Raw genomic sequence first — 72,089 nt, 5'->3', positions numbered from 1 at the left:
TCTTCTCTAAGTGCTTTGAGATCATTGACAAGCACTTGAAGCCTATGAAACATCTCCGGTACACTCTCATCCTCCTTCATCTTGAAGCTTGCAAACTTCTCCTTGAGAATGTAAGCCTTTGTACCCTTCACGGCTTGAGTGCCCTCAAATAATTCTTCCAACTTCTTCCAAGCCTCATGAGCCATCTCAATATTCTTGATTTGCTCAAATATTCTCTCATCAATTGCATCATGAATAGCACTTAGAGCAATGTCATTGTTTTGGAGAAGCACTTCTTCGGCCGCGGTGGGATTCTCCAGATCACCAATCTCAATTTTGGTTTCTACCACCTTCCACACCTTTCTATTGATTGACTTGATGTGTGTGGTCATCTTTGATTTCCAATATGGATAATTTATGCCATCAAATTGGGGTGGCTTCTTGGTGTTGTTGATTTGAGCCATTTTTACACCGTAGGTTGTTAAGCCTCAAATCACGGTGACCTCGGCTCTGATACCACTTGAAAGGTCCTAATGGCTAGAGGGGGGGGGGTGAATAGCCTAATAAAAAATTCTACAACAACACTTAACAAAAAGGGTTAGACAATTATGAGGCGAAGCAAGTGTTGCGCTAGCCTACTCAAAATGCAAGCCACCTATCACAATTCTAGTTTAGGTAGAATCTATTCACACAATAGCTATGACACTACCCTATGTTAGTGTGCTCTCAAAGGCTAACTAAAGAGCCACACCAACCAAGCAAGCAAGCTCTCACAACTAGCTACACTAAAGAGCTTGTCAACTAGTTTGCGGTAAAGTAAAGAGAGTGATCAAGAATGTTATACCGCCGTGTAGATGAAGAAACCAATCAATCATAAGGATGAATAACAATGAAGACCAATCACCTCGGAATCAATGATGAACACAAAGATTTTTTACCGAGGTTCACTTGCTTGTCGGCAAGCTAGTCCTCGTTGTGACGATTCACTCACTTGGAGGTTCACGCGCTAATTGGATTCACACGCCAAACCCTCGATAGGGTGCCGCACAACCAACACAAGATGAGGATCACACAAGCCACGAGCAATCCACTAGAGTACCTTTTGGCGCTCTACCGGGGAAAGGTCAAGAACCCCTCACAATTACCACGATCGGAGCCGGAGACAATCACCACCCTCCGCTCGACGATCCTCGCTGCTCCAAGCCGTCTAGGTGGCGGCAACCACCAAGAGTAACAAGCGAATCCCGCCGCGAAACACGAACACCAAGTGCCTCTAGATGCAAACACTCAAGCAATGCACTTGGATTCTCTCCCAATCTCACAAAGATGATGAATCAATGATGGAAATGAGTGGGAGGACTTTGGCTAAGCTCACAAGGTTGCTATGTCAATGAAAATGGCCAAAAGGTGTGAGCTACAGCTGGCCATGGGGCTTAAATAGAAGCCCCCATGAAATAGAGCCGTTATACTCCTTCACTGGGCATAACGCGGGCTGACCGGACGCTCCGGTCAGTTGACCGGACGCTGAGCCCCTAGCGTCCGGTCGCTCGCAGTCAGCCATGTGTCCTAACTACAACGGTCATCAGTCTTGACCGGACACTGCGCCTGAGTTGACCGGACGCTGAACACCCAGCGTCCGGTCGTTTACAGTAAGGTTCCAAAACTGATTTTTACCGACCGGACGCGTCCGGTCATGCTTGATCGGACGCGTCCGGTCATGCTTGACCGGACCCTGCCAGCGTCCGGTCACACTGTGACTTCTTACTGTGCTGACCGACAACACGACCGTATGCAGCCCTTCAGCGTTCGGTCGCTGAGCGACCCAGCGTCCGGTCCTTTGACCGACGCCAGCATCTTTGTGACTAACTCCATTTCACCTCTAACTTCTTCACCCTTGCTCAAATGTGCCAACCACCAAGTGTATCACCTTGTGCACATGTGTTAGCATATTTTCACAAACATTTTCAAGAGTGTTAGTTCTCCACTAAATCCTAAATGCATATGCAATGAGTTAGAGCATCTAGTGGCACTTTGATAACCGCATTTCGATACGAGTTTCACCCCTCTTAATAGTACGGCTATCAAACCTAAATGTGTTCACACTCTCTAAGTGTCTTGATCACTAAAACAAAATAGTTCCTATGGTTTATACCTTTGCCTTGAGCTTTTTGTTTTTCTCTTTCTTCTTTCCAAGTCCAAGCACTTGATCATCACCATGACATCATCTTCATCATGCTATGATCTTTGTTTGCTTCGCAACTTGGAGTGTGTTACCTATATCGTGATCACTTGATAAACTAGATTAGCACTTAGGGTTTCATCAATTCACCAAAACCAAACTAGAGCTTTCACTCGCCCGCACGCGCCCGAGGCAGCCGGGGCGGACCTCCTCGCGTCACCTCCACGCGCGCTGCGTCAGATCCACGGCGAGGACCGGCTGCGGTAGCTCCACGCGGGCCGCCTCCTGGCTCTCGCCACCGCCGTTGGGGACGAGGCCGCCTCCCTGCACGTTGGGGCCCTCGACGTCGCTGTCGGGGCTTGTGCCACTGCTGCAGCTCCCCGCCATCTCCTTCTTCTTGGCCGCGGCGGCGCGGGAGGCGCGCCTGACCTCGCCCGAGCGCGTGGCTGACAAACGGACCCCACCGTAGGGTAAAATGGTCATTTCACCTGTCTGTTTGACACCGTTAAGTAGAAAAGCGGACGGAATGGCTTGGAGAGCAAAGAAGTTCAGAACGGTGGCATATGTGTGCGGCCAACTTTTTTAATGGCCTATGTGTAATTTCAAACTTTTTTAATAGCACACATGTAAAAGCCTCCTCTTTGTAAGCATAGTTGACTTCACAAAGAAACGTCATAACTAGCACCAGCACCATAATTCCCTGGCCTTCTACCTCTAAAGCTCTGATTTGCATACAGTGCACAGGAGGAAAGGAGAAATACATCTGGAGATTGCAGGTGGCACAGCCAGAAGTAGCAGATCTGAGCTCATAATATATGCAACGTTCATAGATTTCTTCTCCAACAATTGACATCTACCCTTTCTGGAGATCACTATTGTTTTCAGCAAACAAAACTGGTGATTGTTTTGCCTATTGTCAAGTACTGAAGGCAAGAAATTTGATTAGAAGTCACAAATCATGATTTCTGTTGATTCGTCTGAGCTAGAGGCTATGGTATGTCCATCTTCCAGTCACCATCTACTCCTCATATATTGTGCTTTTTTCGGTCCTTGTGATGTAAGGAACAAGCGGGCCTATGGATGCATTGCAAGCAGGTTGTCCGCAAGACCTGGAAATATGTCATTTTTTTGCAGTATCCGCGGAACCTGTGAACGTGAAAATAACCTATTTGTGGACCTTGCAGACAATCCGCTTGCATCCATAAGCGGGCTAATAGAGTTTATTTGCAAGGATGCAGTTCAACACCCCAAGTCTGCATTACTCCTTGTGTCCTGGTTGCTTCCCTTTGTGTGCAGCTGATTTAGTTCACTAGGGGCATCACAAGCTAGTTGGAGCTCACAAGTGCTCTTGCATCTCTGGCAATCTAAATCTAGGCTCAAGCCCGCATTGTGGAACCCAGATTCTGGATGCTCTGTTGTGCCACATTTGGAGATGGCACGGGTAAAAACAATAGAATTAGGCTCCAGAAAGCTCTGATTTGCATATTTTGCATACCGTATTGTTTTGTTCTTCGCTTCTGCTACTTTCGTCCATTTGTACTGTCTTCTGCGCTTTCTGCTTTGAATGGTAATCTTTTGGACAATAACTTGGCATTTGACTGTCAGGTACTTAACTGAAGTGACAAATCATTACAGCTGACCTGAGCTCCATGTATTTCCTTTTTTTAACCATGGACAAAAGTCGTTTGTTCCATTATTCTTTTTGTTTGCACCAGTGATGTTCATTCATAACTTCTCCAACAATGGACTTCTAGAATTTCCGCTTTGAATGTAATTATGCAAACAAAATTGGTGATTGTTCTGCCAATTGTCAGGTACTGAAGGCCGGAAACTCACAAGTCATACATCGTTAGTACCATATGTGATTGCTTTTGCTTCTTCTGGGCTCGAGGCTATGGTATGTTCATCGTCCAGTCACTAACTAGCCATTTAGTTTGCTTTCATATATGCACTATATGTCATAGCCTTTAACCTCTGATTCCTCATATATTGTGCTTATTTTTGCTGCCTATGATGTAAGCAGCAAGAAGGCTAGTAAAGTTTGTTTGAGAAGAAACACTTCAACGACCCAAAGACAAAAGGCTAAAGAGCTACTGCTGCTACACCTGTTTTCCTAGGTCAGATATATCATCAACCACTGTTTCACGCACATCTATAAAATCAATATCTGCACTAACCATAAATGATGGCACCAGACATATAAAGAAGCATGACTGAATGAATTGTATGCTGTAAAACCCATATCTTAGCATACTTTTTTTTTAAAAAAAAATCCCTTTTTTCTTTTACTTTGTTGAGAGTAGCTTCTAATTTAACAATGCAATTTGTAGGAAATTTTGGTGAAGGAGAGGTTTTCAAAACTACACTCGGTATGGAGAATGCAGCAGTATCTGCTGTGATATCTACAACATTGAAGGTTGTGGCCAACAAATTAGCACCACTGTTAATCAAAGAGTACAGCTACGTTGTGGGTGTGAAAAGAGATCTCGAGGAGCTCAGGGATCAAGTTGAGGAGATCAACAGTTGGTTGGAAACAAGATATGAAGCTATGTGGCATGATACATAATTTAAATGGCTCAAAAGGTTGAAAGATATTGCTTATGCTGTTGATGATGTTGTTGATGAGTTCCAGCTGAAGGCTGAGAAACATGACGCTGCTGCTGATGGTAGTATTATGTCCAAATATATGTGCACAAAACCAAAATCATTTATTTCACAATGTAAGGCAGCCAGCAAGATCAAGAAAATCAAAAAGATATTTGCTGCAATTGTGAAGCAAAGAACATACTATAATGCAACAACGAATAGTATATCAGTGAATCCTCCTGTTCGGCAAACAAAGATGAGAACTGGGGAGATGTCATCATGGCCTGACATTGATGAGGCATCAGTAGTTGGAGGAGATGAAGATAAGAAACTTATAATATCCAAGCTTGAAGAGTCTGATGATCCACTGAAACTCAAGATAATTTCCATCATCGGGCTTGGTGGGTCTGGGAAAACTACTTTGGCTAAACTGATTTTTAATGATGGTAACATTAAGAAAATTTTTGACTCTACGCTATGGGTTCACGTGTCAAAAGAATTTGATGTCGACAAGCTAGTCAAAAAAATGTTTGAAGCTTTTGCTGACAATAATCCTGGACAGCATGGTGTGCCACATATGAGAAAAACAATCTCAGACAAGTTAATTGGAAAGAGGTTTCTTCTTGTACTGGATGATGTTTGGATCGAGTCCCGATTTCAGTGGGAAAATTTCTGGGAATTTCTGATCAATATTGGTGCACCTGGAAGCAGGATTTTACTGACTACTCGTAGTAGTAAAGTTGCAGAAATACTAGGATCAACATGTGCATTTGAGTTGTCATTATTATCTGAGGCTAGCAGTTGGCAACTATTCACAGAAAGTTATGGAATGGCCGAAAATAGTTTGGACCCTGAATTTCTTAAGGTTGGAAAAGAGATTGTGGGAAAATATGGTGGGGTACCACTCGCAATTAAAGTTCTAGCAGGTGTACTCCGTGACAAGGAACTGATAGAAGAGTGGGAGGCCATGAGAAACAATAGCTTATTAGATGTTGAGGGTGAAGAACATTGAGTATTTTCATGCTTGAGGCTGAGCTATCTTCATTTGCCTTCTCATTTGAAGCAGTGCTTCACAATATGTTCAGTGTTTCCCAAAGGTCATCAGATTGATAAAGAACAATTGATTGATCAATGGATTGCTCATGATCTGATCACTTTGGAAGATGGTGTGGATTACTTGGAGTATGTTGGCCACAAGCATTTCAATTCTCTTGTGCAAATGTCTTTCTTAAACCTGGAGGAAAAAGGTGGGAGACTGACATGTAGGATGCACGATTTGGTTCATGATCTTGCTCGATGCATCTTAGGTGACGATTTTTTTTTCTTGGTGAAAGTGATGAAATTTCTACTGTTGTGCCAATGGAGGCTACCAAATCAACGAATAACTATAGATACTTTTCTTTGACTGATGAACCAAGAATTCTTCTACCCAAAAATTTGTTTGTAAAGGCACGTGCTGTTTATGTTGCTGCTTGTGATGATTCAATATTTGGCAAAGAATTGAAGAATGCAAGACACTTGCGCAGTATCATGGTGGAAGGTACCATTTTAGACTCAATACACACCACCATACTGCAAATAAAATATCTTAGGTATCTTAGCATTTCATATTCATGGGAACTGGAAGCACTTCCTGAGGTCATTTCAGATGTTTGGAGCCTGCAAGCGCTCCACGTAACAAATTGTGATAAATTTCTCAAGTTACCGAAATCAATTGGTAAGCTACAAAAGCTGAGGACACTAAATTTGTCGGGTTGTAAAAGTCTAAAGTGTTTACCAGATTCAATCGGTGACTGCCATATGATTTCAAGCATCGATCTTTGCGCTTGCAGGAAGCTCACAACTTTGCCAAACTCTATTGGTAAGCTGCAGAAGTTAAGAACACTGAACCTATCATGGTGTAATAGTTTAGAATGTTTACCAGATTCAATTGGTGATTGTCAAATGATTTCAAGCATTGATCTTTGTGACTGCATGGAGCTCACAATGTTACCAAACTCTATTGGCAAGCTGCAGAAGTTAAGAACACTAAACCTATCATGTTGTGAACGTTTGAAATTTTTACCAGATTCTATTGGTCATTGTCAAATGATTTCAAGCATTGATCTTTCCAATTGCCGTATGCTTACAGTGTTGCCAAACTCTATTGGTAGAAACGAAAAATTAAGAGTATTGAGACTTGGTAACACCAAAATTGAGAGGTTGCCATCAAGTATCACAGAACTCAGAAATCTGGAGTGTTTGGACCTTCGCTTCTGTCAAGAGCTGGTAGAATTGCCTGAAGGCATTGGCAACTTGGATAAGCTTCATGTTTTGAACATAAAGAATTGTAAAAAATTGGGAAGGATGCCTGTAGGCATTGGACAGCTCAGTCGAATACAAAAGTTGGACTTCTTTGTTGTGGGTGAAAGTGAAAAGTTTGCCAAAATCTCAGAGCTTGCAAATATAGGTAGGAATAATAAGTATCTAACTATTAGAGGTATTGAACATGTGATGGATCCAGATGATGCACATAGGGCATGCTTGAAACAGAAGACAAACTTACAGAGGTTGAGCCGACAGGGGATGGCGCATGATGTTGGTGAGGTGAACACTGAGTTGAGGCCGGCTGTACTTGATGGTCTGGAACCGACGGCTGGGATTAAAGAGCTGGAAATCTGTGGGTATTCAGGTAGGAGATACGCACAGTGGATGCAGAATCAAGTTGGTGGCGGAGTCCAGGGGCTTTCTCACTTTCCATTTCTAAGGTGATGGAACTACGAGATTTTCCAAACTTGAAGCATCTACGTGGACTGGCTGGGCTGCCTTTTTTGGAGGAGCTTGGGATGTGGGACATGCCTTCTCTTGAGAGTATAAGCGGCGGCCCATTTCCTTCGCTGGTGAAGTTAGTAATGAGTAGCCTGCCTAGTTTGGGAGCAGTGTGGATGGTAGCAGAGAAGACCATGGCTGATGGAGAAGAGAGGGGGCAATGCAGCAGTAGCACAACTCACTTGGGACAAGTCCGAGTTGGTAATTGTGTATCAGAATTGTCTATAATTTATTGTCCTAAGTTGAAGGTCATGCCTCAGGTGCCTTTGTCGCTACAGCACTTAATGTTGTCCCAGAGTAGCGAGCAACTGCTGCAGTCGCCTGGCCAATGCCAAGGGTCCTCTTCGTCCTCCAGTTTTAGCCACCTGGAGAAGCTTGAACTAGATGGGATGACAGGATTAGGATCTGGACGTGGGTGGGAGCTGCTGCAACACATGACGGCACTTCAGTCGTTCCATATTCAGCTCTCTGATATGCTAACTGAGCTGCCAGAGAGCTTGGGAGGCCTCACATCCCTCCAGTCTCTTGTGGTGACACATTGCTCTGGTATTTGTGTGCTGCCTGAGTCACTAGGGGAACTCCAGTCTCTGCAAGAGTTGACCATCGAGAACTGCTATAGCCTTAGCTGCCTTCCCCAATTAATGGGTCAGCTCACCTCCCTCCAGGTGCTCAAGATAAGTTTTTGCCATGCATTTTACCAACTGCCCGAATGCCTGGGACAGCTCTACTCTCTACGCACACTCAAAATTACTAGGTTGCCGAGGCTGACTTGTCTTCCCCAATCCATGTGCGGCCTCACTTCCGTACAAAGCCTCGTGATCATGAAATTGCAGAGTGAAAAAACCTGCCTATGAGCGCCCGTGGAGCTCCTGATTGGCTGCTTTTTTTATTATGGACCCCATGTGCATGTCACTTTTCGCAGGCAGTGGACCACATACATGCAGCCGGCTCAGGGCGCTTGGCTCGTTTGCTCTGGCTCGGCTCGTTCAGCCTGTTCACACTCACCGTCTGTAGTTGTAGTAGTACCGTGTGGTCTTAAATATCCTTGCAGGCTCTACCATTCTACTACTCCCGTGTCCAAGAAGCCACACTCTGTCCTCCTGCTCGTGTTTTCCTCTTATTTCGAACTCTCAGCCATGAGCCAGACACCAGCTCTTTCTGCTTCTAGCGATTGATCTGAGACTTCTCGTTCTAGTGGTCATGGCCACCGCTTTAGGCATCCTTTGCTTCGATGTGCTTGTGGTGATCTAGCTGTCGTTTTACATGTTGGCACACCTCGCAACCAAGGACTCCGGTTCATTAAGTGTTCTAAGCATATAATAGATCTTCACCTCATGCATTCAATATCTTTTTCCTATTTTTTGGTTTTTGATGATGCTTTTTTTAGGACAATGGTTGTGCTCTTTGGATCTGGGACGACCTCCTTGAGGATTATGTCAACATTCGGTTGTCTCGAGCTGATATGGTTCATTAGAACATAGTTTTTGGTCTTAGATCTGAGATTGAAGCCAAGGCTGTCGTTTTGGCCGAAGCAATGGAAGAGCTTGCAGCTGCCAGAAAGCAGTAGTCACCGTAGGCTTTTTTTCTTTTATGTTCTTTGTTTCGTTGTTTGCTGGATCCTAGCCAAATCATTCAACTGAGCTGTACTCCGTTGTTTGTAAATACAGTAATTTCTTAGTAGTTCATGTAGCACTTGTATCTTTGAACTTTATGAACTTGGCTCAGTCTTTAGAACACCAGATCATAGCCAAAGTATTTTTATTTTCTTTTTAATTACATCTTGGTGTTACCTCCCTCGGTTTTCCATGATTACGTAAATTATGTGCGTGTTATTTAAACCATTCATTCTGCTTTACGGTTGATATATTTTATCATTCATTTAATTGCAAGTATTTATTTAGAAAACAACGTGTTCTAGGTGTCTGTATTACTAATTTAGAAATTAGGGCAAATTCATGGTTTTATTATAACCAAACCATATTTAAACTGTCATCTAGACATTATCAATTATTTTATTTAACAAGTTTTTGTTAATAATTTTCAGTCCCTGCGCTTTAGTTTTCTAGCCTTACTTTGTGAATTTTGAAATATTTCAGTCCAGCCGCTTCAGTATTCTAGCCTTTCTTGTCACCTATTTGTACTGACATCCTTTTTTTTTGCAACAAGGTACATGCCATGTACTACTGACCAAAAGTTTGACAAGTCTACCTACTGCACCGTTATCTTTTTTATCTCCATCCATACCTCTCATGTACCTCCCAAAAGTTGGACAAGACTAAACCTGATAGCACATTGTACTATTATATCATTTTCTTTATCATGCCCTTATGTCTCTAGTTCTTTTACTAGACACCCCTACCCTCGGAATATGTCACTAGAACTGCATAGTATGTTTGTGCAGTTAGTACTAACTTTTTAAGAAAAATAACATAAAAAAACTTTTGGATCAGTTATATTTAAATTTTGTGTCATTAATTTAAATTATGTTTTCTAGTTTACTTAATTTAAATTATATGGTTGCAGTGGGTACATTGTGTTTGTCTTGAATTGTTGATTTAGATCGTCCCTTTTTTCCATTTGGTCACAGTCGCATTTCTCTGCCTATTTTTTTCACTCTTTTGTTATAACTGAATTACCCTTATGCGCAAGTGAAATATAAAATGAACTATTGGATATTGGCCTAAGCATTTTGGTACAGGCCCCTCCAATATTGGAACATTTTTTTTGTTACATCTTGGTATTATCAGTTTGGATTAGGTCCTCCTTTTTATTTGTCCAGTTTGGTACCTCTTGTCCCCCCACGTTTGGATATTGGCCGAATTAGTATCCCTTATATTTAGGTCTCATATTAACTTGGAACCCCGATATGAAAACATTTTCATATCTCCCAATTTAAATCATTCTGAGACACTAGGAATATCTCCCAATTTTTTTCCATTTGTAAAATGGCCAATGATGGAAATAGGAACTTTAAAAGAGCGAACCTTTAGATCTTACAACGGTATTTTATTCAGATTAGTGTGTCTGTTGACTTTTGATGGATTACTACAACAGCACTATTCGATGAATATAAAATCTAAAGTTCAGGCGTGGCTCTCTTCATAACAATATGAGAGGGATAAGTTACAATAATTATTTCAATTTGACACATAACAGTACACAAGTCAAATTGCTTCTCTAGGCAGTAATCTACATGTGAATGCCTATTTAGTAAAAAATAAATAAGAACGCTTTAATGTGGTTCATGATGCGGGCACTTATGAAGGAATTCTCACATACCACATTGATTTGCCGTCACCAGTGGCAATGACAACTAAACAGTCACGGCCCCTTCTAACTACGTCCACAACATCACGCTGGTATGGTCGTAGGGATGAAAAACCAAAATACTTCTGCGAATGACAAATATGTACATATTAGGAATGTAAACGTGCTATTGAAAATAATTGAATGATGAAGATGCTTACCTTAAGAACGGCGTCCATGGTAAAGAAAGAGTTAAACTATGGACAAGGAAGTGGCGAAGGGAACGCTGATAGCATAAATGATGAGTGGCGATGAGAACAGGTGGCCCTCTAGCTATGGATAGCTAAAACCTTAGGGGTATGGTGCCGCTGCCGAACATGTACAAAGAGCAGGATTCCCTGAGGACGATGGGACGGAAAGTAAAAATACTTTAAGGGAATCACTGCAGCGGCGCCGGTCTTGTCAACTGCACCATCAAATAATGAACTGGAGAGATAGGTTCACCAGAGGGTATCGAGTACTAAACCAAAGACAAAACTATTTGGTACATGCAACAAGAGAACGAATATTTGAACGAAAAGCATATAGAAGGTTAGGGCCAAGTAAATCGAGAACGGATATATGCGACTGCTGCATGTACCACAAAATTATCATGAGGAAAAAAGGAACCTCAAGAATGGTACATAGTTCACGTGAAAGATTCTACTGTGAGAAAGAGAGAAAAAAATAATAAATAGTAAACTTACTATATAATAGGCTACCACCATTCCTAGAAGCCCCAACACAACACACATGTTGTATTGTGCTCTGCAAGGCTAGCTTAATCATGGGAAAGGGCAAAGAAAGGTATGCCAAGTGAATATTTAATTTTATGTCATACTATGTGATTATTATTACAAGTAGATGTTCTTTTTAACAACTAATATAATTTACTCTGTTCTAATATTTACATATAGAGTTGGAGATGACATTTCCCATGGCAACAAATTTGACGGAAAAGCTATTTTAGAGCTCATTAGTAGTCTATATGAGGAAGAAGACGACATGATTGTTTCAGCTGAAGGTGTGGCAAGTGATTAAAACATACGTCACCTTAAGAATCAAACTACTCAAGGGCTAATCAATGGTGCAGATGGCTGTATAGTACGTGAAAACAATGAATTTTCCTGCCCTTTCTGCCCTGACTACTTAAAATATGCTCATACGCCGATCTCATAGTCCACGCCCACGACATGGCAAGGGATCATGAAAAAAAAAGAAGCCAACGTTGTGCATCGAGTTCTAGTAGAGTACCTGATGTGGAGAAGGGACCTAGTTAAGTTCCGTGAAGAAATATGCATTCACATGTAGATTACGGCCTAGAGAAGCAATTTGACTTGTGTACTGTTACGTGTCAAATTGAAATAATTATTGTAACTTATCCCTCTCATATTGTTATGAAGAGAGCCACGTCTGAACTTTAGATTTTATATTCACCGAATAGTGTTGTTGTAGTAATCCATCAAAAGTCAACTGACACACTAATCTGAATAAAATACGGTTGTAAGATCTAAAGGTTCGCTCTTTTAAAGTTCCTATTTCCATCATTGGCCATTTTACAAATGAAAAAAAAATTGGGAGATATTCCTAGTGTCTCAGAATAATTTAAAATGGGAGATATGAAAATATCGGGGTGCCAAATTAATATGAGACCTAAATATAAGGGATACTAATTCGGCCAATATCCAAACGTGGGGGGACAAGAGGCACCAAACTGGACAAATAAAAAGGAGGAACTGATCCAAACTGATAATACCAAGATGTAACAAAAAAAATGTTCCAATATTGGAGGGGCCTGTACCAAAATGCTTAGGCCAATATCCAATAGTTCATTTTATATTTCACTTGCGCATAAGGGTAATTCAATTATAACAAAAGAGTGAAAAAATAGGCAGAGAAATGCGACTGCAACCAAATGAAAAAAAGGGACGGTCTAAATCAACAATTCAAGACGAACACAATGTACCCACGGCAACCATATAATTTAAATTAAGTAAACTATAAAACATAATTTAAATTAAGGACACAAAATTTAAATATAACTGATCCAAAAGGTTTTTTATGTTATTTTTCTAAAAAAAGTCTGCACAAACATACTATGCAGTTTTAGTGACATATTCCGAGGGTAGGGGTGTCTAGTAAAAGAACTAGAGACACAAGGGTAGGATAAAGAAAATGATATAATAGTACAATGTGCTATCAGGTTTAGTCTTGTCCAACTTTTGGGAGGTACATGAGAGGTATGGATGGAGATAAAAAAGATAACGGTGCAGTAGGTAGACTTGTCAAACTTTTGGCCAGTAGTACATGGCACGTACCTGGTTGCAAAAAAAAAGATGACAGTACAAATAGGTGACAAGAAAGGCTAGAATACTGAAGCGGCTGGGACTGAAATATTTCAAAATTCACAAAGTAAGGCTAGAAAATTGAAGCGGCAGGGACTGAAAATTATTAACAAAAACTTGTTAAGTAAAATAATTGATAATGTCTAGATGACAGTTCAAATATGGTTTGGTTATAATAAAACCATGAATTTGCCCTAATTACTAAATTAGTAATACAGACACCTAGAACACGTTGTTTTCTAAATAAATACTCACAATGAAATGAATGATAAAATATATCAACCGTAAAGCGGAATGAATCGTTTAAATAACACGCACAAAATTTACGTAATCATGGGAAACTGAGGGAGGTAGCACCAAAATGTAATTAAAAAGAAAATAAAAATACTTTGGCTATGATCTGGTGTTCTAAAGACTGAGCCAAGTTCATAAAGTTCAAAGATACAAGTGCTACATGAACTACTAAGAAATTACTGCAGTTACAAACAACGGAGTACAGCTCAGTTGAATGATTTGGCTAGGATCCAGCAAACAACGAAACAAAGAACAGAAAAGAAAAAAAGCCTATGGCGACTACTGCTTCTGGCAGCTGCAAGCTCTTCCATTGCTTCGGCCAAAAGCACAGCCTTGGCTTCAATATCAGATCTAAGACCAAAAACTATGTTATGATGAACCATATCAGCTTGAGACAACCGAATGTTGACATAATCCTCAAGGAGGTCGTCCCAGATCTAAAGAGCACAACCATTGTCCCGAAAAAAGCATCATCAAAAATCAGAAAATAGGAAAAAGATACTGAATGCATGAGGTGAAGATCTATTACATGCTTAGAACACTTAATGAACCGGTGTCCTTGGTTGCGAGGTGTGCCAGCATGTAAAGCGACCGCCAGATCACCACAAGCACATCGAAGCAAAGGATCCTTAAAGCGGTGGCCACGGCCATTAGAACGAGAAGTCTCAGATCAATCGCCGGAAGCAGGAAGAGTTGGTGTCTGGCTCATGGCTAGGAGTTCGAAATAAGAGGAAAACACGAGCAGGAGGACAGAGTGTGGCTTCTTGGACACAGAAGTAGTAAAATGGTAGAGCCTGCTAAGATATTTAAAGTCACACGGTACTACTACAACTACAGGGACAAGAGAGAGACGCGCATGTCCATAGAGCTGAACGAGTCGAGCTCCAATTCACAGCCAGCCAAAGAAAATGAGCGAACGTACACGCATTCAAGTGGTCCTTTGTCTGACAAAAAATGTGCATGTATGTGGGTCCCATGCCAAAAAAACAGCCAACCAGAGGCCTGCAATAGGCTCCACGGCCGCTGATACGCAAGGTATTGCATTTCAGATGAAATTGTCCAGGAATCAAATCCTTGCCGGAGGGCATAAAAGGCCTAACCTCTCTGCTACGATTGGAGATCAATGCTTGCCCCGATCTGGCGAAGCGGTACAACAGAGAAAATGAGGACTGACACCTCATCTCCCACATCCCGCATAAGTCGATTTATTAAGCGATTGCCGGTTAGTGCTTCATCTGGTGAGTTTGTTGTAACCTCTAGACATGAGCCTCATTTTTCCTTTCATAGATTTACCGGAGAACCTATTTCCTGATTGTTTTTTATTCTTTCCAAATGGGTCCAAATTCAGGTCCATGTGCATTTGTAAAGCTCATGCAGTCTGCTCAGCGCAGGTGTGTATGTGTTGATGTCACTCTTACTTATGGGTATCCAATTTTCAATTGGACTTGTTAAGAGATGTGGTATTCTTGCCTTGTAGGTTATTTTAGAATTTGTACAACAAAAATTAAGCTCGGACAGGTGTGTAAAATGACAAGTGGCTATCCCTGAATTTTTGGTCGGCATAGAAAGCAAACCAGCGTCGCTAGCTCAGCTAGGCAATGTTCTGAAGAGAGTATATGCAGAACAAGAGCCTTGATAGCTCCGAAAATTGGAGTAAGCTGACTTGACAAAGTTCAGTAATGGGCACTCAATAGAGAAAGCAAGCATTATGTTACGCTATGAACAGGCAAGCCATATAGCAAGTAGTCAGGGCATGATGAAAGGCCTGCATTAATTAATTAATATGTTTTGGGCTCATATGCATAAACGATGATGTCCATATATTATTGTGTGCAAATACCAAATGGCCTGTTGGTTGATATGATCTACATAACTAGAGGGGGGAATCCTATGAAAATTATCTCTTCAAAAGCACAATCACTAGAGCAAGATGATTAGTACAATAAGTGGCTCTAATAGCGACTACTTGCTCTAACTCTAATTCAGCAAATGCAAGCCTTCCTACACAAGTCTAGTAGCTTGATCTCTAGTCTATGTCACACAAAGCAAGCAAGCTACTAACAAAGCTAAAGGGCTACAACTAGTTAGAGCTACTAACAAAAGCAACTATAACTAATTACAACTACTTTTGATCACTACTCTAGCTCAAGGCACACAACGAACACACAAACAAGTATGAAAGTAAGCACAAGAGAGATAGTGAGAAAACCACACGGGGCAAGTGATGACACAAGATACATCCCCGAGATTCGGTTGCTTGCCGGCAACCTACGTCCTCGTTGTGGTGAGTCCCCACTTGATGGTTCGCGTGCTAATTGACCTCACACGCCAAACCCACGACTTGGGTGCCGCAAGAACCACTCAAAAGGGGCACTCCAACTAGCCACGATTCCACTAGTGTTGCTCTTCACGATCTCCCGCGAGGATGACCACAGGAGCCCCTTACAAATCACTTGATCGGAGCCGACAACAATCACCAAAGCCGCTCAACGATCCTCTGCTGCCTCCAAGCCGTCTAGGTGGTGGCAACCCCAAAGAGTAACAAGAATCCCACAACTCGACTTGATTACTAGTGCCACAAGATGCCTCAACTCAATGCAAATGCACTAGAATCACTCTCAATCTCACTTAGGATCAAGCAATAGCCAAGGAGATGAGTGGAGGTGTTTGCTTAGGTTCACAAGGGTGTATGATATGTCAAAGTTCCAAGAGGGCCAGCCAAATGCCGACCAACATCTATTTATAAGCCCCCATGAGCTCCACTAGCCGTTAGTTGCTCACTATGTAGAAAACATAACCATCAGACCGGCCAACGCCCTAGCGTCGAACCATCGACCAAGGGTTCGATGACCTCCCAGGCTGCCAAGTGTACTAGCCGTTTGAATATGACCATTGGCACCCAACAGCACAGCACGCTGATGGTCCGAATCCTCCACGTCCGATTATCATCCAAAGCCTATCAATTCACCTAGTGGCACTTAGATAACCATTTTGAACTTCGAGTTCCCCTCTTAATAGTATAGCTATCTATTCTAAATTCGATCACACACTCTATTGTGTCTTGACCGGCAAAACGAAATGCCTAGCTTATACCTTTACCTTGAGCCCTTGCATTTTGTTTTTCTCTTTCTTCTTTTCCAAGAATTGACCACTTGATCTCTATTTGGCACCATCATCCATCTCCATGTTTGTCATCCTTACTCAACCTTGTTGTGGACCTCACCTATCTCATACATAGCACTAGAGTAGATGTCAGTCCACTAGTCTCAATTACCAAAACCAAATATAGGGCTTTCAATCTCTCCTTTTTCATAATTGATGACAACCTTTACAAAGATATGAATTACAATTTTAATTCCAAGTTATACCTTACACAAGTGCAAGCTATTAACTTGGTTTGGATTTCTGTTGCTTGCCCAAGCATTTTGACCACTTGAAAAGATTTTGACAAGTTTCACAAACCTGACTTGGTAGTATTAGCTCCCCCTACATATGTGCTAGTGTGTTTGGGTTAAAGCTTGCACATATATTGGATAAGAATTGTGGGAGAGGCAATGCTACCAAATGATGCTAAGGTGTACAGAATGAACCTTTGTAGCGTGTATACCACTTGGAAATATGGATTTGCCATTTGATTTCCATCCTTAGCACCTTGGTTGGCTAGACATCAAATACACTAGGAACCCCCGTGAGATCAATATTACAGGCATGTTTCTAGTACTACTTGATAAAATCAAAATCTAGCTACCATGTATCCTATGCATGCTAGTTATCAAATCATCAATCAGGTTCAATGTCTAGCATACACCACACAAACTAGTATGATATATACCACTTGATGCAACTACTTACTAGTGCAAATGGAAGCAAGCACATGGATATGCACATTTTAAATGCAATCAACCAAGTTCATGAGCTTGTTCTCCCTACTCATGTGCTTCAAATGCTTTTGATTCTTCTCTTTTGTCCAATTTCATTTCATCGATCTATCTTTGTGACTCATTCTTCCCCTTTGTCGTCAATTTCCACAAAAGGTATGCACCATCTTAATGTGGGGTTAGATAGACACGCACTACATGAAATCTTGCAAGTCACCACTTTGATGGAGATGATCACTTACAATTGAGGATCACTTGGATTGTTTCTATGAGCTTCTTTCGCCATAGTTTTAGAAGTAGTTTTTAAGTTGCCTAATTTACCCCCCTCTTGGCATCACGGTCCCTTCCACAAATAAAAGAACATGCCCCAATAGACTTTGTAAATCACTCTACATATTTTCGCTGTCCGAAACCACTTTTCTCGCTCTCTACTTTTGAAGAGGCTACATGTCTCAATAATCAATCGATAGTGTCGGTACGATTGATAGTGTAACTTTACTGGTTGAAACCCTAGCCTGACGTGATTAAGGTCTTATCAAACCAGCATACTTTGATGACACTAATTGATAGCATTACAAAGCAACTGTGCTGGTTGAGGCCATTGACATGATGTTCCGGGCCTATTTAAAGAGTAATGCCTCGCTGCTGACTATAACCAAGAGGACCTCTCTTCTTTCAGCGACATAGCTTGGAGAGGTGCTCCGCAAAATCTTCAAGTTTGTTGCAAATCTACTGTCCTTAAGCGATCCAATTTTAGTATAACACCATCCCATTCCATTTCTAGTTAGATTTTAGATTTCTTTTTTGCACCAATTCAAAACAACATAATTGTTCTGATTAAATGTGTACCTGCTAATTGCTATCAGCTACCCTCACGTAATAAGCAGTACGAAAGATATACAGGTAGTGCATGTCAACCAAGGTAGTGAAATTAAAATCTTTAAGAAACTAAATGTTCAGATGTAGCAACAAAAATACTGTACCAGATGAGAGAAAGTAAACAGTGTATGCATATTTGGAAGTGAAACACATCTCCTGTGGCAAAAATTGTTCTTTTTTTGTTGTTGTAAAAATGCAACATTTGAGTTACGAAGCAATAAAATGAATACCTTTGTATGTGGAACTAACACATTTTTGGAGATCACAGGCTCTTTGACACTGCTTATTCTTGAGCTGCTAAAACTTTTGCTGGAGTAATAATCTTTGTACCCTCAAGATTTCAGAATGAGCTAAGGAAATCCTTTAACCGTTGGAGACCTCACTGCGTTCTAATAGTGTAAATATCATTGAACATTTGAACTACAATGAACAATAAGACATCATTATATTTTAGTAACAATGTAATTTGATCCTTTGCCCAGCTTATTTCCCTGCAAAAATATGTACTCTACAAACCACATGGACCAACAATAGTTGACCAGAAAAGTAGTACAAGGCAAAGTAGTCCACAAAATCCCATACATTGCCAAATGGCAAATGCCATATTACCTGTTAGTGCGGATAAGTTTCTGGATCTGCTTACGGTTGTACATGAAGAATTTGATTGGAATTGTTGAAACAGAGGACCAAATTAAGAATGTAAATCAGTAATTTGAGGCCAAACAAATCACATATGATGACAAGAATTTAAACGGTATTATCTATTTCATACAAATATTTAAGCACAATAAAGCACTCTTGAGTCTTGACCACATTCGTGTTGCCAATAAACCGACCTGTTGTGTACTACAGTCCTCTTTCATGCCACTATTGTGTTAAACCTCAAGAATTTGTTATAATCGAAGTTTTATGTGAAAAGGATGGTCCACTTCTATCTAAGAGTAAGTCCATTTGAACCCTACCTTTAAACTTCACCGAACTCAAATATTCACCGTCACTTAGAAAATTGGCTATTTTGCGCTCTGCAACTACCAAAACAAGTAATAGACGATTGTCCTGTGGGCAGTTTTGCCTGCTAGCACATTACATGAGTTATTGTCTCACTTGCTGCCCTCTCGATTACTCCTAACCACTCTCGGTTACACTCAGTCTTACAGATGGGTGGCATCCATGTTTGCAACGTGCCGGCCATGTCAAAAAAAAAAAAAAAACACTAACGAAATTGTTGACTGACTCATATTTGCTGACATTGCTAACAATAATGAGCCGACTTAAAATACCGAGCACCATGAAGAGATGTGTTCTTGGCTACCGCAGTTTCAGCTTTGTGAATCAAATTCTTCGGTGATCTAGTATATATGAAGCTGAGAATAATTTGACTTTCCATTGCTCTTTCGTCTTTCCTATTTACTTATATTATATGGCCATCAACCCCCCCCCCCCCCCCCCCCCCCCCCCCCAAAAAAAAAGGAAAGAAAAGAAAAACAAGAAAGCAATTTCCCCGGACACGAGCGGGAGCACAAGGTGTTTTTTAAAAAAAACGGGAGCACAAGGTGTTTTTTAAAAAAAATGGGAGCACAAGGTGGTTTACATAAAACGGGCAGAAGTGTTGCCAGTGGGGCACTTTGCGCCACTGTATACAAAAGAGATGCGTGTATATCCTCGGTCGTTGGATTTGCACCCTGTTCGCTTGAGCTACTTTTCAGTCATGAAACAGTGTTTTTCTCTCATAATATTTCAGCATAAGTCAAATTTCAGCATAAGCGAACAGGGTGCTGATTCCCGCGCCATCTGAGCCGTTGGTAGAAAGCTTCCTCCCCTGCATCATCCAGAGCATTCCATCTCTCCATCAGTTTCTTGGTTTTGCTTTGGAAGTTCATCGGAATTGATATATCCCCTGTCAGCGATAAATGCTTGCCGAGAGATTTCTCACCTATGCACTTACCTCCCCCACAGCCTTTTTTTTAGAGTTTAAGGGCACAACCCTATACCAAAGATCAGCGGATTACAGCATCCAGGTGGAAGACACCTTTGACAAAAAGTGCCGAACAAACATAGCCAAAGAAAGATACTCTCCAAAACTCACAGACATACACCCCACAGATTACATACCCCACTCGGTCCCCATCTTCACTAGGCTAACCCATTTCCTTTCTTGAAACATCTCCTTCATGCCATCCACCAAGAGGCTTTTGGCTTAAACTGGGGTTTCTGACAGCTTCCAATCATTTGTATTTTGGTACAGAAACTTCTCCCACTTTATCCACTGAGTCATCTAGGTAGCCTTTGAGGTCTTGTGGCTAAGTGCTTCAGCTTCTCCAACTCTGTCTTGAACAACACGGTATTTTTCTTTGGACAGAGAACACTCCAACATTGAAGCATAACTGTTACCTTCAGTAACGGTAACAGGGATTGTCCATCCTTCCACAGAATTCCCTGAAAGCATAAACTATTTGTTAGCCTCCAAAGCCCCCCCCCACAGGGCAGCAACACAGAACACATTATCTACTAAAAACCTTTTGTTACTCAGCCACATAGCATCCAGTTGTTAGAGTGGACTGCACTAACCAAATGAACCCAAAAGCTTAAGCCTTTGGGAAGAGGTAGGCAATCCACTTATACACTTCAACGCCCCCACTCACGTGCAGCCAGAGACGAAGGCGCAAACGTGAGCCCAAGTGCAGCCAGAGACGGAGGCACAAACGTGGAAATAAAAGGGGTGGAGGCAGAAATGAAGCCTCTGCCGGGACTCGAATTCGAGACCTCTAACTTTGATACCATGTTAGAGTGAACTGCACTAACCAAATGAACCCAAAAGCTTATTAAGCTTTTGGGAAGAGGTAGGCAATCCACTTACACACTTCAACACCAGTGACACAAAACCAGCATCCAAGTTTGTTTTTCAAAGTTTCAGAGAGACGACACCAGAGCTGGTTAGCTACCACAAATTCAAAAAGGAAGTGATAGACTGACTCAGGTTCATTGCAGAACAGGCAAGATTGATCTTCTACCTTTCTCCTAATACTTAAACTATCTCTAGCTAAGAGCTTATTTTTAGAAAGCAGCCATAGGAAAAAGTGTACTCTAGGAGGAATCTTCAGACTCCAAACTGCAGGAACATGCATAGGTAACATACCTCTAAAATTGATACATTATACATTGATTGAGAAGAATAAACACCATTTCAAGTAAACTGCCAAATTAGAGAATCTTCCTCATCAAGAAAACAAATAGTAGAGGCTAACCACACTATCTCTAACCAGAGGTTCATAAGCCTATTATCAACACACCTTCTAAAGGTACATTTAAGGTTAGTTCCATCCCAAAGGTTAGCCATTGTTTCAGTCTTTTCATTGACCAGAATGTAAATCTCCCAAAACTAAATAGCTAGACTTGAGAGCCCGTTGTCCCCCAAAACTTCACCTACTTGACGTTTCCTATTTTCCATCTAAAACCCATTTTCGCTGCAAAAGCTGCCCACATTAAGCCTTTGAAAAACTGTGAGGCCCCTAATGTCGAACTATAAAAGATATTGGGTCCCTCTGTGTTGTATTTGTGGTCACCTCCACAACCTTTTTTTTATCATCACCAGAATAATCTTTCTGCTATACTCATGTACATGTATCAGGGGCTTGTATTTACTGAAGCAATAGTAGACCAGCCCAACAAGGTGGGTCATCAGCCTTTTCTACCGAAGCAATTCTGGAATTTTCTGAGTACAGTGAGGTCTCAGACAATGCGGAGATACTCAGATAAACCAAGCAGTGAACCATAAAAGATTGTCTGCACATCCAGTCTGCAAGAAAAAATCAATCAATAGACTAATGTACCAGTTCCTGCTATTCTGAAAACAAATCTACATTTGTGTTATGGATACAAGTACAAGAAGAGGCCAGGATATCACAATTCTTGACACACAACTTCTTCTGTTCCTAGACTAGAGAGTACAAGCACTGAGAAAAATTGCCTCATGCTTGTACCTAACAAATTGGCAGCTGGGGATGGACTGGAATCAAGAGTCATCAATCTTTCTTCACCCGATTCCTTGCTGCTCTGGCGGAGCTTGAACGCTCTGACTGAGAGAACATGATGAAAACATGCATAACGCCAGTCGCCAGTGCCAATCCAGCAGCAAAGAGGATAATGCCTTTCCACGTTGACAAGAGTTGAGTCCACTGTAAGAATCTGTAGGCACCATACAGAAGGAGGCATGACCAAGACAGAACAACCTGCACTACCAGCAGGAACAGAATTAAGCAGCTGCAAGATAATAGCGAATTTTTTAAGGGCGACACAGGACAAAGTTGAAGGGGTATGTTTACAAGATATTCTCATAGCAAAATAGTCAAGTGACAAAGTGATGTGCCTAAATAATCTGCAATGTGATCTTTTATCAAGCACATTTGATACATTAAGGGAATTGAGCTCATTCTGTTATAGGAATAACAAAAGCTTTCGACATGAAATGAGGTACTCCCTCCGTTCCATTTTATAGGCGTGGTTTAGAATGAAACGGTCTCCTAAGTTATACATGACCATTCATTTACTTTACATTATATTGTTAATGCTTATAAACTTATGATTATTTGATAGTACAGTTGCTTACATCTAAATGTATCAAGTTTATTTTATAATAGTTAAAAATTGTTAGCCAAATTATTGGCCAAAGATTTTTTAAGTTTGAATCTTGATATGCGTGTGCACCTTATAAAGGAAATGGAGGTAGTACTCTTTTCTCGAACACACATGAAATGAAGTACTAGTAGCAGTGATTTAGCAAAGTCACAAAGGTGTGTTGCCATTATCATATCAAACTATGCCACTTTTTCTATCACAAGAAATTTTTTCTCGAACGTGCCGTGTAGCACGTATTTCATTAAAAGGAAGTAGACAACACCGAACCAAACAACAAACGGCTCAACACTAGGTAACCAAAGGTTCCCTAGGCGAGGAGAAGGAAGAAAAACAGAAGTGAAAAAACTAAAGAAAACTACGACGAAGCCCGGCTACTACCACAAGAGGAACTAAAAGCAACAACGGGCTAAGGTACAGCGAGCTAGTAAACTAGGCCATAGGCAACGATTGGACAACCTAGATATTAGGCAAGTCTATATGTGTTTAGCCATGATTAGCACCTTCTATGTATACCTGATTGTATTCCTTGTATACCCAGCCATATTGGCTATATATATGAAGGTCACCCCCCCATATTGGGTGAGAGGTGTGTCTCTCTACATGGTATCAGCCTATTAGATCCTGTTTTTCCTCCTCCTTCCTCCTGTGCTCTCTCCCTGCTCGCGAGTTCTTCCTGCTCGCGCAGCAGCAGCCCACCGCGCGCGTCTTCCTCGCGCCCATCCACCCTCACCGGCTGTTCTCCTCTCACCCTCATCTCCGATGGCCTCTTCATCCTCCTCGGCAACTAGTGCCGGCACCCTGCCCGCGACAGGCACTCCCACCATGCCTGCCATGACCTCTGGCGCTGCTGCCCCGATTGTGGCTCACAACTACGCCACAGTCAATGTCAAGTTCCACATCCCTTTCACGCTGGACCTGCAATCCAACTATTCCAAGTGGGCGTTCTTCTTCAAGTCGCTGTGCGGCAAGTTCGGCCTTCGCTCGCACATCGACGGCTCTGCTCCTCGTCCTGATGATCCTCAGTGGGACGTCGCGGAGTGCTGCGTCCGCGGCTGGATCTCCGGCTCCGTCGACGACTCCGTCCTCGACCTCGCCATGGACGGTGCCGATCCCACCGCCCGTGATCTATGGGTAGCCATTGAAGGGATCTTCCGCGCCAACCAGGAGCCCCGCGCCATCTTCCTCCTCAATGAATTCCACTCCATGGTGCAAGGTGACAGCACCATCTCGGCGTACTGCCAGCGGCTGAAGATCAAGGCCGCCGCTCTTCGCGACGTCGGGCACCCTGTCCAAGACTCACAGCTCGTCCTCGCCCTCCTTCGCGGCCTCAATCCTCGCTTCTCCAACACCACCGACGACATCGCTAACTCCGCTGTTCTTCCCACATTCGCGAGGGCTCATGACATGCTGGCCCTCAAGGAGCTTCGTCTCGCCAATGACGAAAAGACGGTCGCCAACACCGCTCTTCTCACCAACGTCGGCTCTGGCTGCACCAGCCCGGGCGGGTGTCGTGCTCTCGCTGCCACAGCCACCTCTGGAGGTACACACAACCCACATGTGACCGGCTACGGCAACACTAAGGGCGGCGGCGGTGGCAACAGCAGCGGCAGCAAGAACAAGGGCAAGGGCCGGCGCTGGAACAGCGGCTCTGCGCCGCAGCGAGGCGGCGTTGGCCAAACTGGTCAATACCGCCCCATGGGCCCCTGGTTTTGCTACAATCCATCGGCGCCCCAGGGTCCTCCTTCGGCACAGCAGCAGGCCGGCTGGCGTCCAGGCGTGCTTGGCGCCCCTCCTCCTCAGGCTCATACGGCCTTGGCGCCTCCACAGCCTCCCACGACATTTGCGCCGCTCCACGTCTCTCCACCAACTCCCATGTGGAACCAGGACGGTCTCGTCGCTGCCCTCAATCAGATGCATCTCCAGGGACAGCATCCCTGGGTCCTGGATTCCGGCGCCTCCTCCCACATGAGCTCCTCGGATGGTATACTCCTCTCTCGTCACCCTCCTCCTCATTCTTCCATTACAGTCGGCAATGGTGCACATCTTCCTGTTTCCTGTCGTGGCCGGTCTGTTCTTCATACACCATCATCCAATTTTCATCTTAATAATGTCTTAGTTGTCCCATCTCTAGTTTGCAATCTTCTATCTATCCGTCAATTTACTAGGGACAACAACTGCTCTATAGAATTTGACGCTCTTGGTTTTTCTGTCAAAGATATCCCGACCCGACACGTGATGCTTCGCTGCAATAGTGCTGGTGATCTTTACACCTTCCCTGCTGCATCTTCCGCTCCACACGCCAACATTGCCGCCTCCACCGACCTCTAGTATCACCGTCTTGGTCATCCCGGCTCCGTCACCATTGACATTCTTCGTCATAATGCGTCCATCAGCTGTAATAAATTAGAGCAGTTGCTATGTCATTCCTGTCAGCTTGGCAAACATGTGCGCCTCCCTTTTTCAGATTCCAGTTCACATACTTCTATGCCATTTGAACTTGTTCACTGTGATGTATGGACATCCCCGGTTGCAAGTGTCTCCGGGTATCAATATTATCTAGTTTTACTTGATGATTATACTCATTTTTGTTGGACTTTTCCACTCATTCGCAAATCTGAAGTCTCCACACATATTGCAAATTTTTGCAATTATGTCCACACTCAATTCAGCCTTGCCATCAAGGCTGTCCAAACCGACAATGGCACTGAGTTCGTCAACCACACCCTCCATACTCTCTTTGCTTCTCGTGGTATTCATTTACGCCTCTCGTGTCCATGTACCTCCCCACAAAATGGCAAAGCTGAACGTCTTCTTCGCACTTTAAACAACATCAGTCGCACAATGCTCCTCCATGCACACATGCCTCCTCAGTACTGGGCTGAGGCGCTCGCCACAGCCACATATCTTCTGAACAGGCGTCCATGCTCCGCTGTTAGCCACGGCATTCCATATACTCTCCTCCACAACAAACCTCCCAAGTATTCCCACATACGTGTCTTTGGGTGTCTATGTTATCCAAACTTGTCCGCCACGGCTCGCCACAAACTCTCTCCTCGCTCCACAGCATGTGTCTTCCTCGGCTATCCATCTTCCCACAAGGGGTACCGCTATCTCGACATGGCCACTAAGCGCGTCATCATCTCTCGCCATGTGGTCTTCGATGAGACTTGTTTTTCCTTCGGGCTTTACCCCTCCAGGTCCTCGCACAGCGACCTGGATTTTTTGATTGCAGGAACTACAGTGCCGGTGCGTCCTGCATCCTTGCCATCTGCTGCTGGGTCGCCACCTTCCAGTTCCATTGAGGAGCTGACCGACGACCCCGCCATCCTGTTCCACGGCCCTGTACTTCCTGCCGCTTCACCAGCAGCAACTCCAGCAGCTCCATCACCTGCTACTTCTCCAGCGGCAGCACCTCCGTTTCCAGTGGCTGCACCTCCAGCGGCTGTCCTGCGGGACATCCGCTTCGTCTACAGTAGGCGTCCCCGGGGGCCTGACGGCTCCTCTACAGCACAAGGCTCGGCTCCAGCACTGCTCAGCCGCCTCCTGCCTCTGTCTAGCAGGCTCCTGCTCCTATACAGCCGGCGGCTGCTCCTGTCCAGCAGCCAACGACGTCTGCAGCTCCTTCGGCACCTCCCGTCCAGCCGGAACGCCGCATTACACGGACCTAGTCCGGGGCCATACCGGTTATGCGGTATGTTGGCCTCTCTGCGACGATCACTCCGTCTCCACTTCCCTCCAGCTACCGTGGCGGTTTGGCTGATCCAAACTGGCACGCGGCAATGGCTGAGGAGTACCAGGCGCTCATCGACAACGGAACATGGCGCCTCGTACCCCGCCCACCCGGCGCCAATGTGGTCACCGGCAAGTGGATCTTCAAGCACAAGTACCACTCCGATGGTACCCTCGCTCGTCACAAGGCTCGCTGGGTGGTTCATGGCTTCTCTCAGCGCCACGGCATCGACTACGATGAAACCTTCAGCCCGGTGGTCAAACCAGCCACCATCCGGACTGTCCTCAGCATTGCTGCCTCCCGCGCCTGGCCCATTCATCAGCTCGATGTCAAGAACGCTTTCCTCCATGGTCATCTGGAGGAGACCGTCTACTGCCAGCAGCCCCCAGGCTTCGTCGATCCTGAGCTTCCTGATCATGTGTGCCTGTTGCAGCGCTCCCTCTACGGCCTGAAGCAGGCTCCACGAGCCTGGTACTAGCAATTTGCGACATATATTCGCCAGCTCGGCTTCGTCGCCTCGGCCTCCGACACCTCCCTCTTTGTCTACAAAGACGGGACCAGTATCGCCTACCTGCTTCTGTACGTCGATGACATCGTCCTCACTGCGTCCTCGACGGCCCTGCTACAACAGATCATTTGGCGCCTCCACTCTGAGTTCGCCATGACTGACCTGGGTGCACTCCATCACTTTCTCGGCATCTCCGTCACTCGCTCCACCGACGGGCTGTTCTTATCACAGCGACAGTACGCCGTTGAGCTCCTTCAACGCGCCGACATGGCTGAGTGTCACTCTACAACGACACCTGTTGACACTCATGCCAAGCTATCTGCCACCGCTGGTGCCCCTGTTGCTGATCCGTCCGCGTACCGGAGTCTTGCTGGTGCACTCCAGTACCTCACGCTGACCCGTCCTGACTTGGCATACGCCGTCCAACAGGTGTGCCTCTTTATGCATGATCCCCGCGAGCCGCATCTCTCGATGATCAAGCGGATTCTACGCTACCTGAAGGGCACTCTCTCCTCCGGCCTCCACATTGGTGTCGGCCCTGTTCAGTCACTGGTCGCCTATTCCGATGCCGACTGGGCTGGCTGCCCCGACTCTCGGCGCTCAACTTCCAGCTAGTGTGTCTACCTCGGCGACAATCTAATCTCCTGGTCCTCCAAGCGCCAGACCACGGTCTCCCGCTCCAGTGCCGAAGCTGAGTACCGTGCTGTTGCTCATGTGGTGGCAGAGTGTTGCTGGCTGCGCCAGCTCCTGCAGGAGCTCCATGTTCCTCTTGCTTCGGCGACGGTTGTCTACTGCGACAATGTCAGCGCTGTCTACATGACAACCAATCCAGTTCATCATCGCCGAACGAAGCACATTGAGATTGATATTCACTTCGTCCGTGAGAAGGTCGCCTTGGGCCAAGTTCGGGTCCTTCATGTGCCGTCCTCTCACCAGTTCGCAGACATTATGACCAAGGGTCTTCCTGTACAGTTATTTACTGAATTTAGGTCCAGTCTTTGCGTCCGGGATCCTCCCGCTTAGACTGCGGGCGGGTATTAGGCAAGTCTATGTGTGTTTAGCCATGATTAGCACCTTCTATGTATACCTGATTGTATTCCTTGTATACCCAGCCATATTGGCTATATATATGAAGGTCACCCCCCCATATTGGATGAGAGGTGTGTCTCTCTACACTAGAGCGGGTACCCCAAGGTAGGCTAAACCTTGAGGTCAACCCCCTCCACCAGCTGGATGCCCTCAATCGCGCAGCCTGCCGGGAAGAGCATCCTGATCGCCTCGCGCTTGGACTCCGAGAGAGGCTCGCCGAATAGGGCCATGTACTTATCGAAATCGCTCTCCGCATCTGCCTGCGGCGCCTGGTCCTGCTGGCGGAGTCCCCATTTTGCCATTATCACGTTCTGGGCTTGCACGGTCGGGTTGGAGGCTCTGCATCTGCTCTTGGCCGCAAGCCTCTCGCTACGACGTGGCGGTGAGAATGTGCATTCAACCGCACGACGCCTCCTAGGAACACAGAGACGTGGAGGTTCGACCATTTACTATTTAAGGTATGTTTACTATTTACTATCCTAACAGGGCATCTGTCCATTTACTATTTTGATTTCTTTAATAACTGTGATGGATAATGCTAATCCATAACATGATGAATTGAACTCTTAGTCAAGTATTTACCAGCAAAGATTTCATTGGACGACCAATTTGTCTAATTTCTTCATCAAAAGTACCAGTTGATATATGCTTGTCCAATAAAGCATCCTGTCATAGAAAAATAGTAATTAACAAATCAGCCAATTTGTGGAACCTTCAAATGTGACATCTTACATGCTCATAGTTTCACCAAGTAGTCAAATACCTTTGCCACAAAGATGTCCTTACACCATTTTGAAACATCTTCATCGGATTTAGGCATATCACTCATTGCATGGCGTTTTATGCGAACATGAACCTACAATGAAAATTGTGGATACGTAACTATACTTGACATCAGAAAGATATCCATTTTATCCAATCAAAGTTTCCATGATCAAAATCAGCAGCATCTCAGCAATTCGAGTCTACAGAAGTTGAAACACTTACTACTGATGATTGTCCCTTGAGAATACGCAGCATTGTTGGTGCAGGTGAATCTTTAGGGATTATCACTGTTGTATCATAGATAGCTGGGACAAAATCACGCATAATACCTACTGCTGATACAAATCCCTGATATTGGCACACAGAAAAGAGCTGTCAACACATCATAACTTTCAGAAAGGAAAGTTAAAAAAAAAACAAGAGATCAAATTTGCACAAAATGTATAATGCATCACACCAAAAACTACGAAATATTGTATTTGACCCTTGCAAGAAGTTTCTTCCATCTGAGTTCTGACCTCAATAAGCAATTAGCAGAAAAAGATAAGCACAGCTGATCAACTAAGGCTAGAATGGAAACTAAAATATATAAGAATTTCACATAAAGCTGCATCACATAGGGGAAGGAAATTGCCGATGTTTGGGAGAGACCTTTAACATTTCACATGCAACACTGGAAACTTCCATGGCAGAATACAAAATTTCAGCCAGGAAGCAGCAAAAATGCAAACCTTGGTCCGCGGAATCAACACATTTCTAGGGGCTGGCAAACCCTGTGAGGCTGCATATTCTTGACCTGCTAGAAGTTTTGCTGGTGTAAACCGTGTACCCTCAACAAAAAGGGCAAGCCAGAATGATCTGGGGAAGTCCTTCAATCTTTTGAGACCCCACTGAATTAAAAGAGTATAAATATCATTTAATTACTGTGAACAGAAAGGTGTCAACTGTCAAGTGTCATATCAAGTAAGGTTGAAAATACTTTAAGTGTCTTTTCGTCCTTTGCCCAACTTCTCTCCAGAAATAGATATTCAGCAAACCACATAGACCAGCTAATAACCTACAATAGTTTATCAGAATAAGAAGAGACACAGATGCATGCAGTCCCTTATGGTAAGATAATACGGAGTGTGTTCAAACCTTAGTTATTCAGTACTCAAGAGTAGACCAAGCCCTATTCAGGAATCATAACTCCAGTATTATTCACTTTGTGTTATTACATCCTTCAAGTTTATTTAGTACCTATCGTTTCAACAATTGAGCCTAGACTAATTTTCAAGAAAAACTTGAAGATTATACATAGTTTCGTGTTGCTATCATTCAAGCATGACTAAACATGTAACATTAAAGCCAATTAGTATGTTCAACAAATCAATTATCAGGCTGTTAGCCGGTTCTTGCTCACAAATGAATTGGAATGTGCCTGTTTGTGGGTTCCTCATACGTTCAGTAAGAAAAAAAAATTCGACCACAGGGGGGAAGACAGCCCCTGGGCATTGAAATAAGAAGCTGTACCAGGATTCGAACGCGGACCAGCAAGGGGATACCCCCGAGCATACTGCTCTAACCAGTATAAATCGTGAGAAGCTGGTATAAGTTCAGTAAGAAAACTTTCTAGTATATCTTCAATTTTGATATCTCTTCTTATATAGAACTTTGTTGGTCAGGAACCAAGCAATATGGATGATCATCTACTCTTCTTAGAGATTTTGTTGCTTTGCTTGAGACTTTGGCACCAGGGATGATCTTATAGATATTTTCTCGAACACAATCTTATAGATATTTATAGGAAATCATTCTTTGCTCCATGGATAACCATGAGGTCACCAAACTAATGATGAAAGGGAAATACCATGTACAATGAAGCACTATGCCTGATAAGTTTACAAGTCCATGTGTATCCCAGATCTTATTTTATTTGTCCCCCTTTCTTACATTACTTGACACAGATTTGCAGAAATAAACTGGAATTACAAGTAATACAGAACTAAACATGAGACAGCATACCATCATAGAAATGTATGAGCAAACTTACAGGAAGGAACTTTGAAGATTTCTTCACGATAGCTAGTGTGCTTCCAAGACATCCTGAACGCTGGTCACCAAATCAACCCAACTCTTGTCACAATGAGTTAGTAATAAAACTGCTAGTTCCAAGAAAAATATTTAATGAGAAAAAATAATCACCTGTGCCAAAATCCATCCAATAAGCCAATCAATGTCGCTCTGGTGATTTGATATGATAAAGGCATGCTCTTTTCCTATTGAATTCTTCAAATGATACTAATAAGAATCCATCCTTTTTTGAACAACGCTTTAAAATCAATGCTCAATGCTCACGTGAAAATTTTGGAACTCAACTCCATACCCATTAGCTGATAAGTTTCTTGATCTGCATGCAATTGTACCTGCAGAATTTGAATGGAATGATTGAAACCAGGGAACATATTAAGAATGTGAAACTAAATATTTCACAAAGATCCCAAACAAATTAAGATTTTCTGCCGAGAAATCTAAAGTGTCTCTGACCCTCTAGCCCAAATATAGGAACTTTTCCTGACTCCTCTGGGAATTAAACTTTTTCCTTGTGAAATTCCTTGTGCAAAAATGGCCTTAGTTCTTTTTAAAAGGTTGAGAAGAAACACTTTGCATTGCCAACCAAGCAAGCAGTTCAGTTGTTTCTGTGTGGGTATGGGAGCGGCTGGAAGTTGGGGTGGACAGAAGGGTGGTTAATAGTTTTGATCTTGGATTGGCCGAAATTTAATCTTAGCTACAAGTTCCTTCTTGTCCAAACTGGCCATGCTGAGGAGCCACCTCAAACAATGTCAGCAACTCCAATTCCATTGCATGCCACCATTTGGTCAAACCCCTGTGTCCCTGTGTCCCTCCCTCCCTCACTTAATGTTATTGTTATATAATATGATCTTGTACAAAAAGGTTAAGAAGAACAATATAACTGAACAAGACGCAGAGCAAACTCATCAGGCACCCAAATTTCACTTAACCAAGCTAGACAAGCAAATGCGCTACTTAAATTGTAGAGACTTGCCATTTTAGAAAAGAACAAAAAGAATGTTGACTTCAATCATGTATAGTGTTAGCCCTCTCTTGTCTTGATGGTGACCAGCCCACCCAAACCCCCAATACTCCACTCTTTTTTTTCTCAAACAAGCATGAGAAGTGCGCATCATTATATTAAGAAGAAAGGAGTCTAGATGACTCTTAAAACCCTTATAGGGGCAAAGAAGTTACAAAAAGGATTCACCAACAAAGCTTAACCACAACCAGCGACCATGAGTGAAACAACTAAGGCCACACGCTACCGAGCCCTTTGACTCTCACCTTACACCATAACATTGCCTCATCTCTAATATCCCCAAGATGGCAGCAAGATTAGGAGAAGTCCTCTCGAAAATGCAGCCATTCCTATGTTTCCAAATTCACTATGCCACTAACACAACCAAAGAGTTGAAGCCCTTGCGAGATAAATTGGGAACCCACTGTAAAGCATGACACCACCATTCTGTAGTTCTCCAAGCCAGGAGCTAAGTGCTGCAGCCCAACTATTGATAGCACTGAAAACCACACTCCTTACAAACACACAAGAAGTGAGTAAATGTTGCACCGTCTCTTCCACTTGATCGCACAATGGGCAGCACTCTGGGTGATCAAGTCCACGACGGGACAAACGATCAGTTATCCAACAATGGTTCAAGGAGGCCAACGAAACAAATAATTTGCATCAAGGTGGAGCCCAGGTCTTCCACATTTCCCTCCATGGCCCAAATTCCACTGATCGTCATTGTCATGCCAGATTGCCTCGTTGCCAAGTGGACCATTCAAAGGCCTCATTGCCAAGTGGAACATTCGATCAAAGGCATACTACCAAGCTTCATCAGTCGAGTAGTTAGACAATAAGCCAATGTATTCGTCTTAATGTTGCTATTTTTTTTTTCTCAAATATGCAAGTGAGCTTGAACTCCACTTATGTTGTCTCAACATAGCAGGTCCCAAGCCCTGGTAAAGGAGGAGGGTTGTGATAGGCTTGGCGAGCCAACGTTAAATCTAGCCATTCTAATGGAGATGAAACCCGAAAGAAAATCGTTGGGGCGTAACCCTCTTAGCGACGAGCCATATCGGAACCCGAGTATGGTGTTAAATGGGCAAGGGCCGGGTCGGCATCCCCTTGGTGACGCGCCGTGTAGTGATCTGGGCATGGTGTCAAGTGAGCAAGGATCGGGTCGTCGCTTCCTTAGTGGCGCGCTACATCGGCGCCCGGGTGTAGTGAAAAATGAGCAAGGGTCTTCACATCTAAGTCGAGGGGTGCGAAGGGTAAGGAAAATAGTCGAACCAACTAGGATCCGTTTAGGTAGTTGGAATGTAGGGTCGCTTACAGGTAAGTTAAGAGAATTAGTTGATACCGCGACTAGGAAGCGTGTAAATATATTATGCATTCAAGAGACTAAATGGAAGGGTCATAAGGCGAAGGAGGTGGACAATACAGGTTTCAAGCTTTGGTACACAGGAACAGTCGCGAATAGAAATGGAGTAGGAGTTTTGATTGATAAGAGCCTCAAGAATGGTGTGGTGGGAGTGAGAAGGCAAGGAGATAGGATTATCTTAGTCAAGCTTGTCGTTGGTGATATGGTCTTGAACGTAATTAGTGCGTATGCCCCCCAAAGTAGGCCTTGACGAGAGTGCTAAGAGACAGTTCTGGGAAGACTTAGATGGCCTGATTAGAGCTGTACCTAGTAGTGAGAAGCTTTTTATAGGAGAAAATCTTAATTGGCATGTAGGTACTACAAGCGCAGGTTTCGAGGCAGTTCATGGAGGTTTTGGATATGGTAGTAGGAATCAGGAGGGAGAGGAAGTTCTGAACTTCGCGGTAGCTTTTGACCTGATGATAGCCAACACTTTCTTTAGAAAGAGAGAATCTCATCTAGTGACCTTCAGTAGCGGACAACACTTTAGCCAGATTGACTTTGTCCTCGCAAGAAGAAAGGACAAACGAGCATGCTTGGGTTGTAAGGTGATACCAGGGGAGTGTGTTGTTTCTCAACATAAGCTTTTGGTGGCAGACTTTCGTTTTCAGGTCCGTGCCCGTAGGGATTAAAAGCTAAGATTGAAAGAACAAAGTGGTGGAAACTGAAAAGGAAGACGTCAGAGGTATTCAGGGAAAGGGTTGTCAAAGAGGGCTCTTGGAAGGAAGAAGAGGACATAAACAATATGTGGAAGAAGATGACAACCAACATTCGAAAGGTGGCCTCAGAGATGTGCGGAGTAACCAAAGGAAGTGGAGGCGAGGCTAAAGATACTTGGTGGTGGAACGAGGAAGTCCAAAGGGCTATTAAGGAGAAGAAAGAATGTTATAGATGCTTGTATCATGACAGGAGTGTGGACAACATAGAGAAGTACAAGGTGGCAAAGAAGACTGCAAAGCGAGCTGTAAGTGTGGCAAAGGGTAAAGCATACGAGGATCTTTACCAACATTTGAGTACAAAGGAAGGAGAGAAAGACATTTATAGGATGTCTAGGGTTCGTGAGAGAAAGACAGGGACTTCAACCAAGTTAAGTGCATTAAGAATGAAAAGGAGCATCTCTTGGTGAAGGAGGATGAGATCCGACATCGATGACAAAAGTATTTTGACAAATTGTTCAATGGTGAAAATATGGACACAACGTTTCAGTTGGATGACTCTTTTGATGACACCAATAGACGCTTTGTGCGGAGAATCCAAGAATCTGAGGTCAGAGAGACGTTGAAAAGGATGAAAGGAGGTAAGGCGATGGGACTGGATGGTATCCCAATCGAGGTGTGAAGATGCCTCGGGGATATAGCTATAGTATGGCTAAACAAACTGTTCAACCATATTTTTTGATCGAACAAGATGCCTGACGAGTGGAGAAGTATATTGGTACCGATCTACAAGATAAAGGGGATATTCAAAGTTGTACTAATTACCTGGGAAATTAAGTTAATGAGCCATACTATGAAGCTATGGGAGAGAGTTATCGAGCATCGCTTGAGAGCAATAACGCGGGTCTCTATGAACCAATTTGGTATCATGCCCGGAAGGTCAACCATGGAAGCCATTTTCTTAATAAGACAAGTTATGGAGCGGTATAGGGAGAAGAAGAAGGACCTACACAGGGTTTTTATTGACTTGGAGAAGGCTTATGATAAAATACCAAGGAATGTTATGTGGTGGGCTTTGGACAAACATAAAGTCCCAACGAAGTACGTCGGACTCATTAAGGACATGTAAAACAATGTTGTGACTAGTGTTTGAACAACTGATGAAGACACGGATGACTTCCCGATTAGGATAGGACTACATTAAGGGTCAATTTTGAGCCCTTATTAGTTTGCCTTAGTGATTGATGAGGTCACAAGGGACATACAAGGGGACATCCCTTGGTGTATGCTTTTCGTGGACGATGTAGTGCTAGTTGATGAAAGCCGGACATGAGTGAATCAGAAACTGGAGTAATGGCGGGAGACTTTGAAGTCCAAAGGTTTTAGACCCAGTAGAAGTAAAACTGAGTATATGCGATGTGACTTCGGCACTACTACTCGGGAGGAGGAAGATATTAGTTTGGAAAGTCAAGTAGTGCCTAGGAAGGATACATTTCGATATTTAGGATCAATGCTACAGAGAGACGGGGATATTGATGAAGATGTTAGCCATAGAATTAAAGCAGGGTGGATGAAGTGGCGCCAAGCATCTGGTGTCCTATGTGACAAAAGGGTACCACAGAAGCTAAAAGGCAAGTTTTATAGGACGGCGATTAGATCTGCTATGTTGTATGGTGCAAAATGTTGGCCTACGAAAAGACGACATGTTCAACAGATAAGTGTCGCGGAAATGTGTATGTTGCGTTGGATTTGCGGTCATACAAGAATGGATCGAGTTCGAAACGATGATATACATGATAGATTGGGGGTAGCACCAATTAAATAAAAGCTTGTCCAACACCGGTTGAGATGGTTTGGACATGTCCAACGGTGACCTCCAGAGACACCGGTGCGTAGTGGAATCCTAAGCCAGGATAGTAACGTGAAGAGAGGCAAAGGAAGACCGAAGTTGACTTGAGTAGAGACAATAAAATGAGACTTGAAAGGATGGAATATACCTAAAAACTTAGCCTTAGATAGGAGTGCTTGGAAGACAGCTATTCACGTGCCTGAACCTTAATTGCTTCTGCTGGGTTTCAACTCTAGCCTACCCAACTTGTTTGAGACTTAAAGGCTTTGTTGTTGTTGTTGTTGTTGATGCAAGTGAGCTTGACATCATTGCATTAAGAACCTAATAATTAACACATCACACTACAACTTCAAACCAATAAGCCAACGACAACTTTAAAACCAGTATGAGGGACCATGTAGCACAAATGAAGAAACAAAATAATATTGAAGTTTGTTTTCCTTTGGCCAATTGAAATGCATCAGAGCTCTATGCAGAAAAGAACCTGACTTTCGATTGCTCAAGTTTATGTTTCTTAAATTACCTTAACACCAGCCCACCAGTCCACAAGCCAGATTAGCTGAAGCCATAGCAGCTCGACTGAATCTGTTGATCCGACGATACAAGCTCTTCGATAATGGCCTTACAGACACGAACAATATAGCCTGCAATGTGTTGTAAGCGGAAGATAAGACCAAGGCAGTGGTGATTCGAGTACGCAATTAATGGATCAGAGAAGTAAGTTTGCCCATTTAGCTAGGCCAGAAAGTAACAAAAAAAATAGCCAAATGTTGGACAGTTTCCCAATTAAACAGCTGAACCGAAAGCATTGCAGCAGATCAGACCATTGGGAAAAACAAAGCGCCAAAAAACAAACGCAGTTAAAAAAGAATCAAAACAATCAACGGGAACTTCCCCCAGCAAATCAGCGCAAAGAGCCTCCAGCTAGAGAAGAGCGAAAATCGTATAAATTTACAGATTAAGAAACAATCATAGCGACCGAACAGATTCAGATCACCACAGGAAACCCCGAAATTATTAGTAAAAATAATTACTGAATTAGAGGTGGCTTAGCCCGGGGCGGCTGAGATCACCTGGATTCCGTTGACGATGAGGCCGGAAAGGAGGAAGAGGAGCCCGAGCGGGAGCACGACGAGCACCAGGGGATCACCATGGCCGCCGCCGCCGCCGCACCGGCCACGTCTCCTCTCTTGTTGGCCCTGTTCCCGGATTACGAGAAAAGCACAGGGGTAAACAGAAAAGATATGCTTATGTGATCGTGTGGATGACTAGCGATTAGCCTATCTTCGATAACCCCACCTAAAATACAAGACATATTTGTACTTTGACTAACGTTACATATAAAATATTTAATATTTATTTAGCATCTTCTTCAACAACAAGACCTAAAAGAGAATTCTTTCCATAAATAGATTTTCAGGAGAAAGAATACCCATATTTGGGTTATGTCTCTCAGGTAACCAAAAATAGGTCTCCTATATAAGTAATCTATTGAAGACTAATTTTAGGTTCCTCACTACCCATTTTAAATTTGAGTCTCTTGCTAGAGAGAGTCTTACTCCAACCCCACAGATGCAATTCTCGTTTGTATAAAGAGTTGAAAAAAAATAAATTTGAGCAAATTTACACCGAGTGAATATCACCAGTTATAAAATTTATTTTATAATAAACCTATTTAGAGATATTAATGTTAATATATTTTTCACATGATTAAACTTAATTTTTTTACTCGTTCTAAACTTAGAATTATATTTTTTTGGGAAGGAGTGATATTTAATCATTTGTTGTTATTATAATGAATGATGCTATAGCTTGGGACCGTTTGACCTTTAATTTTGAGGAATTAAAATCTACTTAATAGATTATATTATTTGGCTTGTAATTTGATATTTCATAACTTTCTCAAACTCACAAATAAGTCTATTTCAAATTTACAAGGTAGGAGATGGAGATGGATTCTATAGATCATTATTCTATAATTCTACTCTCTAACTGATAGCACACTCTTCAACTCATTTTCCTACAATAAAAATATAACATATAAGTACGTCCTTTATATGCCTAACAATAAATATACAAATATATTTCATATACATCAATATTAGCTTAATTAATCTATGTCTAAATTATAATTATTAGAATGAATTCGATTTTAAGGATCCAAACGGCCTTCAGATAAAACACATCACCACTTTTTGCTATTTTTTATGACGAGGCTCAACAACTCCACTTGTCAATGTGAATTAAAGACAAAAAGATAAAATTGTCCCTGCTCTATTGAAAGTGTATCTAGGCCTTAGGTGGATTTTGGTGAATTGAGTGATAACACAATTAAGGGACTAACAATATTCATAAGATTTTATAGGTGTTTAGCCTATATTGGTCCCGTTCGCTGGTCTGAAACTTGGCTGAAACTGGCTGAAAAACATTGTTCTAACTGAATTGTTGTGAGAGAAAAATACTGTTCCGGCTGAAAAAAGAAGTCGAATAAGCCGAATATGAGATAAGCCGAACAATGCCATTGATTATTGTGTGATGGACTCATATTATGTGTTGTGTCACTATTAATGAAAATTGAGTCCAAGGTTCACTATTATTAAGATGTATGAACTGTCAAGCAAGTGTGTTATCAAATAAATGAGACAAGGGGATCGATCTCATCCGTAAAGCTTGCAAGAACAAAACAAAGATATGGTATTCATGCTTATGGTTGGTTTGTCAATGCTTGTGTGGCTTATTAATGGAGTTTATTAAAATATAAAATAAAAACAATCTGATTCAAGCAGAAGACAACAATACAAATGAAATGGCATTCATTATATGCTTATTGTTGGTTCGAAGCAAGATGTGACTCGATGACTTCATAGAGTGAAGATAGCAAGGGAAGGGCTTCAAGATACTAAACGAGGGCGAAAGGCAAGCGATGGCTTGGCGACTGAAGGATCTGGCTAGGGCGAAGAGGAGAGTACTTGCATTGAGTTGATGTACTAATCAAACTATAGAAAGTCATGTTGATGTGGAAGATCAAATCATTATTGAATCAATAGATGGAAGTGACTTGAAGCCTATGGTTGAAATTCAAATGTGAATTGGTTGAGTCACATGCACAAGGTTGGCACGCCAAAAGTATAAGAGCATCTCCAAGAGATTAGCCGAAAGGACTAGCCAAATTTACATATTTAGCTACTTTCTAAAATAGAGTTAACAAAAAAAATATTAGAGTACTCCAACAGACTATGTAAAACTAAGAGCATCTCCAAAAGACTTTCTAAATCTCACTCTCTAAATCATCATTTGGAGAGTCACGTAAAAGTTGCTTTCTATATCTTTTCACTCTCCAACAGTCTTTGTATATCTCATGCGCACTCTAGAGAGTCATTCTCGTCTTCTATTTTGGGTAGCGAGAAATCTAAAATATAAGATGGCTATATTGGGATAACCATTTAGAAAAGCTATTGGAGGGTAGTTTTTCACCAAAATCTCTATCATAACATTTAGGAAGGATTTGGAGAGTCCCTTGGAGTTGCTCTAAGAGGTTGGATGGCTAGTGAGATAGGCTATCCAAAAGTAGAGAGCGAATGAGGTGGGATGGAGAGCTAAATTTGAAGAGTCATTTACCAAATCTATTTGTCGGTGTTTTGAACCACCAACTAGTAAATTTGTGTTTGCGCGTCTGGCCCAGATGATGTGCTCGGAGAACACAAGGGTTTATACTAATTTGGGCGGAATGTCTCTATGTCCAGTTTGAGGCTGCTCGTGTTACCGGCACTTGTTTGTAGTAGGGGTTACAAATGGGCAAGAGAGGGAGAAGGTCCCAAGTCTCTGATGGAAGGATCGAATAGAGTTGAGTCTAGTTGAACTCCCGGAACCGTTCAGCATTGAGCCATGCCCTTTGTGGGGCGTCCTGCTTCCCCTTTTTTAGTTGAAGGGGAAGGCGTAGGTTACACGAGAGAAAGAGAGAGAGAGAGAGAGAGAGAGAGAAAAGCGAGGAGGAAGAAGGCCTTCGGGGTCGCGGCGCCCTTCATCTCCTTTATGTGGGTCCTGCCGATCCTATAGATGATGACGGGGATGGCTCCACATCATGACCCTATTCATCACTGGCACTATACATGGGCGTCGTCAGCCGGTCGTGGTGCTCCATTTCGTCCCGGCGGGCGGTATGGTTAGCAGATACCCCTATCGGAAGTCGTATGGGGATTAGGTAGCATAGCGCCGGCACGCCCGACACTGTTGGTGACATGAGTCCTCAGGTATGGCCTGTCGTGGCTGTAGGTCACGTCAAGACGTGCCTACTCCCTTTCTTGTGTCAAAGTTTGACTCTAGGTTCGTACTCTTAGACCCGTAGTGGTTGAAAGCGGTACGGACCCCCATCGAGCGAGGCGGAATCCCCCTTCGAGGGGTCTGGCGAGGCAAAGTCCATGCCCGAGGGGTCAGGCGAGACGGAGCCCGCACCCTCAGGGTCAGACGTGATGGAGCCCATACCTTCGGGGTTGGGCGAGACCAAAATATGCTCTTGACCATCCGGACGAGTTAGCGTTCACGACCATCAACTTTCTTCTTTCAGGTATTCCTAATACTGATACCCGACAGTAGCCCCCGAGCATGCGAAGGAGTAGGATACTCCTTTGAAGGCTTTTTTTAGATGGAAGGATTCTAAGGGTCTTGATCTCCCTTTGCGGGCCACAAGATGTCTTGGTAGGGTCATGATTCCTTTTCATCGCATTCGGATTCTTCGGGAGCGTGCAACTATGGGATCCGATTGATCTGTCATTGACATGCGACTGCATACTCAGTCTCCTTGTGAGTCCAACTTCCCCCGAGCCTCTGCTCATAGCAGGGGTCCAATCGAGGGGTTAGCTCATCTTGTGGTCGTCCTCTCTCAAGCTTTTTTTCGATAAAAATGGAGGGGCTGAGCCCTGCCATGTTTCCTCGATGGACAAATCATGGTGCTCGGCTAGTCCGAGTGGGGCCCTAGCTTCCTGTTCGTGGGGGTCCAGCATGGGTCAGCTGGTGACCGACTCTAGATTCCTAACAGCCAGTCTATATGGTTCTCGGGTCCGTTCGACCGGTCCCAAGGGCTCATTGCCTTTCTTTGAGGAAAAACCATCAACCGTGCTTTGGCCAAGTCTCAAACATGCATCGGGATGCCGTGGCACTCGTGCACCCGGGTGTTGGCCGCTAGTGGGACCATCCTTAACCACCCATCACTCTAAAGGTGCCCTGGAGCAGTTGTGAACCCATCGATGGACCAACCTTCGAACTCCTGGGCCTTAATGGGCCATGGGAGCATTTTCAGCTCCGTATCCCTCCTTACATGTGGTGGTTTTTGGTCCATCGAGGGGGCGAACAGTCGTCCGACGCACCCTTCGAGGGGGCACCCGGGGGTGGGTGCACACGACTCTCGGAGAGGTGAAGTGACGAGGAGCGGTCGGCACATCGATCGAGGTGGACGGTTTGCCTCTCGCTCCACCTTTCCCTATAACTTGGGGTTTCTCCCTTCTTCTTTGATGATGTTGACTAGGCCCGATCTTTCGAAAGGTATGATAGCGTCGATTGGTGGAGACTCGACGTTCACAATCTAGGCTTCGAACCAAGACTGATTCGGACCCCCCGCAACTATTACACCACTGCTCCATTAGTTATCAACCACGCGAACGTGATTGACCTCGCCGAGAAGGCTTTCCTGCAAGCGAATCGAGAACACAAGCAAGAACGGGATGAACGCAATCTGAAATTGCAAATAAATATGAGGTTTATGAAAATAAGAAGGAGTTCAAGTCTTTATTCGAAAGGACTAATCGCCACAGGCGAACAAGATCAAGAACTGGGGCCCTGGTTCACAGCAAGCGGCCTTGGCGGCGACAGTTGCAGCAAAACGACGTCTGTTTCACGAGGAAATCAAGAACTAAACAAAACCCAAACCTTAAGAAGAGCGACAACTGCTATTTATAGAGTCTTGGGCATCACCCCCCTAGACACGCCCCCTAATGGGCCCAAACACGATACACGGTTCAACGGACCAAAAGATGGTGTCGCAGCACCCTGACAGATTCTAGATACTGACTTGTTTTGACAATTCCCATTGATTCCGAAGGGCTTTTGATGTGAGACCAATTGAGTTGGCTTCCTTATCAAATTAGCTTTCCAACCGTATATGGATTGTCGAAAACGGAGTCCGGATGCGTCCTAGGTGATCAGTTTAAGGCAGACTGGTCCTGAAACCCGAGACAGACTCGAACTTGAGTTGCTTTGGGCCTCCACCTCGGGGACTCGAACCGAATTAGCCTCGGACCTCCTTCTTGCTTAGGACACCCTCGCTGATCTCCTTGGTCTCCATATGGTTCTCCAAGCATGGACATATGTATAGAGGTCATGTCCTCATCATCCTCCCTTTCTTGATGAAAAGCCGTCCTCGGCGTCAATTTTGTTTGAAGTCGATCCTGCACAACATGAGGACAAACGAGGTTTTCAAAATAATGGGAATGGACAATGTTGTGAGAAAGAATATGACCACATGTCCAGGTTTGTAGCATGTCTTGTCCTACAGACATATAGTCTGCTCGATTGAAATACACATGATCTTTACCAATACTATCCTGCAAAAGATTAGTACTAACAAGAAATATATGCTCCCTTTCTTTGGATTTCACTTGTGTTCGAAAAGCAAAACTAGAGGAATATGCCATAACAACAATGTTGATTTTACTATCCTCTAGTTGATCATTAATTTGCGGGTTAAGTCCAATTTACACTCTCCAACTTGCAGCAAAGTTCGGATTTCAACCTCGAACTTCAAAACCGGACAACTTTGGCCCTCCAACTCTCGAAAAAGTTCAACTTTCAACCTTCTGGGCGGTTTTGCGGGTGAACAGTAACTTTTGATATTTTCGAGAGCGCCGAAATTTTATATTATTTTTTCGAGCATCTTAATGTCCTCAAATGAAAAAACTCAAAACTACAAAGTTGTAGATCTCATCGAGGTCTACAATTTATATATAAAAATTATCTTCATCCAACGTCGTATTGAAGGGTTTTCTATTTTTTTGAAATTTGAGTCTCATCACGCGATAAAATATGGTGCTAAAATTTTATATTATTTTTTCGAGCATCTTACTGTCCTCAAATGAAAAAACTCAAAACTACAAAGTTGTAGATCTCATCGAGCTCTACAATTTATATTTAAAAGTTATCTTCATCCGATATCGTATTGAAGGGTTTTCTATTTTTTGAAATTTGAGTCTCATCACGCGTGAAACAATTTTGTCGCGTGATGAGACTCAAATTTCAAAAAATAGAAAACCCTTCAATATGATGTCGGATGAAGATAATTTTTATATGTAAATTGTAGACCTCGATGAGATCTACAACTTTGTAGTTTTGAGTTTTTTCATTTGAGGACAGTAAGATGTTCGAAAAAATAATATAAAATTTCAGCACCATATTTTATCGCGTGATGAGACTCAAATTTCAAAAAATAGAAAACCCTTCAATACGATGTTGGATGAAGATAATTTTTATATGTAAATTGTAGACCTCGATGAGATCTACAACTTTGTAGTTTTGAGTTTTTTCATTTGAGAACGTTAAGATGCTCGAAAAAATAATATAAAATTTCAATGCTCTCGAAAATATTAAAAGTTACTGTTCACCCACAAAACCGCCCAGAAGGTTGAAAGTTGAACTTTTTTGAGAGTTGGAGGGCCAAAGTTGTCCGGTTTTGAAGTTCGAGGTTGAAATCCGAACTTTGCTGCAAGTTGGAGGGTGTAAATTGGACTTAACCCTTAATTTGCACAACTAAAGGAGAATTTGGATTTGTACAAATGTAAACTCGTTGTATCAAATATTGTCCTTGGTTGTTATATTTACCAAAAACATTATATGTATGTCTAGAGAATCATGGCAAATCAGCATATGCATAAAATTTCTCCTCTAAAGAACTAAGATTACACGGAACATCAAATTCAATGTAACCCAAAATATTTAAAGAAGACAACAATTTTAGCTCATCAACTTCACTAGCATTATGAATAACAAGTCTATTTTCAGCACAAGTGCTCATTTTCAGCAGACATATAGCGTGATCATTCTTCAATGATTGCATGGATATAACATAAATATCATCATGCAAGTCATCTTCGTCACAAGAAACATCAAGCAAATCATCTTGTGACAAAGGTAAATCAAGCGAATGCTCCACTAAAATTTGCTCTATCATAGCATAATTGGTGGAAAAATTCAGCACATTAAGAGAACTCTCACCTTCTGTGAGTTTAGCATCATGGGCATTACCTTTGCTCTCATGTTCAGTAGGGGTAATAGTTGATGGTTCTGAATTTTCACATGAGGCTGTGAGCTTCTCATTTTCTATCACGTCATCCTCGCTCTTTTCTACATTGTCCTGCAAAAGGTTAGGCATAGCAGGAGAAATAACAACAGACTCTTCCTCTAAATGGTGCACCTCATCATATGAAGTCAAAACAGGAGGTGGATTAACAAAGGTTTCTCGCATAAGAAGTTTCATATCATTCCAAGTTTGAGGCTTATCAGAAGGATCTAAAGACTCCCACCAAGATAAAATAGAATGTCGCAAAACACTAACTGCATTTTTACCTTCCTCCTTGGACACATAAAGCGAGTAGCAAATATGTTATCGATGGTAATTTCTCACTCCATGTACTCATCAGCACCTATACCATCATAAGTCGGTGGATACAAATAACCTGTCATTGTTAGAAGACAGCAAAAGACAACATAAAAGTATTATCCCTACCAACTACTTAGGTTGTGGACAAGGAAAAACAAGGCACTCAACTCTCCAGTGTTATACCACGGTCTTACAAGTGTTCTTACCAAAGCAACAGGCGGTGCAATCGGTCGGTGACTGTGATACCGTTGTAGCTTGAGTATAACAGTTGCAAGGTGAACCTATACTTGGTTAGAAGAAAGTGGAGCTTGGACAGGCACAATATAGTAGCAAGGAATAGCAAAATTCATAACTGAATAGCAAAGCTGAATAAGTATCCCAAGTACTTGTCTTAGTTGCTGGCCTACTCACGTTTCAAGTACCAGATGTATCAAGTGATGTGAAACAGCAAGAATATGATTAGGAACAACGTAGAAATCAGCACATGCAAACACAGCTCAAATGGCGCTCTCTATGTGCTCCTCTAGATATTGTTCCATTTTTGCCCCTCTCTTTTTCTCTATTTTTAGGCTGTCGTTGTTTTTTTGGGATTCTTTGACTTTTTATTTTTATTTTTTTTGATATTTTTTCTTTACTTAGGAGCATAAAAGAAGTAACCACAGAAAATATGAGCTTAAACAAGTGAAAGATGTGGCCTATGGAATTTCTAGAAGACGTGCTCGAAATCAACAAAAACCTTGTGACCACAAAAAGAGGATCTTGTGACCACTTTTTGACCAAAATAAAAATCTCCGACCCCAACAAGGCAGGGGATGGACGGATCTGAAATTTTTTTGATCAATTTTGATATATGGAACGTCGAAATCCGAGTTCGTATGCAAAAACTAGACCAGTTTTAAGAACGGACTCCGAATTAGAGGACAAAACGAGAACAATGCGCGCAAAATTGGTCACGACAGCAAGGATTTGATGGAAACAGTGAAGACAAGTGCAACAAATAAGATGGCGTGGACTAGAGTTTGATGAATACAAAGGAAACTCAACAAGACTTGGAGATGTTCATGGATTATGATGAAAAACAAAGGGGAAAACACAAACTGGACTAAAAAACGATATAAAACCAGCAACAAGAACTTGACCTAGGGCACAAACTCAACAACTCAAAACAGAGACGAAATTGCACGGCACAATGAGGCTATAGGACAGGGAATATGTGACGATGTATATTTTTTTGGCTTTTTGTGGACTATAGGTAATGCAAAAACAGTAACAATCTAAAGGGGAGAACAAAGTTATACCTAACGGGCAACAAGGTCTCTGATACCACTTGATGTAGACTAGGCCCGATCTTTCAAAAGGTATGATAACGTCGATTGGTGGAGACTCGACGTTCACAATCTAGGCTTCGAACCAAGACTGATTCGGACCTCCACAACTGTTACACCACTGCTCCGTTGGTTATCAGCCACGCGAACGTGATTGACCTCGCCGAGAACGCTTTCCTGCAAGCGAATCGAGAACACAAGCAAGAACGGGATGAACGTAATCTGAAATTGCAAATAAATATGAGGCTTATGAAAATAAGAAGGAGTTCAAGTCTTTATTTGAAAGGACTAATCGCCACAGGCGAACAAGATCAAGAACTGGGGCCCTAGTTCACAACAAGCGGACTTGGCGGCGACAGTTGCAGCAAAACAATGTCTGTTTCACGAGGAAATCAAGAACTAAACAAAACCCAAACCTTAAGGAGAACGACGGCTGCTATTTATAGAGTCTTGGGCGTCACCCCCCTGGACGCGCCCCCTAATGGGCCCAAACACGATACACGGTCCAACGGACCAAAAGATGGTGTCGCAGCACCCTGATAGATTCTGGATGCTAACTTGTTTCGATGATTCTATTGATTTCGAAGGGATTTTGACATGAGACCAATTGGGTTGGCTTCCTTATCAAATTAGCTTTCCAACCATATGTGGATCGTCGAAAATGGAGTCCGGATGCGTCCTGGGTGACCAGTTTAAGGCAGACTGGTCCTGAAACCCGAGACAGACTCGAACTTGAGTTGCTTTGGGCCTCCACCTCGGGGACTCGAACCGAATTAGCCTCGGACCTCCATCTTGCTTAGGACACCCTCGCTGATCTCCTTGGTCTCCATATGGTTCTCCAAGCATGGACATATGTATAGAGGTCATGTCCTCATCATTTGATATGCCTAACCGTAGCCTTGTCCTCTTTGCTTCTCTACTGCAAGCACTCGGATCTCTTGCTCTCGCACTTCCATCGCCGACAAAGTTCTCGTTCCTCCACCCTTGCTTCCCATGGAGTCATGGTATCGCTCCAACATCACCCACACGCACATGGAGGGCCTCGTCAAACGTGGTCTTCTCCATGGGAGAACCAAGGCAGTGGAGTGGCTCGTGCCCAGTCATGAGGAGGTGCCGGCACCACCCGACAGCTACGTCGTGTCCTTTGTACCCTTTCATGAGCATGGACTCACGATTCCTCCCCACCCGTTCTTCCAGGGACTGCTGCACCATTACCAAATCAAGTTGTAGCACCTAAATCTCAATGGGATCTAGCAGATCATGGGTAGCAGATCATGGCCTTCATCGCGCTGTGCGAAGGGTATCTGGGGATCGAACCCCATTTTGAGCTCTGGAGGTACTTCTTCTCCGTCTCCCTGCACAAGAAAAGGGAGAGAAGTGGGGACCTGTCAGTGCTGATGGGATGCGCAGGTATCTACCTTCGGGGCCACCAGTTCACTGAGTACATGACATGTCCGCTATCGAGGTCCAACAAGGGATGTCATGTGCTTTGGTTCTATGAAGAATGACGCCACCGCCCCCTTGCTAGACTTCACCAGACGCCTCATCGAAGAGGCACCGTAGGTGTGGTCGTGGGGACCTCCCGAGAAGGAAAGGAAGAGGATGCACGATATCCTTGACGTCATCACATTCCTATAGAGCCATGGCCTTCATGGGGCCTGTGTCATCAGAGCGTATCATGCGAGGAGGGTGGCGCCACTGATGGCACACGCCCTTCCACTGTATGGGATGATGCCCGACGCACAGCTCGATAGGACAGTGCTCACCCAGGGACCGCTCTGCGACAGCGAGGTCACGCAACACATCAAAAAGGTGAGGAAGGAGTTTGACGCCATGTTCCCAATCCTGGGACATCCCACGATGCGGCTAGACGTGGACTTCATCGAGCTACCGGTGGGGTTGGGTTTTTGGGCCTCCGTCACACCACTGCCAGAGCACACGACCGTGAGGGCAGCGAACTGCACCATAGATGAGAAGAGGAAGAGAAGGATGACAAGAAGGTGAAGTGGTGGGCTAAGGAGCGGGCAAAGCTGAACTGAGAAAGGCAGTGGCAAGGTTCGGAGGAGGAAGAAGAAAAAGAAGAAGAAGGAGACGGCTCCGGGTCACCCGCCCAATGGGATGAGCTGGGAGGAGGGGATGAGGACCCATCTCTATCGCAAGCGGGGCCTATCTCGTGGCATGCCTTGAGGCAGGAGGGGGAGGACGCGCCTTAGAGTTGGTGGAATCATGCTACCCCGCTCCGTCTAGGACTTCCTCGACGCCCCCAGAGTCGGCAGGAACTGACCGCTTCGCTCCGTCTGGGTCTTCCGAGGTGCCCCCAAAGTTGGCCGTCACTGGCTGGTTCGCTTCAACTGGACCCTCTGAGTAGAGGGAGGGCTCAAAGCTACAACGCATCGACAAGGCGCAGCCGGTGTCAGGTGTACCGACCCTAAAACGTCATCGTCTGGTGGTGTCGAGGTGAGTTAAGAGTTTTTTCGTCCTTTCATTCTAATGAATTTTTGCCATAAACTAACCAACATGTCCTTCGCAGCGTTGGAGGATGCAGAACTCTCCTGAGGCTTGTGTCGAAGAAGAGCCTCACCCTCCGGCAGACGCGCCATGAGCTGGCTGGCGTTACGTCGGAGGCAAACGGGAGTGGCGCTAGGGCAGCCATGACGTCGAATGGAGGGGTGCAGGCATGGCTATGTCTATGGGGGAGTAGACGGAGGAGGGCATGTCTAGGGTGCCTGTGGCGAATGTGGCATGGCCGGGTGTGGCCGCAACATCATAGGTGGAAACAGCGCAGTCAAGGCCATCATCCGTGCAGGTGGCCGCGACATCATAGGTGGAAACAGCGTAGCCAGAGCTGTCATCCACACAGGTGGGTGCCTTTGTGGTGGGGCGGATGGAGGAGGACACACCCAAAGTGTTTGTGGTGGATGTGGCCCGGTCGGGTGGGGCCGCGACATCATAGGCAGAGGTGGCGCAACCGGAGCCATCGTCCGTGCAGGTGGCCGTATCTATGGTGGGGCGGATGGGAGAGGGCGCACCCGAGGCATCCTTAGCGGATGTGGCAATGGGGCAGGCCTCTGTGTCCACATCACCCGCCCCCTCTATCGCTAGAGGGGCCACTCCAGAGGAGTTGTTGCCGCAAGAGGAGTCAGCACCGCTTGGGATTGGCGTGGAGCCATCCCAATCTCTAGTCCAGGTGGGCAGCAATCCCCATGCATGGGGAGGATCCTAGATCCGATGGGCAGACCGGTGGGACCTAGGGGTGACGCTTTTTGCCCTTGACGATGCCGTGGAGGAGAGGGAATGGGGGAGCGTCCACACGGAGGCTAGGACCACGGTTCATGCCTTGACCACCGTGCGGAGCTCGTTGCGCGATGTCATCGCCCTGTTTGGCTAGGTATTTTATGAACGTGTTTCTGACTCTCATTTTCCCTTTCCACGCCTCTAAGTCATGTCCTCTCCATAGTCCCTTATGGTTTGTAGCCTAGAGAAGTCCCAATTCCTTTGTCGCGAGAAGGTCGTTTGGGACCGCCTCGCCGAAGAGACATTGCGGAGTGATGGGCTGGCTGCATAGCTCGCCACCGCCCATTAGGAGGTGGCTAAGCTTGTCCCACCGCTCAGGAGCTGGTCAACCACTGAGTCAGGGAGAAGGATGCTCACGAGGATGCCCACGAGGCCGAGGAGAAGCTCGCGTCCCTGATCGAGAGGACACGCGTGGACACCGTAGAGTTTGAGCGGCTACAGAAGGAGCGGGACGATTTGCTCCGGGCTGTAGAGGGACTCCGCACAGAGCGCAACTTGGCTCGCTAGGATTGAGCTAGTGCCCAACAGCAGATCGACCTCCTCAAGGGTGAGCTTGAGGAGGAGAGGGACCTGAAGGTTGAGGTTGAGGGCATGACCGCCAGGCTCGCCACGAAGGTCGGTTGGCGCCAGGAAGAGATCTAGAGCCTAGAGGCTGAGGTGATCCGGTAGCGTGAAGAGGTGCGCATGCTCCAGGCGGACGTGGAAGGTGATCCTCTGATTTCCCTTGTTGTCCTTATTCCTAGAATTCATGGTTGGCCTTTTGATGCGGTTGGTGTGTGACTTGGATAGGCCTTGATGACAAGCTTGGGGCGGAGGTGGTGAAGAGCCACGGCCTAGAGAGGGAGCTCGGCGAAGTGAAGGACTCCCTCCTAAATGAGAGCGATGAGCATGATACCCTACGTGTCGTCATCTAGCTGGTCTACGATGACCTTGAGCTAACCCTAGAGTAGGAGATGAGCTCGCTCACAGTTCGCACCGTTCAAATTATGGATCAAGCACGCGAGATCGCAAGGCACATGCTTGACTTCGGTGTTCATCGGTCGTTTGCGATAAGTCGTTCTCATTATGAGAACATCGATCTGCTGATGATGAGTCAAGGCTTCACGCTCGGTTACACCAAGGCCAAGCTAGAGGAGACGGTGGCCCCCCTAGCGTACGATCTAGCTATAAAGATCGAGGATGAAGTCGTCCCCCTGAGAGGTTAGTTAGTTGGATGAGCCGGGCGGTGAACTTGTAATAAATGGACAAGTTTTTAATTTTTGTTTTGGCTGAACAAAGTTTTGCTCCTTCTCTTTTTTTTGTATAAAAAGGTTGATGCACTCCGACCCCTTCTGATGTTAAGGTTGTAAAGCCTGAGGTGTGGGTGAAAAAACTTTGATCACGCTGGTGAGCAAAAACGCCATAGCCGCTGGGGCATAGGTTTCTTGTGATCCGACCAGTTTTACTCAGTGTTTGTTTCTGCAACTCTTTCTTCTAGATCTTAATGTAAGGAGGGGTCAGACACAAAGAATGTTTCTGAGTAGATATATTCTTATCAGCCCCCTAGTGAGGCCCAACCCCTTGCCATTACTGGGGTCGGGTGTCACTAAAGATCGAGGAAATGATAGCGAAACCGATAAGAGAAAGTGTTTTTGCGTTTCAGAAATATCATTCTTAATTTTCATAAGTAAGTGCATAGATTAGGGGTAAAAGCGACATAGTTGCTCGATGTTCTAGGCATTGGTGAAGACTTTGCTATCGATGGACGTGAGCTTGTAGGTGCCCAGCCAGAGCACCTATGCGACGATATACGGTCCCTCCCACGGTGGAGAGAGCTTGTGGCGGTTCTTGTTGCTCTGGACGAGGTGGAGCACCAGGTCCCTGACATTGAAGGCCTAGCCCCACACACAGTGGCTGTGGTACTGACATCACGCTTGCTGGTACTTGGCCGAGTAGAGGAGGGCAACGTCACGTGCTTCATCAAGCTGATCCATGGCATCCTCGAGGAACATCTTGGCTCCCTGCTCATTGTACGCCCTGACCCTCGGCGCTCCGTAGTCAAGCTCGATCGGGAGGACCGCTTCAGAACCGTAGACCATGAAGAAAGGCATGTAGCCGGTTGCCCAACTGGGGTCGTCCTCAAGCTCCAGAGTATCGCAGGAAGCTCCGTAACCCATCGTCCACCGAATTTGTTCAATCGGTTGAAGATTCTAGGCTTGAGGCCTTGTAGGACCATGTCGTTCGCGCGCTCGACCTGCCCATTTGTGCAGGGGTGCGCCACGGTGGCCTAGTCAACGCGGATGTGGTAGTCATCGTAAAATTAGAGGAATTTTTTCTCGGTGAACCGTGTGTCATTGTCCGTGATGATGGAGTTCAGGACTCCAAAGCGGTGGGTAATGTTGAGGAAGAAATGCACGGCCTGCTCGAATTTGATCATGGAAATCGGTCGAGCCTCTATCCACTTCATGAACTTGTTCATGGCGATAAGGAAATGCATGTAGCCCCTAGGCGCCCTTTTGAGGGGTCTGACTAGATCAAGCTCGCAGACCACGATTGGCCACGTGATGGGGATCATTTGGAGCACCTGGGCTGGTAGGCAGGTTTGACGAGCATAGTACTGACATCCTTCATAGGTGCACAAGGTCTGCTCGGCGTCAGCCACCGCGGTTAGCCAGTAGAAGCCCTATCGGAAGGCGTTCCCAACTAGGGTCCTAGGTGCGGCATGATGTCCATAGACCCTGCCATGGATATCTCTTAGCAGTAGCTTCCCTTGTTCGATGGGGATGCAACGCTGTAGGATCTTGTTATGGCTTCGCTTGTAGAGTTCCCCCTCAATAATGACAAAGGACTTGGCACGGCATGCGAGCTGTCGAGCCTCCATTTTTTTTAGTCGGGAGCACCTCGTGGAGGAGGTAATCGAGATAAGGTGTCCTCCAGTCAGCTAGAGGGTCGGGCTCTGCCACTAGGTCTTTGTCAAGCTCCATGACTTCGAGGTCAGAAGGAGCTGATGGTCGGTTAGCCCTCGAGCCTAGGGTAGGTGGCCCATCACTGGTCTATTCTGGCTCCTCATAGTGGACCAAGGGTTTGTACTGGTCGCTAGCAAAGATGCCAGTCGGGACTAGCTCTTGACTAGATAGCATTTTCGCTAGCGTGTCGGCCGCCTCATTGAGTCGTCTCAGGATGTGGTTGAGTTTGAGGCCATCGAACTTGTCCTCCAACTGGTGGACTTCTTGGCAATATGCATGCATCTTGGCGCTACGACAGCTTGACTCCTTCATGACTTGATCGGTGACTAGTTGTGAGTCGCCCCGGACATCAAGCCGTTGGATGCCCAACTCGACAGCGATGCGTAAGCCGCTGATGAGTGCCTCATATTTAGCCACATTGTTAGAGGCAAGGAAGTGAATGAGAACCGTGTACCTCATGCACACTCCAAGGGGCAAAACAAAGACCAGCCCCACGCCGGCGCCTTTCTTCATCAGTGATCCATCGAAGTACATCATCGAGTACTCTTGATCGACTGCTGCTAGTGGCATTTGGATCTCGGTCCATTCTGCAATGAAATTGACCAGCACCTAGGACTCGACGGTCGTCCGAGGGGCATATGAAATGCCCTGACCCATCAGCTCGAGTGCCCACTTCACGATTCTCCCTATGGCATCCCAGTTTTGGATGACCTCGCTAAGAGGGAAGGACATCACGACCATCACTAGGTGCGACTCGAAGTAGTGATGCAGCTTCCTCTTGGCGATCTAGACGACGTACAAGAGCTTCTGGATTTGCGGATAGCGAGTCTTGGAATCAGACAAGACTTCGCTAATGAAGTATACATGTGGGGGATATGACCCCTGGTATCCATAAGACAAGACATGGGCCACACCACCAGGGGTGCCCAGCCCACAAGACGAAGCCTTGCGGAGCACGGCGGTTCTTGGTGTGCCCCACAAGACACCGGGAAGATATCCTGAAGATACTACGAGATCTGTTAGGATACATATGATCCCATGATTTTTGTAATTTGTTATTACTTTTCGGTTATCTCCTAGATCTAACTGACTTGTAACCCTGCCCCATAGACTATATATGGCATGCAGGGATCCCCTCAAAACACAAGCAATATCATATGATAGCCAATACAATTCAACAGACCACTAGAGTAGGGTATTATGTCGTGCTGATGGCCCAAACCTGTATAACTCTTGTGTCTCTATTGCCTTCTTATTCTTGATTACACGTATCTCTACCAATCATTCTACCTTCGTGGGATACCCCTCAGAGGACTGCCGATGATATTCTATCGACAGTTGGCGTGCCAGATAGGGATGTGCATGCTAATCCATGGTGAACTAGATGGAATCTCAAGATCAACATGACCCATGGGAACTCGCCAGATCGCTATGACGAGCTTCGACAACCTAAGCATCGGCGCACCTCACTGTGACTCCATGATGAGATCTCATGGCGATGGTCTGCAGTGGCTTGTGACCTCAAGCGTCTCTGTGTGTCTCATGGGTGGCCGATTCGCAATCGCTACACTGATCGATCGAGTTGCACACGACGGTTAGCGGCGGGTGTCAAGACCGAATCGGCAAGTGCCAACTGATTTCCTGGCATGGCTTAATGTTACACCCATACAATCACTAGCGATGCCATGACCGCCGTCATCCTTCACAACATTGCCCTTGCACGATTGAAGCCATTGTCGGCGGCATACGGCCATGACTCCGAGTCAGCAAGCAAGGCCACGTTCAATCTACTAACAAGCAAGCAAATTATGCGTGGTCTACATCACCATGATGTGAAGATGATGCAAGCAAGCAAGGCCAAGGCATATATGGGTATATGCATGTGCAAACCATGTCCGACTACTAGACCTGCTAACTCTCCCTCGGCGATTGATTTTGACTCTAACTCAGACATGCCGGGGGCTTCAGCTTCTGCGATACTTGCCTCTGTTAAGACAAGAGTCCGATGTCTCCACGACATGATCCAATCTGATCGCCAGGCATGCAAGCAATTAGGAGTTGCATGTATTCATGCATATACATCGCATGTACTCAGCGTCAAGGCCATAGATTTATCTAGTCTAGTGGCGACTACAAAGACGACACATGCATCAACATCGTGACACGCCAACTGCTCCGCTCAGCCGTCTATCAAAGTGCCATGCCACATCACTTCTTCAACCAGATCAAATGTGGCTACATCAACAATCTCCCCGATTCTGATGTGCCTAAGGCCGACCACTGATATAAGGAAGATGATGTCAGATTACTTACTCTGACCACCTGCCGTGTCGCAATGATGATCGCCACGAAGAACGGCATCGTGATAACTGTGACCGCCGCCATACGATCGTTCAAAAAGCTCAAGGGTCGGGCAATTTCGTCAATGCCAACCAGATAACGCCATACTCCGCCGACCAAACATTCTGTCTAAAGCAAGTCATGCTTTAATATTTTTCTAAATATTCTCCAACCTTCATATATCTCTATGATGTTTCTCCGAGTTGTTTTCTCCATGTTTGTTCACCAAACGATTTTCTTTCATGTATACCAACTTAAAGATGACATACAACTAAGCCTAAGGCAAATCCTTGAACAGTCATGTTGACGCTAGGATGTCCCCAAAGATGGCCCTATCTCTGGCTTCTCCCTACACATGCATGAGCATCTGCCCTCTGTGTTACGGGTGGTTGACAGCGGCTCCTTGGCGATGCTTTGTTTCTTCCTACACGCACACTGGCTCCGTGCTCTGCATTATGGTTAATAGGCTAGCTAGGACTAGAGACTCAACTACACACTAACTGGTTGGGCGGTTTATATTAAATATAAACACATCTTCAGAATAACACTAAGTGTTCACACAAACTGATAGCCGAGCTGCATACGCTATTTCATCACCATTGATGATTCTTCTCTAGAGTTCATATATTCTATTTTTACATCATATACTACCTGTTCTACACATTTGTTTCGTAGGGGCATGGCTTGGTCAACGAGCTTACGCTCAGGAACTAGACAAGATGGCAATCGTCCGGGTGGTTGGACCACCTATCAGACGGACTTCACTGCCAACCAACTGGTCGGACTGCTCGGTGCTCACTCCTACTCGGTGCTCGCTCCTACTCAGTGCTCGCTCCTGCTCGATGCTCCCTCCTGCTCGGCGTTCACTTCACCGTCGACCAGTTGATTGGACTGCTCATCGTATGGGATTCATCGCCAGCTACGCCGGGGACTCTTCGGTGCTCAAGCATCACCAGCTACGTTGGGGACTCGGTGCTAGGATTCTTCATGTAAGCATCGCTAGCTACGCCGGGGACTCCTCGGTGCTCAGATTCTTTGTGCAAGCATCACCAGCTACGTAGGGGACTCCTCGGTGCTTGGATTCTTCTTGCAAGCGTCGCCAGCTACGCTGGGGGCTCCTCGGTGCTTGGATTCTTTGTGCAAGCATCACTGACTGTGCTGGGGACTCCTCGGTGCTCGGATTCTATGTGCAAGCATCGCCAGCTATGCCGAGGACTCCTTGGTGCTTGGATTCTACGTGCATGCATTGCCAGCTACACCAGGGACTCCTCGGTGCTCGGATTCTTCGTGCAAGCATCGCCAGCTATGTCGGGGACTCCTCGGTGCTCGGATTCTTCGTGCAAGCATCGCCAGCTATGCCGAGGACTCCTCGGTGCTTGGATTCTTCGTGCAAGTGTCGCCAGCTATGCCGAGGACCCCTCAGTGCTTGGATTCTTCGTGCAAGAGTCCTTGGTGGTCGAATCTTGCTACATGTCATCGGTGTGCTATCAAGTTGCTCCATGCTATTCGGATCATGGTGCTGATCTTGGGCAGCACATTAGGGGTCTTGATATGTGCATGTCAGATGACGTCAGCAAGCTTTTAGGCTTCTTTTCTTTGACCCTGCTACAAGATTCATTCTTCATCTTCCAGTAGGCTCAGGGACTAAGTGGCTACACTTCACCTGGCAGTGAATGTAGTGCTTATTTCTTGATTTACCCTCCTTATTGATGGAGTCTAAGTGGCTACACTTCTCCTAAGTGGAAGAATTTTCAAATTTTATCTTGAGCCCCTTACATCCTTCTAGCAAGCCTTACTTGGCTAAGTCTGAGGTCTCCTAACCAGTTAAACTAGTTGGCATTGACTTTCACCGCTCAGGTCACTAGTTAAACTGGTTGGCTTCGACCTTCACCGCCCAGTTTCGACTTCCACTGCTCGGATCACTAGTTAAACTGATCGGCTTCACGTCAAAGTGCTCGGACTTGTTCAAGACAGCATTGCTCAAAGGATACAAGACGCTCGGGGACTAGCTGTGGGGGATATGACCCCTGGTATCCATAAGACAAGACATGGGCTGCACTACCAGGGGTGGCCTAGCCCACAAGGTGAAGCCTTGCGGAGCACGGCACTGCTCGGCGCACCCCGCAAGACACTAGGAAGATATCCTAAAGATACTATGAGATCTATTAGGATACGTATGATCCCATGATTTCTGTAATCTATTATTACTTTCTGGTTATCTTCTAGATCTAACCGACTTGTAACCCTACCCCACAGACTATATAAGGTGGGTAGGGACCCCCTCAAAACACACGCAATATCATACGATAGCCAATACAATCCAACAGACCATAGGAGTAGGGTATTACATCGTGCTGATGGCCCAAACCTATCTAACTCTTTTTGTCTCTGTTGCCTTCTTGTTCTCGATTACACGCATCTCTGTCGATCAATCTACCTTCATGGGATACTCCTCGGAGGACTGTCGATGATATTCTGTCAACAATACGGGACGCTGCACCTTGAGGGCGTGTCCCTCTTCTTCCTGTTCTACCACCAGGGCGGTGCTGACCACTTTCGTGGTGGCCATAATGTAAAGTAGGAGTGGTTCCCCATCAGTTGGTGGGACCATAATCAGGGCTCTCATCAGGATTTCCTTGACCTTGTCAAGTGCCTTCTTAGCCTCGGGTGTCCACACAAATCGGTCAATTTTCTTCAGAAGCCGGTATAGGGGAGGCCTCATTCGCCGAGGCACGAGAAAATGGATAGGCACGGCGAGGCACCCCGTAACTCATTGTACTCCCTTTAGATTCTGAATCAGGCCCATCCTCATGATGGCTGAGATCTTCTTTGGGTTGGCTTCGATGCCATGCTTAGAGATGATGAACCCAAGCAGCATATCCCTCGGGACCTCAAAAACGCATTTCTCAGGGTTGAGTTTGATGCCGTTTGCCCAAAGTTTCGTGAAGGTTTGCTCTAGGTCTGCTACGAGCTAGTCAGCCTATTTGGACTTGACCACGATGTCATCTACGTAAGCCTCAATGGTTCACCCAATGAGGTCCCTGAAGCACTTGAGCATAGAACGCTGGTATATAGCCCCTGTGTTTTTTAGACCGAACGACATCGTGACACAGCAAAATGATTCAAATGGGGTGATGAAAGAAGTCGTGTGCTGGTTGGATTCTTTCATCATGATTTGATGGTATACAGAGTACGCATAAAGGAAGCAGAGGGTTTCGCACCCAAGTACGAGTCGAGTACTTGATCTATACATGGCAAAGGAAACAGATTATGTGGACACGCCTTGTTAAGACTCGTGTAGTCAACACACATTCTCCATTTCCCATTCTTTTTTCATACGAGGATAGATTTGGCTAACCACACAGGATGATACACTTCCTTGATGAATCCAGCCGCCAAAAGCTTCACGATCTCCTCGTCGATGGCCTTGCGCTTCTCCTCATTGAAGCGATGCAGGCACTGCCTTACCGGCTTGGAGCCTGGCCTGATCTTCATGGCATGCTCGACGACTTCCCTCGGAATGCCTGGCATGTCCGAGGGTTTCCACGTAAAGATGTCTCTATTGGCACGGAGGAAGTTGACAAGCGCACTTTCCTATTTGGAGGAAAGTGTGGTGCCGATGCGCACCACTTTGTCCTCGGGGCTGCTAGGGTCTATGAAGACCTCCTTGATGCCCTCCATGGGGTCAAAAGATCCAGCCGACCGCTTGGAGTCGGGTGCTTCCTCGGCGGTCCCCTCGATGACCGCAAGCTCCTCGGAGGCGATAATCGCTGAGGCATACTCACAGCACTCAACTTCGCACTCATAAGCATGCTGGAAGGAGGTGCCGATGGTGATGACCCCACGTGGGCCAGACATCTTGAGCTTCAGGTAAGTGTAGTTGGGGACGACCATGAACTTCGTGTAACACAGTCATCCTAGGATGGTGTGGTAGGTTCCGTGGAACCCGACCACCTCGAAGGTGAGGATCTCCGTCCTATAGTTTGCCGAATCTACGAAGGTGATGGGCAGGTCGATCTGCCTGAGCGATATAGCTTGTTTCCCTAGCATGACACCGTGGAAAGGCGCCCCTGTCAGTTGGACGCACGACCGGTCGATGCCCATGGCATCAAGCGTCTCGACATACATGATATTGAGGCCGTTGCCTCCATCCATCAGCACCTTGGTGAGCCGCTTCGTGCCGATAATCGGGTTGACCATGAGCGGGTACCTTCCTGGCTGCGGGACGCTCTTTGGGTGGTCGGATCGGTCAAAGGTGATGGTGGACTCTGACCACCGGAGGAAAGATGGCGTGGCTGGCTTGGCTACATAGACCTCGTGACGCGTGAGCTTTTAGCGATGCTTGGAGTCATAAGCTACCACCCCACCGAAGATCATGAGGCAGCCATCTAGCATTGAAAAGTCACCATCCTTCCCTCGGCATCGTCCACCACCGGTTCAGGCTTCTTCCTCTGGTCCCCCTTTTTGGAGCCATCGGACAAGAAACGCTTCATGAGGGCAGAGTCCTTGTACGGGTGCTTGACGGGGAAGGCATGGTTTGGGCATGGCCCCTTAAGTAGCTTCTTGAAGTGGTTGGGAGCACCCTTGGTGGGCGCCCTGCCGCCTTTCCGCTCGGTAGCGGCCACGAGCGAGCCCCCATGTCAATGCTTGTTCTTCTTGTTCGAGCGGTTGGAGGCACCCTCATCGGCATCCTCGTCCTGCTTTGCTTGGCCCTTGGGGCGATCGAAAATCGCTCTGACTGCCTCCTCGCCCGAGGCATGGCTGGTCGCGTTGTCGAGGAGCTCCTTGGTGGTCTGAGGGCCCTTGCATCCTAGCTTGTGGACCAAGGACTCATAGGTGGTCCTAGATTGGAAGGCTCCGATGACGTCGGGCAACTTGTTGCATTGCCTAGAGAAGCGTCGGATGTACTCGCGGAGAGTTTCCCTGGAATTCTATCAGCAAATCTTTAGATCCTAGGGGTTCATTTCCCCAGAGTATTTTGGGATGTTGGTCGGTGGTCGATACCATGGTAGGAAAGCCGCATTAAGGATGAGCCGGCTAAAAGCCTGGGGCCCTGGCAGATAAGGGCTCGGGCTCCAATCCTCGCCGCTATCATAGAGTCCAGCGTGATGAGGGTTGTAGCCATGGATGACCTCCTCTCTCTTGTCTCCCCATCCACACCTATGGGCGTCTAGGGTGTTACGTGTGTCACGGTTAATGCCGAGACACTCATGCACTGAGACCAGGGCAAGCCCTCCACCATCACGCGACGCTTGGTGGATGGATACGTCCTGGCCATGTCATCCTGAAGATACGCGCTGACTGGCATCGAGCTTGCATCACCGAGACTGCAAGATTTCCACCTACTGCACCGCCGCACACTCGAGCAGCGTCTAGATCTCACGATGGGCCCAATGGTTTTCGGGTGTCGTGGGCTCCGGGAGCCTTCGGAGCAAGGCCGCCATGGCAGCTATGTTCTAGTTTGCTCGGGCGAAGTGCAGGAGGCCTTTGTTGTCCTCGGTGATCCTCCATTTTATGTCATGGGCGATGGCGCATGCACGGCCTCCGTCTCCATGGCATTCGATCTCGCACTCGAGCTCCACACGCTCTTGCTCTAGCTGAAGTTGCACTTCCTCGATCTCCTTGTGCCGTGTCCTTGGCTGCTCCACCTACAGGTGAGGCGGGGCCCTCGCATCTCCCTTGACCTCGTAGTTAGGGTCATGCGTAGGAGTAGCCCCTCCCTCATGGACGCTTTTGACGCATCCCTCGGGGGTGCCCGCCATGAAGCATTCTCGCGAGGGGTGATGGCTTCCCCTGCTAGAGTCAGAGTCAGAGATTGTCTCTAAACCTCCCATGATAAGCTAATGGAAAGATTTTGCGATGTAGTCCATCATACCCACGAATTCGTCATCTGTGGGGGACGGGTGCATGTGTTATGCCACGAGGTGACCAATGGTCCTTGTGGCATTGCGTAGACTGAACGGGAACGCTGTCGGGGCGCTCTGGGTGAGGTATTCTGGGGAGAGCGGTTCCCCTTCGGCAAGCTATGTCAAGATGTTGGTGAACGAGAAGGTGAGGTAGAACCGGTCCTCCCAGGACGTTCGGGGTCCTACGAAGGAGTCGAGCTGGTGCTCCTGCCTCCCGTAATCAAAGTCGAGGAGCTAGTCGCTCCTGGGGGCATGGGCCTCCGAGCATGCAGCTGTAGCTATTCAAGGGCCTCGACGGTTTGCGTCGAGGCTGATGTAGCGAAGAAGTTGGATAGGGGCAGGAGCCCGTGCTAGCTCTCCCTCCACGGTGACGAAGAAATCTAGGCTCCCGAAGTGCATGTGCATGCCCGGGACCTAGCTAACGCCGTGGCTAGCCATCCATGGCCTATTGTGGACAATGAGACGCGCAAAAGTCCCTACCTGGTGTGCCAACTGTTGATGTTTTGAACCACCGACTAGTAAATTTGTGTTTGTGCGTCTGGCCTGAATGGTGTGCTTGGAAGACACAAGGGTTTATACTGGTTCGGGCAGAATGTCCCTACGTCCAGTTTAAGGCTGCTCATGTTACCGGCACTTGTTTATAGTAGGGGTTACAAACGGGCAAGAGAGGGAGAAGGTCCCAAGTCTATGATGGATGGATCGAATGGAGTTGAGTCTAGTTGAACTCCCTAAACCGTTCAGCATTGAGCAATGCCCTTCGTGGGGCGTCTTGCTTCCCCTTTTATAGTTGAAGGGGAAGGCACAGGTTACACAAGAGAAAGAGAGAGAGAGAAAAATGAGGATGAAGAAGGCCTCCGGATCGTAGCACCCTTCATCTCCTTTACGCGGGTCCTGCCGGTCCTATAGATGATGACAGGGATGCCTCCACGTTGTGACCCTGTTTATCACTGGCGCTATATGTGGGTGTCGTCAGCTGGTCATGGCACTCTATTCCATCCCAACGGGCGGCATGGTTAGCAGATACCTTGTCGGAAGTCCTATAGGGATTAGGTAGCATAGCGCCGGCACGTCTGACACTGTTGGAGACGTGAGTCCTCAGGTATGGCCCGTCGTGGCCATGGGTCACGTCAAGACATGCCTACTCCCTTTCTGGTGTCAGAAGTTTGACCCTGGGTTTATACTCTTAGACCCGTAGTGGTTGGAGGTGGTATAGACCCCCGTCGGGTGAGGCAGAATCCCCCTTCGAGGGGCCTGGCAAGGCAAAGTCCGCCGGGCGAGACGGAGCCCGTACCCTCGGGATCAGACGTGATGGAGCCCGCAACCAAGGGGTCTAGCGAGATAGAGCCCGTGCCCTCGGTATCGGGCGTGATGGAGCCTGCGCCCTCGGGGTCGGGTGACATAGAGCCCGCACTCTCGGGGTTGGGCGTGACGGAGCTCGCACCCTCGGGGTCAGGCGACATGGAGCCCACACCCTCGGGGTCAGGCGGGACGGAGCCCGTACCTTCGGGGTCGAGCGAGACCATAACACGCTCTTGACCATCTGGGCGAGTTAGCGTTCACGGCCATCAGCTTCTTTCTTTCAGGTATCCCTAATACTGATACCCGACACTATTGGAGACATTTTTCCTTTAACAATAGCTAAATTTACCTTTAGAAAATAATTTGGCTAATCTCTTGGAGATGCTCTAAAGTGATGAAGCCCATCAAGTTTCACTACTAAGTTTTGACCCTAATGACACACTTTTTTGCTGCAACGGCACCATTTGGTTGCAATAGGGGGTATTATCGCAATCGTTTGCACTTTTGGTTGTGATAGGTGCGATTTTTTTGCCACGCAAATTGTTCCGTGGCCCTAAGTATGAAGATCGTTGCAATAAGTAAGTGTTATCGCAACCATTTATAAAACGGTTGCAACAAGTTATCATTGTTGCCATGATTCGAGTTGCGTTGCGAACAATTTTATTGGTGTTGCAATATTTAGATGATATTATAACTCTTTATTTAATGGTTGTGATAGCACGGCTATGCTGCAATGGATATATTTCATTGTATGTAATAATCACTCGTGTTGTAATAAGGTTGTACATGTAGCAATGAAAAACTAAATCGTTGCAATTGCTAATTATAACTAGGTTTCGAACCATTAACTTGCAATAACGCTTAGTAAAAATATGAGAAAAGAATTATAACTAGGTTTCGAACCATTAAGCTCACATTGTGGATAAAAGTTAATTATCACTAGGATAGACTTGTTTACTTGACATTGGTAACCATAAAATTGTACACAAATAAGTTTAGATTCACTTTAGGTGTTTTGCGAAGTGCTTATGCTAGTTAGACCATTGTTAATGTGCTTGCTCTAGGTTTAGGCCTAGTGTTTAGTGAGGTTTGCATAACTCTTACCACTTGGTTTTTGCGCGCACCATTGTTGTACATCAGAGGGGCTTGTAATCTTGCGAGACCACATCAACTGCGTTTGTAGTGTGGCCGCCACCATTTACTGGAGGGAACAAGGCCAATGGCGATTTGGCCAAAAGCTCGATAGTGAAAGCGGTGGGGAGCTATCCGGGAGATGCCATCTCGGAGACCCAATTGTGTGTGAAAAGGCCCGAGGGCTATCCACGGAGTTATCTCACCGGGAGCTTTGCCCTTGCGATGCTTTATTGTGAGGGGCTCCAATGAGGACTATGGGAAAAGCAAGTAGCTTCTCGATACCTTGATAAAAATATTAGAGTCATCAATGGGAGTATGCATCTCTACCACTCTTTACGTTTCGTATTTATATTATGTACCTTGGTTCCATTACTAGCTTAGTTTGACAGGCTAGTGATATGATTGGAAGCTATGATGCATAACTCTTTTGCGGTACAGATAGCAACACATCTAGCAAAACCGTTGTTGCATATCTAGATAGATTAATTATTGCATCTAGGAGAAAATTAGAGGTCATAGTGTGAAGTAGATTTTAGAAAGCCTATTTCACTCGTCCCCTCTTAGGTGTCACAGTTCCTTCAGGGGCCATATATACCGGGCGCTGATCGAAGGCGGGCGGGGCTACGTCTGGCGGCGACGGGTGGGGTCGCCCTAGTCTGAGGAAGGAGGATGCATGCATAGGGGGAGAGAGAGTTTGGAGAGGCGGCGACTACAGCTACAGAGAGCAAGAAAGGCCTCTTAGGGTTTGCTTGTTTTTATATGAGGGCTGATTTATTTGCTAGGAGGTCTGCGGGGCGTCCCGTCTCTATAAACCCAATGTTAGAGATGGTCATTTTTACTTTATTTGTAAATAAAATGCCCGTCTTTGAATGTCGTCATGTGTTTTGGGAGGAACACACTTTTTTGACTGCCTCGGTTAATAAAACAATTTGTCTCCTAAAATCTTTGATAGTAGTGCAAGTTTGTCAGACAGTCTAGCACTAGCACACGATAGACTATCTGAGACGAGCAAAATACATTACACGGAGGTGGGTAGGCTGCCCGCCTCTGTTCCAGCGTTATTGTTAATCAGTGTTATCAAAAGCGGGCACAATGCTCCTCTCCGTATATCTATTTAAAAAACAAAAAAGTGGAGCCCATACAATAAAGCACATCGTTGATCCCAACCAAGCCCGCCGCCGTTGCCAGGATCTGCCACCGCCGTTGTCCTTACCTGGATCCACACCACAGCACCTGCCGCCCGCGGGGGCCGCTCCCGGCCATGGCCGCCGATGACGCCGGTGACGTGCCCAGGAAGAAAGGGAAGACGAAGAGGAAGCTTTTTTCAATTATTGACATGTGGGACATATCCGAGGGCAAAATAGGTCATTCCAACCAAAAGCTCATTTCGTGGATCTGAAGCTACTGTGTAGCTAAATAGTTTCCTGATAGATCCACGGTGGATCTCACATTCACTGGTGAACAGCTCTATGATGAATCCCATATTCAGATTCAATTTTTCAGTGGTAGTGCCAAACGGACCCAAAGAATGCCTTCCTCAATAGTGAGTTATGGAAAGAGATATACATGTAGCCACCTCCCGGATATTTTTGTTCCTAACAATGGTATGGTTTGCTGGCTACACCATTTACTCTGGCCTTAAAAAAACTCGACCCGTGGAGGGTAAGACAACCCTCGGGCATTATGCTTAAGAAGAAGACCTTGTCACGCAGGTCGAGAAAACTCCCGAACCTTTGCCTCACCCATACACAGCTGTTAGATATTATGGGCTTGGCCCATTTATTTAATAACTCTATTAAACTCTATGGTCCGTACATGTGCATTAATGGTTTTGTACCATATGGGAATTTAATCGAGAGGCGACTCTACTTAAATACTTGGTCCTTGGCCGATCTATTTGAGAAGTAAAAGAGGATCACCTGGGTGCCACACGCGCGCGCGCGCGCCGCCGCCGCCGCCGCCCAGCCCGGCCCGAGCCCGTGCGCGTGGGCGTGGGCGTGGGCGAGGCAGGCAGGCAGGCGGGCGGGCGGCGGCGAGCGAGCGGACGGGCGGGCGAGGCCTTTATTTTTGAAACTGACGAATTGATTGGAATTGATTGGAGGAGTTTCTGGTAACTCCCGAATTGATTGCAATTGATTGGAGGAGTTTCTCCCGTGACTCCTGGCTCTCCGTCTCCGTCTCTCCCACCGCAGTCTCTGCCCTATAAAACAAATCCTCCCCTCTTGGTTAACATCTCTTGGCGAAGTACACCACTTTCCAGTAGCGCAAGTTCTTCCCGTTCCACCTCCGGCGAGCACCAGAGATGGAAGAGTAGGCCTCCGGAACGTGTCTCCGTCGTGGGCTTCACCTGCTCGGGTGAAGACGGGCGATTACGTTTTTGTGGAGTGTCAGGCACGACTACTCGCTGGTGAACCAGTAGCGGTGCTTCTTCACGGCGTCCTTGTCTGCACTGCATCGACCGGGACGACTACAACAACAAAGCACCACCATGGCCTTTCCTGGTGCGAGCGGCTCCGCCGCAGGGTACAATCTTCTTCACCCTCTTCTGAGTTTCATTATCAATATCATGATGTTCCTAGGCAATACTGTTTTCACATTCAACATGTTCTGTTTGATTGATTTGGATGATTATGCTAGTACTGGTTTTCTGGTTCCTTTTATTTTTGTGATCATCATGATCTTCATATTTGAGAACACATCATTTATATTTATAATCATGTCTGTGATGCTCCAGCTATGTAAAACAATGTTTCACATATGTTTTGATTCTATGGTTTGTATTATCATCATGTTAACATTTGCCATGAATTGTTTCTGTCTTCTTATTCATGATTTTACTCTCCTTTTTGTTGCGTTATTTTTATGGATTAAAATAAATTTGAAAATGCCTTATTTTTCAACAATCCAAAAACGTAATTTCAGGCCATTTTCATCTGTTGGCTTTGCGGGCATGCTAAAGCCTACGCCGTTTGAGGGCACTCACTACAAGAGGTGGCGTGAGAAAGCCCTTCTGTGGTTGTCGGCCATGCGCTGTGGTCATGTGCTCAATGAGCAGCCTGCTACTGTGAGATCCGATGAGGATGAGCAGGCTTGGGGACATGCTGAGATCATGTGCAAGGCTGCACTGTTGAGCATCATTAATGACTCTCTGGTTGATGCCTACATACCACTCCCGACTGGCAGAGCTGTGTGGGAAGCCCTTGAGGCCCGGTACGGTCTATCCGACGCCGGTTCTGAGCTGTACATCATGGAGCAGTTCCATGACTACAAGATGGTTGATAACCGTCCTGTAGTCGAACAGGCTCATGAGATACAGGGACTGGTGAAGGAATTGGAGCTGTACGGCTGTCCTCTCCCTGACAGGTTCGTGGCAGGGTGCATTATTGCTAAGCTGCCACCTTCCTGGACTGATTTTGCTACTACCTTGAAACACAAGAGGCAGCAGTTTAGCATTGCTGAACTTGTGGGCACTCTTGATGTTGAGGACAAGGCAAGAGCAAAGGATGTTAAGGGAAAGAGCAAGGGCGGGAATGGTGAGGCGACTACTAGTGCACATGTGGTGCAAAAGTTTCGTCCTAAGCCACAAAAGAAGAAGCCCCAACAGGAGCTTAAGCAGAAATCCACTACCTTCTTCAAGAAAGGCAATAATAAGAAGATGGGATTAGACAAGGCAAAGATGAACTGCTTCACTTGTGGGAACACTGGGCACTTCTCTAGAGAGTGTCCTGAGGCTAAGTGGAAGCCCCCACCAAAGGCGAAGACAGTCAACACCATTGAGACTGATGCAGATGCTTCTGGGTACGGTAATTTATCTGCATTTACAGTTTGTTCCTCACCTGATTGGTGGGTTGATACAGGTGCAAATATACATGTGTGTGGTGATAAGTCCTTGTTTTCCTTTTACCAGGCCGAGAGGAGTGGAGCCTTGCTGATGGGGAATGGCGCGCGTGCTGGTGTTCATGGTGTTGGTACGGTGGATCTGAAGCTTACTTCGGGGAAGACCGTGCAACTCAAGAACGTGCATCATGTCCCCTCAATAAGGAAAAATCTTATTAGTGGCTCTCTGCTATGTCGAGACGGTTTTAAACTTGTGTTTGAGTCGAATAAATGTGTTATGTCAAAGTATGGAACCTTTGTTGGAAAAGGCTATGAGAGCGGAGGCTTGTTCCGCTTGTCTTTGGTTGATACTTTACCTCTTGCAGTGAATAATGTCGTTAATAACGTTAATGTTGAGATGAATGTTTGGCATTCTCGGTTATGTCATGTTAATCTTGGTTGCATGTCCCGCTTAGCTGGTTTGAATTTAATTCCTAAATTTGACGTTGCCAAAAGCTCCAAATGTCATACATGCGTTGAGGCAAAACAACCTCGCAAGCCTCACAAGGCAGCTGTGGCGAGAGAGTTGGCACCACTTGAACTCATCCATTCCGATATTTGTGAAATGAACGGAATTTTGACAAAAGGTGGTAAGAGATACTTCATAACGTTCATAGATGATTGCACTCGATATTGCTATGTGTACCTAATTAAAACAAAAGATGAGGCATTACATTATTTTAAAACCTTTAAAGCTGAGGCTGAGAATCAACTTGAAAAACACATCAAACGGTTGCGGTCCGATCGCGGGGGAGAATATTTCTCTAATGAATTTTCTGAGTTTTGCGCGGTGCACGGTATAATTCATGAGAGGACACCTCCATACTCACCACAATCCAATGGGATTGCTGAGAGAAAGAACCGCACTCTAACTGACTTGGTGAATGCCATGTTGGAAACAGCTGGTTTATCTAAGGAATGGTGGGGTGAGGCAATTTTAACTGCGAATCATGTCCTAAATAGAGTGCCCACAAAGAACAAAGAAATCACTCCATTTGAAGAATGGGAGAAAAAGAGGTTAAATATTTCTTATCTTCGCGTTTGGGGTTGTTTGGCCAAAGTGAACGTGCCAATAAACAAAAAGCGAAAGCTTGGACCAAAAACTGTAGATTGTGTTTTCTTAGGCTATGCCATTCATAGTGTGGGCTATCGGTTTTTAATAATAAATTCTAGTGCTCCTGATATGGCTGTTGGAACGGTCATGGAGTCTAGAGATGCCACGTTCTTTGAGAATGAATTTCCAATGAAAATAGGTGCATCTAGCGTGTCTAGTCATGATCCTGTTCCTGAATTTCATGAATCGAATATACACGCTGATGATAACACCCATGAGCTTGAGCAAAATCCTGAGGAGAATGATAATACTGTCACTCGAAGGAGTAAGAGGCAAAGAGTTGCAAAATCCTTTGGAGAAGACTTTATTATATATCTCGTGGATGACACTCCCACAACCGTTGCTGAGGCATATTCCTCTTCTGATTCTGACATGTGGAAGGAGGCAGTGCAAAGTGAGATGGACTCCATTATGTCCAATGGAACGTGGGAAGTGGTTGACCGTCCATTTGGTTGCAAACCTGTGGGCTGCAAATGGGTGTTTAAAAAGAAGCTGAGGCCTGATGGTACAATTGAGAAGTACAAAGCTAGGCTTGTTGCTAAGGGTTATACACAGAAAGAAGGAGAAGATTACTTTGATACTTACTCACCTGTTGCTCGATTGACGACCATTCGTGTGCTGATATCCCTGGCTGCTTCACATGGTTTTATCATTCATCAGATGGATGTTAAGACAGCCTTCCTAAATGGAGAGCTTGAGGAAGAGATCTACATGGATCAGCCTGATGGGTTTATTGTAAATGGTCAAGAGGGTAAAGTTTGTAAGTTATTGAAGTCCCTGTACGGCTTAAAGCAAGCACCCAAGCAGTGGCATGAGAAGTTTGATAAAACTTTAACATCAGCCGGCTTTGTTGTGAATGAAGCTGATAAATGTGTATATTATCGGTTTGGTGGTGGTGATGGTGTGATACTATGCCTATATGTGGATGATATATTAATATTTGGCAACAATCTAAATGTGATTAAAGAAGTAAAAGAATTTTTGTCGAGTAACTTTGAGATGAAAGACTTGGGAGAGGCTGATGTTATTCTCAACATTAAGCTTTCAAGGGAAGAAGGAAATGGTGGGGTAACTCTTATGCAATCTCACTATGTGGAAAAGGTCTTGAACCGATTTGGGTATAGTGAGTGTACGCCTGCTCCTACTCCGTACGATCCAAGTGTTCATTTGAGGAAAAATCACAGAATTGCAAGAGACCAATTGAGATATTCACAGATAATTGGTTCTCTTATGTACCTAGCTAGCGCAACCAGGCCTGATATCTCGTTCGCTGTAAGCAAACTGAGCCGGTTTGTGTCAAATCCGGGAGATACTCACTGGAATGCTCTTGAGAGAGTGCTACGCTATTTGCAAGGGACAATGAGTTACGGCATTCACTTTTCCGGGTATCCGAGGGTACTAGAGGGTTATTGTGATGCTAATTGGATTTCTGATGCGGATCAGTTGTATGCCACGAGTGGATACGTGTTCCTACTTGGAGGTGGTGCTGTTTCTTGGAAGTCTTGCAAGCAGACTATCTTAACGAAGTCTACAATGGAAGCAGAACTGACTGCATTGGATACCGCTAGTGCTGAGGCAGAGTGGCTCCGTGATCTCCTAATGGATTTGCCGATTGTTGAGAAACCAATCCCGGCAATTTCCATGAACTGTGATAATCAAACTGTGATCACTAAGGTAAATAGTTCTAAGGATAACATGAAGTCCACAAAGCATGTGAAGAGACGTTTGAAGACTGTCAGAAAACTGAGAAACTCCGGAGTAATTGCATTGGACTATGTCCATACATCAAATAATCTGGCAGATCAATTCACTAAGGGTCTGTCACGCAATGTGATAGAAGGTGCGTCGAGGGAACTGGGTTTGAGACCCACATAGAGCCATCAACAGTAGTAACCTATCCTATGTGATCGGAGATCCCGTGAATTAGGATGGCGAAACAAGCTGTTGATTGACTGAGGGAGAGACCCCTTAGATTATAGCTCAGTTTGTTGGAGATGCACCATCTCTCCAATACTGTTAGGCAGGATGATTAAGTTCTTAATGTGATCCGAGCGGCTTGGTATAGCGGGGATGTTGTCCTACAGAACATCCTATAAGGAACACACCTATATGAGCTCGATTGCTAGTCACAATCTATGAGATGTGGGTAATCTCTAGATGCTCATGAAAAGGCCTCGAAGTGTGACTTATATGCTTCAAACAGAGGGAAGGCACTTGGCAGCCTAGTATCAGTTAAGAGGCTATGTGAAACTCATCTCGCACAAAACTGTCAATTCAAGGTTCTGTCCATTGTTCAGTTGTGGATGAGTGTAGCTAGCTTTCTAGATGGATGTTCAACTTAACAGTCTCCATCGAAACACTGATATATAAAAGGAATGTGGTTCTGAGAACTCCAAACTGCGTACCCTAGAGTTTGGTGGGGATTGTTAGATATTATGGGCTTGGCCCATTTATTTAATAACTCTATTAAACTCTATGGTCCGTACATGTGCATTAATGGTTTTGTACCATATGGGAATTTAATCGAGAGGCGACTCTACTTAAATACTTGGTCCTTGGCCGATCTATTTGAGAAGTAAAAGAGGATCACCTGGGTGCCACACGCGCGCGCGCGCGCCGCCGCCGCCGCCGCCCAGCCCGGCCCGAGCCCGTGCCCGTGCGCGTGGGCGTGGGCGTGGGCGTGGCGTGGCGTGGCGAGGCGAGGCGAGGCGAGGCAGGCAGGCAGGCAGGCAGGCGGGCGGGCGGGCGGCGGCGAGCGAGCGGACGGGCGGGCGAGGCCTTTATTTTTGAAACTGACGAATTGATTGGAATTGATTGGAGGAGTTTCTGGTAACTCCCGAATTGATTGCAATTGATTGGAGGAGTTTCTCCCGTGACTCCTGGCTCTCCGTCTCCGTCTCTCCCACCGCAGTCTCTGCCCTATAAAACAAATCCTCCCCTCTTGGTTAACATCTCTTGGCGAAGTACACCACTTTCCAGTAGCGCAAGTTCTTCCCGTTCCACCTCCGGCGAGCACCAGAGATGGAAGAGTAGGCCTCCGGAACGTGTCTCCGTCGTGGGCTTCACCTGCTCGGGTGAAGACGGGCGATTACGTTTTTGGGGAGTGTCAGGCACGACTACTCGCTGGTGAACCAGTAGCGGTGCTTCTTCACGGCGTCCTTGTCTGCACTGCATCGACCGGGACGACTACAACAACAAAGCACCACCATGGCCTTTCCTGGTGCGAGCGGCTCCGCCGCAGGGTACAATCTTCTTCACCCTCTTCTGAGTTTCATTATCAATATCATGATGTTCCTAGGCAATACTGTTTTCACATTCAACATGTTCTGTTTGATTGATTTGGATGATTATGCTAGTACTGGTTTTCTGGTTCCTTTTATTTTTGTGATCATCATGATCTTCATATTTGAGAACACATCATTTATATTTATAATCATGTCTGTGATGCTCCAGCTATGTAAAACAATGTTTCACATATGTTTTGATTCTATGGTTTGTATTATCATCATGTTAACATTTGCCATGAATTGTTTCTGTCTTCTTATTCATGATTTTACTCTCCTTTTTGTTGCGTTATTTTTATGGATTAAAATAAATTTGAAAATGCCTTATTTTTCAACAACAGCAGCATCATAGCTCTCGTAAGACTGGGGTGGCCTTAGACCTGTGCTTTGGCGTGGGACAAACGTTGTGATTTTTTTTTCAACGTGCAAATAAACTACGCCTCCTCCGACCAACAAATCCGCTCCTAAAGAGGTTTGAACTCTGGCCGGTAGGGTGCAAAATGCACAGCAAGGCCAACCGGTCCCGCGTTCGCTTGTTTACTCTGGCCTTAAGCAAGGCCTTCGGATTTAGTTTGAACGTTTATGCTCCGTTGTCATTGCGGGAACACATCCAAGAGCACATTTTGTATATACCTCTATATATATATTTATGCAGAAACAAAGTCATTTTTAAACCACAATTTCTGTAGTATCATTTCACAAAGTATTACGATGTATCAATGGTGTCAGTTGGCTACGTACTTGAACAGACTGCCTTGCAAATCAGAGAAGGCGTATGAAAAAGATGGAACTTAAAGACCTGACAATTTGGGGGCACGGGCGCACATGATTTAAGCATACAAGAAAGAAGCATCTAATCCCCCACATGACTCATGGGTGCTTGTGCTTCTCAGTTCTCACACAATCGCTCGACTGGAGCAGTTTATTTTGCTAAAAAAAAGACTGGGGCAGTTTATTATTGAAATCAGCAAAACAACCATCACCT

The 72,089-nt window shown here is 45.4% G+C and overlaps 2 pseudogenes; one reads left to right on the top strand and one right to left on the bottom strand.

The window, feature by feature from the left end:
* Positions 1-4,529: 4,529 nt before the first annotated feature.
* On the top strand, positions 4,530-14,688 carry LOC136503870 (putative disease resistance protein RGA1; annotated as a pseudogene).
* Positions 14,689-22,124: 7,436 nt separating this feature from the next.
* Positions 22,125-47,124, bottom strand: LOC136503869 (1-acyl-sn-glycerol-3-phosphate acyltransferase PLS1-like; annotated as a pseudogene).
* Between the last annotated feature and the right edge of the window lie 24,965 nt (positions 47,125-72,089).

Source organism: Miscanthus floridulus, chromosome 14 (assembly GCF_019320115.1).
Source record: "Miscanthus floridulus cultivar M001 chromosome 14, ASM1932011v1, whole genome shotgun sequence".
Lineage (NCBI taxonomy): Eukaryota > Viridiplantae > Streptophyta > Magnoliopsida > Poales > Poaceae > Miscanthus > Miscanthus floridulus.
Note: the sequence above shows the minus strand (reverse complement) of the source record. Positions and strands in the feature narration are given on the sequence as shown.